At 36.1% G+C, this 68741-nt stretch overlaps 2 protein-coding genes across 2 annotated transcripts; one reads left to right on the plus strand and one right to left on the minus strand.

Annotated features, from left to right (window-relative positions):
* The first annotated feature begins 19846 nt into the window (after positions 1 to 19846).
* Positions 19847 to 20707, plus strand: LOC116115255 (ubiquitin domain-containing protein 7SL RNA1-like). The gene has a single exon (XM_031401411.1). The coding sequence runs from the start codon at positions 19847 to 19849 to the stop codon at positions 20705 to 20707; it is 861 nt and encodes a 286-aa protein (XP_031257271.1).
* Positions 20708 to 65122: 44415 nt separating this feature from the next.
* On the minus strand, positions 65123 to 66144 carry LOC116115291 (cysteine-rich PDZ-binding protein-like). The gene is made up of 4 exons (XM_031401448.1): positions 66120 to 66144; positions 65922 to 66039; positions 65327 to 65418; positions 65123 to 65222 (listed from the first exon to the last, which is right to left on the minus strand). Exons 1-4 carry the CDS (start codon positions 66133 to 66135, stop codon positions 65158 to 65160), a joined length of 291 nt encoding a protein of 96 aa, XP_031257308.1. The 5' UTR covers positions 66136 to 66144; the 3' UTR covers positions 65123 to 65157.
* Positions 66145 to 68741: the final 2597 nt, after the last annotated feature.

Raw genomic sequence — 68741 nt, forward strand, 5'->3', positions numbered from 1 at the left:
TCTTACGGGCCATACAAATTCTTCTTCTTCTTAGGCCACTCACTTAAGGCGGCGTGTATGTGGAAATTTCTTCTTCTGGTCATCCACGGGTTCCCCATCGCAACAACCTATTCTTTTCTCTTCTTTAGCACTTTTCCTTCTTTCATTTCCTTAGCGCTTTTCTTTCTTTCTCTTTATTCTTAAAATTCTTTATTCTTTCTTTAACGTCTTATACATATGCAAATATATGCATGTGGATGGCTCATACTTATAATTCTTTCTAAGTGCAAACATGTAATGCAAATATGTAATGTTGCACAAAGTAAGGTTTTCTCTACTCATACATGCATACCCAAATACTATCTTTGGTAAATTTCTACTCTTTCTTAAACTATCCATTCTTGGAGTAAAACTCCTCTATAACAAAGTTAAACCTGGCTAGGAAACACACTTCAAATATTATACTCAAATTCTTTCTGAATTCAACCAAACTACACTTGGTCACCATAATATCAACTCCACTTCTCATGGCTTAAATCTACTCATCAAAAACATCATTCTCAACAATTAATCTCAAAATTATAAGCATATACAAGCATATAAAATCTCTACACAAATTGATTACTTGAAGCTTAGCTTGGGTTGGATTTACTTACCTTGTGCTTGAGTAAGTCCAAAAGAATCTCTCTATCTTTGGTAGACTTGTTCTTTCTCTCAAACCTTAAGCATAAACTTTATAAGAATTCAACACTTACACAATTCAATCTCATCTTTATAACAAGAATCCTTACCTTTTGATGCTTAGGATCAAATCGCTATCAAAATCCAACAAAAGCCCTTAAATCTTCCTTCGGAATTTAATGAACAGATGAGAGAAATGGAGAGTGGAAGTGGTGTGTGGGGTGTAGAGAATGGGAGGGTTTGTAAAACTGAACCCTTAATATCTCATATAAATACACATTCTTTCCCATTTTGCCCTTACACTTTCTTAGAAATTTNACTTTATAAGAATTCAACACTTACACAAGTCAATCTCATCTTTATAACAAGAATCCTTACCTTTTAATGCTTAGGATCAAATCTCTATCAAAATCCAACCAAAAGTCCTTAAATCTTCCTTCGGAATTTAATGAAAAGATGAGAGAAATGGAGAGTGAAAGTGGTGTGTGGGGTGTAGAGAATGGGAGGGTTTGTAAAACTGAACCCTTAATATCTCATATAAATACACATTCTTTCCCATTTTGCCCTTACACTTTCTTAGAAATTCCTTCTTTGCCCTTTAATTCTTTACAAATACACCCTCATTTCCAATGCATTCTCAACAAAATTTTCTTACTTTTCACTCCCCGCTTTTCCTGCTAATTAAAAGTAGAATGGTCACTTTACCCCTATGGAAAAATCCTCTAGAAACTCCCCAAGAAATTCAGCCAGCTCTTCACCCCGGCGAAGAGTTTTCTTCACCTCGACGAAAAATTACAGAGCGTATGTTGCCGCGGCGAGACCTATTATTTGCGGCGAAGTCTTCACTTTGATAACTTCACAAATCCTTCACCAAATTCAGGGCAACCAAGCAATATTCATAGCATTCAAGCTTAACCAAGGACAAACAATCAACATTAAGGGCCAATAAACGTATATAAGTGACATACCTTAAAGTGGCCGTTACAGCGGGTTCGACCCTCATGGTTACAGTTAAGGAAATACTGCAAATCAGACTCTTCCTCACCCTAGTCGGATGCTTCGGCTAATCTCGGCACACGCTGGCTAGAGCCGTGTGACTGAATTGAGTTGTTCGAAGAATCTTTTTGACCTCTGCGATGGTACGAACCGACCTGCTAAAGATGGGAATCTCCTGCATGACGACGATCGAAGTCGTCCTTTTGGTGATATTGGGAATCTCCTTGCCTTGCACTTTTGTGGCAATGCCCGTGCGACGTGGCATGGAACTGCTCATGTTGCGACATATCGCCGAATCGTAATGGCACGGGTAATCTACTCGAGGCGCGATCGGTGTTCGCTAGTCCCTCGGAGCCTTTAGGTCCACTGTGCGCCACTGTCTTTCCCTTTCTCTGATGCACTGCAGTGCGCGCGACATAGGCTTTTCCGCTTTTTAGCGCTTACATGTGACCTGCAGGCATTTTTGGCGGTAGCACCGCCTCATTGGATTCGGGTGGCATGACCCGATCCAATCGGTCCAGCCTTTGGCTAACCGTTTGAAGAGTATTATTGAACCTCTCCAGGTAATTCATGACGGATGGGTCAGGCTGTGAGCTTGAAGGAATATCCCCTATGATATTCTGCTGGACTGGTGGCACTTCGGGAGAAATGTCCTATAGTTGGGGGATTGCTTCATTACCATGACTAGTTCGCTCATATTTGAAGCTGCAAGCCATTTGCTGTTATGGGACCCATTAGTCAGCGAATTCTCTGATGAAGAGTAGGTACTAAATCAGGCCCTCCTTCTAGCGCCAAACTATTGATACTTGATTTTGACACCAACTATTCATACGTGGGAAATGCTAAGCGGACTTAGAAGACACACGCAATATGAGAGTATTTAGTTAAATAGAGGGAGAAAAGCAATGTTTAAAGTGGTTCGGATGCTCGAAAGCGAATCTTACGTCCACTGGTATTGTATTAATGAGTAAGGTCAGATCGCATTAATCGAGCTGAGTTACAAATTAGAGAATACAAGAGAGAGAGAGAGAGAGAGAGAGAGAGAGAGAGAGAGAGAGTAAGCTATTCTAGAGTGAAATTAGCTAATCTCGCAAATGAGAGAGAAGGCCTCTATTTATAATAGGATAAACCAAGGTAATGATTACTAAATCTGCAAGTGGGTGGATACCATGCAAATCCTTCTCTGCGTCCCATTGCTCACCTGCCCGAGTGATTTCCTCGACTTATGCAGGGATTGGACACATGGACGATTTCTAACCATCTGCTAACCTAGCACTCACCCACTACACTGACAGAGGCATGTCACTTACGTCATTATGCGACGTGGCTGCATCTAAACGGTCGCAGAACTTTCCCAAGTTCTAACTATCCCATGCTGACAAGACTCCGCGTCAGCCCTACCTTTTCAAGCATAACAGATTTCAATGCGTCACGAGATCTGGAACGATCATGAGATTTCATCCCTTGCCTATGGTCCTCCTATTGCCCAAAATTAATTTTTACTCAAGTTGCCATTATTACGAATCATTGTTGTCCTTCCTTGAGATCTAATATGCGAATGACAACTCTAATACCAACTATCACAAACCTAGAAGAACCGTATGGCTAATTGAGGTTGGCACTAAGTAAGCCTAAAAATAATCTCACAAACAGAGAAAGAAAAAATAAGAACACAAATAGCTATTGATTTAGGGTCACTTATTATTATTATTTTTTTTAAAAACAAAAAGTAAAAAAAAAAAAAAATTAAGACTTTAATATTTTAAAATTTTGACTAGGTTTTAAGGATATTTCTAGAACTTTCATATTTTGACAAGTAGGGAAACGAGTTAACTATTAAATAATAAATATTTCATAACTCAATTAAAATATTACACTTTTTGAAATTTATTAGAAAAGGGGTGGGGGCTAGCCTACATAAGACTATCCTTCCATTTTTGGATAGATAAGATTTAACCATAAGTAGAACTACATGATCCTTATTTTATTTTTTTATTATTATTATTATTATTATTATTATTATTACTATTATTATTATTATTTATTTTTTGTCAGTGAATGCGTTGCGTTTGATAGATTTTGTAGCCAAAGAATATAGAAAATTAGCCTAGAATACTTTTTGTTCCTTAAATGTGTACATATAATGTCTATCGTGGTGAGCTGAAAATAATTTTATGGTGAAGAAACTATAGGTTGTTAAGAGGTTTCCCTTGAAATAACAATCTTCCTTTGGTTGAAAATGCATTCCAAATGTAATTAAGATAGAGGCCAACCACACTTTTGTTACTGTTCCTCTAAGCAATAATAGTAGGGAATCTAGGGATGATAGAACTTGAATATGTAACACTTTGTACCCAAAACAAATGCACTACGAAGTTGCAATATATCCCTTTCAATTGCTTATCAGTATCACTAGAGAATTCTTATCTTGTTGATCTCTCTCTTTTGTTTTTTCTTAGTATTTTCTATATCTTTTTAAAAATACTTTTGGGGTAAAATAGGAATATCATTTATTTAGGGTTATATTAGTCTTCATTTGTTTCCAACATAAAACTAAATTTTAGTAACAGTAGTAAATGCCCTTAAACTTAGTTTAACTTAAATCATTTAGGATGTTAAGTGACCCTTTTAAAACTTTTAGGGTGCGTTTGATTCAGGAAATGTTGGATTACTGGGAATATTAGATTACTGGAATTTTATATTACCTTGAAGATTACTGAGAATCTTTAGAAAAATGTGTTTGGTTAGTTGGTGGGTATGTTATTAATATGTTTGGTTAGGGGGAATAAATTGGTGGATATGTTATTTAAATTACTAAATTACCCTCTTTTTAAATATTAGTATAATATTATTTTTATTATTAATTTTTGAATAATTTCTTTTACCCCCAATATTTCAGATTTAGCTAAAACACCCCGCTTATATAAAACTCTAATTTATAACAAAATCACCCCCACCCCCTACCGCCACCGTAAACCACCGCCGAAAGTCACTAAAGGTCGCTATGAGTAGCTCACCGTGACTGCGAGGCTCTGATATGGCCGTTTCTAGCCACACTGATGGCCGAAAACGGCCATACAAGGCCAGATCGATGGATCTTACCGTTAACGACCAGATCTGGCCATTATAGCTGTTTTTGGCCATCAATATGGCTAGAAACAGCCATATCAAAGCCTCTTGGAGCCTCCCAACTACTCTCTATCATTTTTAGGGACTCCGGTGACTTTCTAGCGGCAGTCCATGGTGATTGGCCCATTGTCGGCGGTGGTGGTTGGGTGGCGGTGGTGGTTTGTAATTTGTTTTAAATATAAGGGCATTATTGTCTAAAAACTTAATTAAACAAAGGTAAAATTGAAATGATATATTAATGTAAATTGATTTTAAAACAAGGGCATTATTGTCCAAAATTTTTGTTACAATTTTATCCTTTATTAATAAAAATTGTAACAAAAATAAGATTATCTTTGAAATCTTACAATACCTAAGAAAATAAAGGTAATCAGATTACCTTCAATATTACCAACAGTAACAACTATTGGTAATGTAAGATTACCGAAATCTTATATTACTTGACAACCAAACATGGTAATCAAGTAATATAAGATGACATAACCCTAGTAATCTTAGATTACCTCCAACCAAACGCCCTTAGTATTTTTCACAAAAAATTCATTGTTATTAATGAAAAATGTCAAAGACAAAAATAACAGGAATACATTTTGCCTTTTAAATGTTAGACTACTTAGTTTAGTGTTATCTAACACAGTTTAGTATGCTTTAATAAGTTATTAATTCTAGATTACCTTGTTTAATATATCTAACATAGTTTAATGTTAGTTGCTTGTGAATAAATCCCTGAAAATGTTTTATTAAGGGCAGTAAAGTCAATTCAATTGGTTTTATAAGTATTTTTTCTTTTAATAAGAGTGTATCGGCCCCCACCTTTTCGCTCAAGACTAACCCATAATCAATGTAGTTAAGAGTAAAATTGTATTCTTAAATTTTATACTTAATAAAAAGAAAATAAATATATCCTTTCTAATATTTTTTGAAAAGGGGGAGGAATCCTAATTTGTGAACGCCATCAATTTATCACAAAACAATGGTGGTAAAATTTTTTTAAACAATTTATAAATAAAACAGGGTTGATTCTTAACAATCATCGTCCTATTGAATTTTTTTTTTTTAGCCATCATCAACAACGTTAAGTCAAGAAAAGAAAATTGTTATAAATTCTTAAAGTTTGAATTATATAGGAAGCCACAAAAAACCCTTTTAATCATATAAGAAGAACAATAAAATATTTGACGATTGCATGTTGGAAATGCAAAATTGAAATTAAACATCTTCAAGCAACATCAATGAGAAACTTAACTAATAAAAATTGTGAATTTTTTTGGGTAAATGGTAATATTATAAAAATAAAGAACATAACCACAAAAGAGAAACCCCTTTAAGCCTGCCCTTGGACATGCCGAGAACTACAGCAAGCAAAAGAAAACAAAACAACAAAGGATATACAATCCTTAACCATCAACCAGCACAACCTCAAGGAACCAAAAAGAAAGGTCCTTGGGATCAGCACAAGCAGACCCTATAAATAGTCATAGTCAGCAAAATCACCTTATTAACATCTGTATAGACCACTGCCCACAGAAGCTTAGAACAAAAAAAATAAAAAAAAACTTCCATCAATCACCATAAAAATAAGTCATTCTCTACCATCTACAAGCGCATATCAAAATCACAAGTGATTAAACTCATACATACACTTCTCTTGGACATTTCATCAAATATATTGCATGCACACTCAAGCTCTACTTTGGCTACACTTCTACTTCTTTCTCAAGCCACCAAGATTTGGAGTAAATCTCCCTTAAAACAATACTAAACCTGGCCAGGAAAATACACTCCATAAATTCTACTCAAACTCTTTCTAAATTCAACCAAACTTCCCAGAAAGAATGAGAAAAGGGCTGCTGCCGGGCTAGGACCGGCGCTTCGACTATCGAAACAATTGTAGCGGCCGCTAACGGGCTCAATTGCCTTCACTAAAGCAGCACTAAAACGAAGCACTATTGCCACCCCCGCGCTATATCATGCACTCAATTTCTCCTTTTACTAGTTAAAGCCATCAATCACCATACAACAAATTCCACTTCTCATGACTGAATTCTACTTATTAATAAACATCAATCTCATCAACAATTCTCAAATTCATAAGCACATACATACATGTAAAAATTCTCTACTCAATTGATTTTTTAAATCATAACTTGGGTTGGATTTACTTACCTTGAGAGTGAGCAACTCAGCACTCTAATCTTCCCTTGACACAACTTTCTTTCTCTTACACCCTTGAGGCTTGGATTGAAAATCTACCCAACTTAGACCAAAATCTATGAATTGCCTTTGAAAATTGATTGAAGGAACTTGAGAGAATTTGGGTAGAGAGTGGCATGAAAGGGAGAGAAGAATGACTAGGGTTTCATGCTTGAACCCTTAATATAACATATTAGTATTTATAGATTCCCATTCTACCCTTGCACTTTCTATGAAATTCCATCTATGTCCCTTAGTCAATTACCAAAATGTCCTCATTCCATTGCATTCTCCATGACATTCTATCTCTTTTCACTCCCCACACTTTCAATTAATTATGGGTGGAATGACCATTTTGCCATTGAGCAAGTTTTTCCCCAAATTCGCTAAAATTTCCAAGGAGTTCTTCGCCCCGGCGAAGATGCCTGTTTCTGCCACGAGTTTGGGCAGAATGTACAATGCCGCGGTGACAAACTTCGTTTTCCGCGGCGAAGCTGCAAAAATTTTCTCTTCTAATTTTCATGCATTCCTCTTAAAATAAAGGCATAAAGACTTTAAGACATGAATAAAATTTCATACCTCCATGTGGGTGTTACAGAAGAATTAAGTGGCCGTTGCTCTAGCTCGCCTAGCTTCAGTAATGAGTAAAGAAAAGACTAATTCGATACCTGTTAGATTTCTCCCAAGTCCCACCCAACATCCTCACTTCACAAGAATCAGTCTTAGTAACGAGACAGAGATACAGCTGGATGGATGCAATAATTGCTTATCTAAGAGATGGAACAGTGCCTGAAGGAAGAAGTGAAGCCAATATACTCTGAGCAAAGTTAGCTCGATACACGCTCAACAATGACAAACTGTATAAGCATGGATACAATTCGCTGCTCTTATGGTGTGTTGATCATGACAACGCGGATTATGTCTTGAGAGAAATCTCTGAATGCATCTACAGGAACCATGTAGGGGGCAGATCACTAGCATAAAAGGTACTTTGCCAGGGTTATTACTGGCCAACAGTTTTTGACGACTCAGTAGAATATGTGCACAAGTGTGACAAATGTTAGAGATTTGCAGATGTTTTGCAACCTCCACCTCAAGAGCTAACTACTCTAACAAGCCCTTGGCCATTTCTAATTTGGGGCATCGACCTGATAGGCCCTTTGCCTTAAGGAAAATGGGGTGTTAAGTTCGTAGTGGTTGCAATGAATTACTTCACCAAGTGGGTAAAAGCCGAACCTCTGGTTGCCATCATATTGAACAAGTTGAAGGATTTTGACTATAAAAACGTCATTTGTAGATTTAGAATTCCCTATACAATAATAATCGACAATGGGAAACAGTTCAATTGTGAGGACTTCAGATCTTTCTATGAAAGACTCAGTATCAAGAAGAGTTTTGTCTCTGTTTATTGGCCTCAAACTAATGGTTAAGTGGAGGCTGTGAACAAAGCGATCAAGCACACCATTAAGAAGAAGCTTCACACCCTAAAAGGAAGATGGGTTAAGGAATTGCCCAAGGCCTTAAGGTCTTATAGAACAACAGCCATAAGCTTGACAAGAGAAACTCCATTCTCTCTATCATATGGGTGTGAAACAATGGCCCTAGTTGAAGTTCTGGAGCAAAGTCTTTAATAAAGAAAGAAACGAAGATTTTCTCCTCCTGAGGCTAGACTTGATCGAAGAGCATCGAGCCAAGTCTCAGCTAAGGCTCGCCTCATACCAGCAGCAAGCAAAACAATACTTCAACTCCAAGGTCAAGAACAAGGACTTTGAAGTGGGGGATCTAGTCCTCAGAAAGGTTGTCCAAGGTACACAAAACCCAAATATGGGGGCACTCGGACCGAAATGGGAAGGTCCATTTAGGATCTCTAAAAAGCTCGTACAAAGAACTTTCCGCCTGGAACACCTTAATGGTGAAGCCGTACTACGAGCATGGAACGACAAGCATTTGCGAAGGTATTACCAATAGGTAGCTCGAGTTTCAATCATGTTTTGTTTTTCTCCCATGTTCATTGTAAGGTTGTTTAAGGCCAAAATTCTGTCAATAAAAAGAGGTGTTACTCATGAACTTTATTTTGCTCGTCACTTTTTGTTTATTGGTATCTTGTTCATAATTTATTATCCATGGTTTCAAAATAACAACCTACGCAATCACATCCAAAACTAAGAGTCAAGAGTTCAGAAAAGGCAGCATAACTCGATAAGCCTTACCAAAATTCAACTCATGAAGGGAGAAATTTCCCGAATCGATGAAGTTAAACTTGGAAAAACTTAAATAAAACACGTCAAAGGAAAATCAGTCATAAGCGAGCGACCAAAACTCAAGATGGACAATTAGTCTAAACTTAGAGTTGTTGCACAAGATTTTCTTACATATATTTGAAAAGTTTGTCAAGAAGCGAGCAACGCATAACTTGGAGTAAATTCAATTTTTTTGTGATAAGTCTGAGTAAGATGATCGAAACAACTCTATAGAAATAAAAATTGCTTGACAGAAATGTGGAAAACAAATTTTTCATTGATTATGTAAGTTTAGTTACAAACTAAACTAAAAACAAAAAAAGAGATAAAAAAAAATCTCTAAGTAGTTGGAAGGGCGGGGGCATCATCGCTAGCAGGACTAGAGAGTTTGTCACCAATCGGGGCAGAAGGATATCGATAGTAAGAGTCTTGGCAGTAGGAGCTGGGACGTTCTTCGGAGTCTCGACCAGAGGAAGGTTAGCAGCAATAGGCAAAAGTGTGGCTAGAGGAGCAAGATCCTTGACCTTCTCCTTGACACCAACATTTGACTTCCTTCTCACCTTCACCGTTGGGCTCAGAGTCATCCAAGTAAACATAAGCCATGCCTTGGGCCTCGATCTTCATCCGGTTGACCTCCTTCTGGTAAGCCCTCAGAAGGAAGGAAAAGTTGAAGGAAGGATGAGCTTCCTATAATTTTTGCACTAGAAAGACTGACGTTTCCCAAGCACGGCTCGTGATGACCGAGTTCAGCTCTTCGATGTCAAGCCTAAGCTGTTCAGTCTCAGCCTCAACCCTTTGGCAACGTTCCACCTCCTTGGTGAGATCAAGCGAGACTTTTTAAACTTAGCCTCCAAATCCGAGGTAGCTTTTTGAGCCAAGGTGAGCTCGAAGTTCAGTTTATTGTTGGCACCTCGCTGCTATGCCAAACTGTTCTAAGCCTCAATCGTCTTTGCTTTTCAACCTTTGCCCGAGCAGTCTCACTCGCCTTAATTTTGTCAACGAACTCCCTTTCCTTGACCCCAAAGGCCTCCATCTCTTCCTTAAGCCATTCAAGCTTGGCCTGCTTCGAGTCCTTCTCTTTTGCTACCATCTCGGCCCTAGCCAAGGCATCTACCTTGAGCGTCTCCGCTTCCTGCCACCCTTGATGAGTACCCATCAATGTGGGGTAACTCTCATCAAAGAGAAGCTTGGTCACCATGAGGGCTTTAAAAAAAATGAAAGTCAGCGAAGAAGAAAGAGAAACATATATATATATATAGATAAAAGAGGGGGGGGGGGGGGGGGGGGGGGGGATCGTGAACTACCAATACCTTTGTCATGTAGTTGCATGCCCAAGACAGCAATTGTGTTAGAGTAGGTGCTCTAGAGCCAATCAATTATTACAGAATTGACTCTCTGTAATAGTGTTTAATAATCAATAAAAGGCAATTTTCTTCAATATCATGTAAATCATAATTGTGTGTATTGATATATGTCCTTTGGATGGTAGAACCATGACGAGGGTATCAAATGTTTCAAATCTTGATAGTGAGAACCCTATGATAACATATGGTGGCCATTCTAGAAATGTCCGTAGCCTTAGTATTATTCTGACCAAGGACACAAATAATACGGTAAGGCTATCATAGCGTTAAACGACCCTGTCAAAAGATAGTGACTAAGTCAAGGTTGTTTTTCGACAACCTAGTACAACACATGACTGCTTGTTGTAGGCAAGTCCACTGGATAGACCCACTAGATAATTCCATATAGATGGTAACCCCAGTGTTTATGGAACAAATCCTCTAACGAATGGTAGTGCATGTGATCCTTAGACTTGAGATCACCAAAGCGCCTTGTGCACCGATTGGTGTAGTTCGACACTAGCCCAACATAGTTCTATTCAGAGCTATCAATACGATAGTGATTGTTGCATTGAGGAGTGTATTAAGACTATGGTGGATCGACAAAGGATTCATCACTCTCGGGTATGGTAAAAGTTATCTCATAGTGCAATTCAGTGAATGACAATGACATTGAAGCTATGGCCACATTGGGATTGAGTTGTTGCTCAATCCAATATATTATTCCAGTCATTGGTCTAGTAAATGAATACAAAGATATCGAGGATTACTGAGGTTGACACTATTTTTGTACCTCAGCCTCGATGAGGTAATAGATGATGAAAGAATTTGATTGCATAGTAACCATATTGTTGATAGGTAGCTATTTCGCTGAATCTGAATCTATCGGGTGGCCATGATGCCTTGCTAGGGGTCAATCTTGTTTTGTGAGTTGTGAGACGATTAATTGGTGTTAATTGCGATACTACTCACGGCTGATATGATAAGGAGCCTACGGGTCACACACTTAGAAGATAATTTAAGAATCATTTTGTTAAAGGGGTATTTTCGTCTTTTAGGACGAAAGGGAATTTTGGTACTCTCACTGTGCAATTAAATTTGCTGAGGTTGTTACCTGTATTTAATTTTAATTGTAAAATTAAAATTAGTGCGATTATATTCAAATACATGTGCACATAATTTAAATAGATTATTATTATTAATTAAATGTTAATATATTATTATATATATTAATTGATTTTAATTATAATAATAATTAATTAAAATGTTAGAGTAGGTGCCCTAGAGCCAATCAATTATTGTAGGATTGACTCTCTTAAATAATGTTTATTAATCAATAAAAGACAATTTCCTTCTATATCATGTAAATCATAATTTTGTGTATTGATATATTTCCTTAGGATTGTAAAACCGTGACGAGGGTATCAAGTGTTCAAATCTTGATAGTGAGAACCCTATGATCACATATGGTGACCATTCTAGAAATGTCTGCAACCCTAGTATTGTTCTGACCAAGGACACAAATAATACGGTAAGGCTATCATAGTGTTGAATGACCCTATCGAAAGACAGTGACTGATCTCACTTGTCAAGGTTGTTTGCCGACAACCTGGTGCGACACATGGGTGCTTGTTGTAGGCAAGTTCACTAGACAGACCTACCAGAGGATTCCATATGGATGGTAACCCTAGTGTCTATAGAATAAATTCTCTAACGAATGGTGGTGCATATGATCCTTAGACTTGAGATCACCAGAGCGCCTTGTGCACCGATTGGTGTAGTTTGACACTAGCCTAACGTAGTTCTATTCAAAGCTATCAATACGGTAATGATTGGTTGCATCAAGGAGTGTATCAAGACTATGGTGGATTGACAAAGGATTCATCACTCTCGATTATGGGAGAAGTTATCTCACGGCACAATTTAGTGAATGGCAATGACACTTAAGCTGTGGCCACAGTGGGATTGAGTTGTTGCTCGATCCAATTTATTATTCAAGTCATTGGTCCAGTAACTGAATACAAAGATATCGAAGACAACTAAGGTTGACACTATTTTTATACCTCAGCCTTGATGAGATAACAGAAGATGAAAGGATCAGATTGCACGATAACCATATCGTTGATAGGCAAGCTGTTTCGCTGAATCTGAATCTATCGGTTGGCCACGATGCCTTACTAGAAGCCAATCTTGGTCTATGTTTAGTGAGACGATTGATTGGTATCAATCACGAGACTACCCACTGTTGATAGGATGAGGAGCCTTTGGGTCACACACATAGAAGATAGATTGAGGATGAATTTGTGATGAAAGGGTATTTTCGTCATTTATGATGGAAATGATATTTTCGTCTTTTGAGATGAAAGGGCATTTTGGTAATCTCACGTTGCAATTAAATTTGCTGAGGTCGTTGCCTATATTTAATTTTGTATTGAAATTAAAATTAGTGAGATTATGTATTTAAATATATTCATATATTCAAATATTATATATATATTATTTAATATTAATATTTGATGATATTAATATTAGTGAAGATAATATATATATGAAATATGAAATTCATATTTCAATTTAAATATATATTCAATATTAATATTTGATGATATTAATAAAGATAATATATGAATATGGAAATCATATTTGAATTTGAATAAGATGCCATGTAGATTATTACCTTGTTTGGTAATGAGGATTTACTATTCTAGTCCGGGAATAAATTTATTCCTAACTAGATTAGGGTTTTAATTTTTGTTGCATATAAAAGGCAACTTCAAATAAAAATAAAAATGGGAGAACACATTAATTAAATCCAAGCCACTCACCTCACTCTCTCTCATGTTTTTCACTTGGTGGAGAAGGGAATTTTTCTTGAAGAAAAATTATGCATCCTTTTTGCTTGTGAGTCTTGCTAGCACTTGGGACCACAAGTCGATCGAATCCTGTCTTAATGTGGATACTGAGAGTTTACTTTTATCTTAGAGTGGAAGCGATTCGTATCGATTGAAGGAGCCTCCAAACGCTGGTATGAAATCTGGAATTTTTATATTCAGTATCATTTCATATGTAAATAATGTAAATTGGGTATAAGGTTCTAGGGTTCAATGTTGTTGTTGCGGATTTTATTTTTAATTTCCGCTGTGTAAACCCCATCAGCAACTAACATAGAATACCAATTAAAGGGTGTTTGGTTGTAAGGGTGAATTAGGGTTGGCGCCCATGGTTATTCCTTGTTAGAATAGGGTTTTAATTGTTGCACTATATAAGTGCAACTTAAATTAAAACAATATATGATTATTCAATAATTAAAACCCTAGCCACCCTTTTACTCTCTCTCTCACATCTCCACTCATTGATTGAAGAGAAATAATCTTTCTTGATTCATTGAAAAAACCTTTATTCTTGAAGCCTTTACTTGTTCTAGCAAAACACGTGTCGGTTCTCCAAATTATCTTCGCGTGGATCAACGTTCGTGCGGTTCTACTTTGAATTGAGAAGCAAAATAAAATCAGAGACGTTTGAAGGAGCATCCAAACGTGCGTAAGTATTATGAATCCTTTTATAGATTTGTTTTTGATTTTGTACAGATTTTTGTTTACACTGTTTTCGTTATAACATGTAAAGACGTTATAATCTTTGCCCGGAATTTGGGTTTGGAGTAATGACAGATTCGGTTTTAAAATTATGATTATTATTGTGTTTTTCTGCTGTGCGAATCTATTCATTGATTACAAGCTGGGGAGGAGACAAATCTTTGATGCCCATAAAAGTTCGCAGGGTGACAGTAGCTCTAACCGTCGAGGCCCCAATGCCAATGTGCTAAGGGAGCTCGTTGATTATTGCGCTGAGCTCAGCCCGAGCCGCCTCGTCCGCCTCGTCCGCCTTTTGGTCTCCCTATTAAGGTGAGCTTGATTTGCTTCCCACATGAATGATAGTTTTGCATGTGGGAGCAGACTTCTTCTTGGCCAAGTCCTTGGCCGCAAAGTTCTTAAGGCTACCAACTTGCCTTGCAGCCTCCTTGCATGAGCCACCTTGCATGAGCCACCTTGTTGCTCGATGACTTTCTGTTTTCCCGAGCCCCCTACGACTCGGTTGATTTCTTCTTACCGAAGTCCTCATGCTGCTCGGGCTCTTTCTATTTCTCCGAGCCTCTAGTTGGCTCAAAGGTTTTCTTCACTGAGCCCTTTTGGGGCTCGGGAGCACCCTTCTCCTTGATTGCCTTAGAGGCAGTCGTGAGCTTCTTGGCACTTGGGCCTTTCCCAAGCTCACCACCGCTACGCTTGAAGACTAGGCGTGAGGCACCCTGCCCAACTGTCCTAACAGCATCAATAGATTGCTTCTTCGTTGGAGCAACCAACGGTTTCTTGGCAACCCCAAGCATTGTTGTCTTCTTCTTCAGCCCTTTGGTTTCTCGGCCCACATATCTATGAAAGGAGAAGCAAACAATCAGTGACCTATAAAAAACGAGCAAGTAAGTACTTTACCTTTCTCAAGAATAGTGGTGAATGTGGCTTCGTTTACACAAAAGTCGTATGCCCTAAACCGAGAAAGCGAGAAAATCTCGTTAATGTTGCACTTTCTGTCAGAGAGATTGCTCAAGCATTGAAGCTGCTCTAAGCTCACTGCAGGAAGAAAGTTTTGCTCGATGTTTACTGCAAAGCAAAAAAATTTGGTTAGTCTAATAGTCGAGCTTGGAAACACTCTTTGCATACACAAGGATCAAAGTCTTTCTAACTTTCGAAGCAAAAACGTCGGTCTCCTCGGCCTCATAAAAGAAAAATTGAGAATCCCAATGCAAAACCTTTTTTGGGACGTCGACCAAACCGTTAAAATGTATTTTCCTTGCCTTTGAAAGATAGTACGTTTGGTCTTAACCCTTTTTTAACCTATACAAGTGGACAAGCTCCTCTACGGATGGCTCACCCAACTCAGCTATTTTGTGTGCTATGTACAAGCCTACAATGATGATATAGGAGTATGCCAACAACTAAAAAGTCTCAAAACACTATCGATGAAGTGATGAGGGGGAATGGACATCCCACACCTGAAAAGGGATTTAGAGATCGCCACACAACCGATGGGGGGATTTTTCTGGGAGAAGCCTCTTGGAACCCTCAAGGAAAGTTGAAGCGCATAAATTTCAGTTATATGCCTAAGGTCATCGGCCCCAATCGAGGAATGTCATTCCTTCCATGGCCTATGGACTAGATATCTCATCGGCTAAACAATCTCTACAAAAGCGTGGTCCGAAGAGCCTGCCACATCGGGGTCTGAACTTCAGACAATGACATCCTCGGAAGCCTCAAGGACTACACTGCCAAGAATTGTCGAGCCCACTGGGGAATCGAACATGTGATCAATGCTAAACCCTAAACCCCTGCTTGACGAAGACATGATGACAGCTCACCTTTGGGTACCTAAAACAGAAGCGAACATGTGTCAAAGATAAAAAATTTGGTGACCTATCCATACTTTGCTTTCAGTTCTGGCACCTAGGTAGCTCTCATCGAACAACAAACACAAGCAACCTACTAGGAATCTTGTAGCCACCACCATAAACCCTCCTTAAACCCAGAACCGCTGGAAATACACTCAATAAACCCTAGCAAAGCCCTAAAAAACTCAATGTGGCCAAGATAATGGCCACCCTTAACCGCAAAAAGGCATAAAATTAAGCAAATAAGGGGAAAGAAACCTTACCGAAGTGAAAAGATGGAAGAAACTCGCCGGGAAAGCAAAGGAGCAACAACAGAATAAGCAAGAAAATCTAAAAACTTTTGCAAAGTGTGTAGATGTTCTGAAGAGATCGCTCGCTTTTATAGTGGTTTGCATGGGAAACGAAAGGGCAGGATTCGATAGTAGCCATCGATCTATGGTGACTTTCGGCCCTCCATTCATCGAGCAATCCTAGCCCTTGGACATGGCCACATGTCAATCATCCGTGAGGGGCGGTCAACCGTTAGGCTGCCACAATCATAACTGTCACTGCACGTCGCTTTGATTGTACGCGTGGACAACTGTAGTCGCCCACGTGCGACGAAAAGTAACTGCCGAAGGCTGTTGTATTAAATGCGACATGACGACGTGGAAGTTACACATATACCCTTCACTTCAAATTCCGAGTTTGTCAAGAATATCATAGCAGAGGAAAAGCTAAGTGTTGAGTACGTCAACCAGAGATGAGTCTGACTCATGAAGCTCGACCGAATCTACATTTAGTGCGCAACCGATGAAGTCCAAGCTTGATATCAAATTGAATAATAGTTTTCGAAGCTCGAAACGAGCACCAAATACTAGGGGGCAGATGTTGTGTGTGATTTTTTCATCAAGCTCGGAGAATTGCGAGATTATAGCTCAATCCAAAATCAATTTGACTTAATCGATTGTCCAACCTAGTATAAGCTCGTTGAGATGTAGCTCGACCTTGCACATGTTAGAGTAGATGCCTTAGAGCCAATCAATTATTGTAGAATTGTCTCTTTGTAATAATGTTCATTAATTAATAAAAAGGCATTTTATACTATATCGCGTAAATCATTATTATTGCAATATGTATTGATATATGTCCTTAGAATGGTAGAACCGTGACGAGGGTATCACGTGTTTTAAATCTTGATAGTGAGAACCCTATGAGCACATATGGTGACCATTCTAGAAACGTCTGTAGCCCCAGTATTATTCTGAAGTAGGGGCACAGATAATACGGTAAGGCTATCATAGTGTTGAACGATCCTATCAAAAGGCAGTGACGGATCTCACTTGTCAAGGTTGTTTGGTAACAAGCTGGTGCAACACATGGGTGTTTGATGTAGGCGATTATACCGCAGCAAGTTCACTGGATTAACCCACCAGAGGATTCCATATGGATGGTAACCCCAGTGTCTATGGAACAAATCCTTTAACGAATTGTGGTGCATGTGATCCTTAGACTTGAGATCACCAGAGCGCCTTGTACACCGATTGGTGCAGTTTGACACTAGCCTAACGCAGTTCTTTTCAGAGCTGTCAATACTGTGGTGATTGGCTGCATCGAGGAGTATATCAAGACTACAGTGGATTGACAAAGGATTCATCACTCCCGGGTACGGGAGAAGTTATCTCACGGCGCAATTCAGTATATGGCGATGACACTAAAACTATGGCCACAGTGGGATTGAGTTGTTGCTCTATCCGGCTTATGATACAGGTCATTGGTCCAGAAACTGAATACATAATATCGAGATTAACCGAAGGTTGACACTATTTATATGTCTTCGTCTCGTCGAGATAACATATGATGAAAGGATCATATTGTACGGTAACCATATCGTTGACAGGCAGCTACTTTGCTGAATCCAAATCTATCGGGTGGCCATGATGCCTTGCTAGGGGCCAATCTTGGTCTGTGTATTAGTGAGACGATTAATTGGTGTTAATCGCGATACTATACACTACCGGTATGATGAGGAGCCTATGGGTCACACACATAGAAGATAATTTAAGACTTAGGAAGAAAGAAGGGCGTTTTCATCTTTTTGGGTGAAAGGGTATTTTGGTAATTTCACAGTGCAATTAAATTTGCTGAGGTCGTAGCCTTTATTTAATTTGTTAGAAAAAATTAAATAAGTGAAATTCCGTTTAAATATATGTTCGCATATATTTAAATAAATTATCATTATTGTTAAATGTTAATATATATATTAAATATATATTAATTGATTTTAATTGAAATAATGATGAATTAAATTAAAATATCTAAATAGGAGTGTTTGGCAAATTTGGGGGTGTTTGGGTTGGAGCCCAAGCCCATTCCATATGAGAATAGGGCAACTAAAATAAGACTATAAAAGAAAAAGGGTTTTAGTTTAAAGAAACAAGTGTGTGTTATTTTATTATTTCATTCTTCAATTGAAAAAGGAAAAACCCTCAAGCCCCAAATACTCTCCCATGCCACTTTACTGTTTGATTGAAAATCAAACACTTTCTTTTGTTTTCTTCTTGATTTCTTAAGGCCAAGGAGAATCTGCAAATCCCTCCTTGGTTCTTATTGATTGTCTTCGTGTGGACCTCTACGGTTCAATCCTACGCTTGGATCGGTAGCAAACACGTTTAGAGACAATATTGGTGGAGCCTCCAAATGTGGGTATGTTTTCTTGAACCTTGAACTGATTTTTGCAGATTTGATTATTTTAATGTAAACTATGATTTTTGTACCCGGATCTTGGTTCTAAGGAACGATCCATAGAGTTTATGTTTTTGTTTTCCGCTGCGTAACTGGGTCGTTTACTGACAGCACAAGCTAGTCGCGACCAATCCCTGCAGTTGTTCAACTAGCTCACAGATAATTTCTGATCCCAGATATCTCAGAAGGGGTCAGATCGACAACAATCTTGGCGCAATCTCAACATTCAATCGCAAGAATATCAGAGTTGCATTTTAATCTTAATTGTAATCCATTTATTTTCGCTCCTTCCATTATACAAAACTTGTATATAAAACCCCTCCAACGTTCTAGAATTATCATTGTAAGCTCTCATAGCAAATATAAAAACAGTGGACATAGACTCAAGAGTATATCTCTCTGAACCACTTTAAAAACTCATTGTGTCAATTTCTTTATTGCTTTTAACTCATTACATTGCTAGTTACATGTAATCGCGCCCACATCCGTTTCGATTCCGTCAAGGTTAATCAGATCTCTCGGGTTGGTGCGAATTTTCGTATCAACAATTAGTGAAATGGTTATCAATGGAAATAACCCGTTATTAACTTATAGTGTAAATATTAGAATGGATGATATAATTAAATCATCATTAGATAATAATAGAACTAAAATTATATATGTGCCAATCAATTTATTCCAAATTATTGAAATATCAAATTCAATTAGATCAATTTCATTTAAGGTAGTTTTAATTAGTTAGTGATCTCTTAGATCGTTTATCATTACGATATTGTTATCCGTTTCTATTCAAATTAGTTCGAAATAATAATAATATAATCCTGTGTAATTCGAGAATTGTTTTTCCAAATAACTCTTTTTTCTCCTTAATTATAATATTGGTTAAATGAGAGAAACGTTATCAAAATGGATTAAATTTTAAGGAAACATTTATTAGTTTTCCAAAAATTAAAGCAATTAAATGAGAGAGTATGAGTATCACCAAGAATCTGGGTAAACGGTTAGGCAAAATCGGGTACTGTTACAACTACGCGACATGATAAACATCTGTTGATTAAAAGCTTTTGTATCTGAAAAGGATGAGAGAGTCACTCTTCTTTGAAATTCTTTCGCCATAATGTTCAATGGATGTCATCTTTGAGCCCCAAAGAGGCAGGCCATTCTCTATTGAAGTTGGTTTCTTTGACACAGTCTTAGAAATCAAAGAAAAAATACACAAATACCAAGGCATACCTGTGCAAAGACAAACCCTAGTCTTCAATGGCCATGTTCTTCAAGACGACCGTGATGTTGAGTACTGTGAAATCCTCCAAAACTCTCACATTCAACTCTTCGTTGCTCCCGATCAATCTGATAAACCCCAACCACAGCCTCATTCTCAGCCTCAGCCTCAGCCACCACAGTCACTGCCTCAACCTCAACTAGTCAAGAATGAACAAGCCTCACCCTCCAAAAAGATTCATCTCAGAATTAACATTCCATCCTCCAAAACGCTTGTGCATCTCCCTCTTGACATGGATATCAATGATACAATTCTACATTTAAAGGAAAAGATACATGATGTGGAGCCCATTCCGGTCAACAGGTTAGTAGTTCAATCAAGTGGTGCAGAATTGCAGGATCATCGATCGTTATGTGATTGTGAATTGATGGATAATTCGGAGGTAGATGTAAATGTAAGGCCATCGCCTACAGCTTCAGGAGGGACAGGAACAACCGGGTCTAAGAAGTTGAAGTTAATGGTTTTACCTAAATGCGGGACTAAAAAGATTCCAGTGGAAGTGAATGCAACTGATAATGTTGGAGAGCTGAGAAAAGAGCTGCAAAAATTACATCAAAGATTTCATTTTCATCTTCCACAAGATGGGTATTTCTTTATTTACAAACAGAACGTGATGGACGATGATAGGTCATTTCGGTGGCACCATGTTGGCCAAGGTGATACTATTGAGATTTTTAATGGAAGTGTTACTGGGGGATCGTAATGGGTATTATTATTATTTTTTTTTTTTTTTTTTTTTTTAAAGTAGTAGAATTGTAGCTACTAGTTAGCGCAGACTGAAGAAATACTGCATTATGTAGCTTTCATGCAACCATTGCCTATGGCTAGATAATTGAACATTTTTTCTTTGTGAAATTTTATGGTTATAACATAACACAGGTTACATGCCTTAATTTTGGTTAAAGTACACTTTTTATTAGAAATGCCTTGACAAAATGTAGGAGAGATTTACGATGATTTAATTTTGGGAGAAGCGTCTGCGTTGAGGTAAATTAAGAAATATATGATAGAGTAATTGTTCTTATCAATTTCGAGTTCTATGTTTGAATTGTTTTCAGGTTTAATATAGAAAACAACTATCGATTTTGAAATCAGAATAAAATTAAAAAGTATATAGAGAACAAAGTCAAATCTTTGTAACAAGGGTGGGTTGTGATGGGGATGCAATGGCGCTAGAGGTGAGATGGAAGTGGACCAAATGACTAATGGCTAGAAAGTGTAAGGAAAACAGGGACGAACAGCGGAGAAAAAGTGTGGCCGCCGAAACTTTTCATTCAATAATCAAATATATATACAAGATTATAATACAAGGTTCAACGTAGGAACCAACTTTTCGAAACTAACTGCTACAAAAACTAACACAGTTGAAAAAACTAAAATACAAATTTAAACTTGATACAAGTCAAATAAATTCAAAATAAAGATGACAGATAACACAATCAAGGGGAGAGAGGTTGTTGACGACTTCTCTATATGCCCTCTCAAGATAGAACTCTGTTGAAAAGGCTAATCTTGGTTCTGAGAGAAAGAAACTGAGATCTGGGGAATGGTTTGGTAAGTGCATCTACAAGTTGGTCTTCACTAGAAACATTAGCAACATGTAGAGAGCCGTTTTGAACTTGATCACAAATAAAATGGAAATCAATAGCAACATGTTTCATTCATGAACAAAAAATTGGATTCGAGCATAGGTGAGTGGCCCCAAGATAAACAACATAAGCACTAGAAAAAGAAAAATCATCCTTGTTGCCAGCCCAATTAGCAGTGGAAAAGGCATGTAATGATAATAGAGAATCATGATAAAACTAAATGTCATCATTAGACGAACCACAAAGATAATGCAAGAGGTGTTTTACAAGAACCCAATGGTTGGTAGTTGGCCGATGCATGAACTGACAAAGCTTGTTGACTACAAAAGCTATATTTGGCCATGTGATTAGTAGATACTACAAGCTCCCAACAATATATCTATACTTTGTAGGATCCAACAGAGTGTTACTCAACTGTAGTGTAATAGGAATTGTAGGTAGGGAAGTGAGAACCGATTTAGCATTCATTAGGTGTGTTCGAGCAAGAAGATCCATAATATAATATCTTTGAGATAGCAAGATACCACGGGCATTTTGAATAACCTCCTCACTAAGAAAATAAGATAATTGTCCAAGATCCTTAATAGAAAATTGAGAAAGTAAGTGCACAAACTGAAGAACCAAATCATTATCATCACTGGTAACAATAATCTCGTCAATGTAAACAAGAAGATAAGAATATGACCTCCAGTTTTGAGAACAAAAAAAGAGGTGTCAACATAAGAGTTTTGAAATCTCGAAGCAATAAGAAATTTGCAAAGCTTATAGTACTATGCTTATGGGGCTTACTTAAGTCCATAAATTGTTTTTTAAAGCTTGCAAACATAATTTGGATAGTCAAGATCAACAAAACCTAAAGGTTGGGACATATATACATCCTCAGAGAGATGGCCTTGCAAAAACGCATTGTTTACATCAAGTTGTCATAAAGACCACCCACGACAAACAGTAAGGCTAAGAATAAGATGAATCATAGTAGGCTTGACCACAGAGCTACATGTGTCATGATAGTCAACTCATGAACAATGATGAAAGCCTTTTGCAACTAAGCTTGCTTTGTGTCTATCAATAGAACCATCAAAAGTGCATTTAGTGCAAAAAATCCACTTACAACCAACTAGATTGTGACTAGAAATAGACGGCACAAGCTCCCATATCCCATTTCAAACAAGAGCATCATATTCTTTAGACATGGCCCAACACCATTTTGGATCTTTGATTGCTTTAGTCACAGTGATTGGTTCTACATCACACGCTTGGGAGAGTTGAGTGGAAAGGTTAAGTTTTTGGAGTGGTTTTTGGATATTGTTTTTGGCCTTAGTGTCATAGTGTTATGGGAATTGGTGTAAGGAAGTGGTATGGGCAGTGTGTATGAGGTTTGGTTACAGTTCGGTTGAAGGCTTAGAAGTGGTTGGTTAAGGGTGAGATTCTTGCGACAATTGTGGTGATGTGGGAAGGGTCAGTGTGGTGGTGGTAAGGGGAAGGGATCATCACAAAGTGGTTGCCCTTGAGGTTGAACTTCAGATGGTATGGACAATGGCATTGAAGAAGCAAAACCTATCATAACTATTATTATAGAAGAAATCCAAGTGAAGATAGTGTAAAGTTGTCGACAAAGAGATTGAGTGGAAAAAATTAGAAAAGGTAAGACCAATTCAACAAATTTGACATGACGAGAGACAAAAATTCTTAACATAGAAGGATGAGAGAATAAATAGGCACTTTGAGTGAGAGAGTACCTAAGAAAGATACATGGTTTTGATCAAGAGTCAAGTTTGTGAGCAGACTAGGAATGGAGCCAAGGGTAGCACAAACAACCAAAAATTCTTTGAGTAGTTTGGGGCAAAAATAAAAATTGTTTCGTAGGGAGATGAAAGGTTAAGTGTAGGAGTGGGCATACAAAAAGGGGTAAGAATTCCACAAATATTATTTGATATGCAAAATTGTGAAATCGATATGAGGTTCTTTTTCATGCTAGGTACACAAAGGACATTATCTAATTGAAATATAGTGTTAGAGGTAGTAAGAAGAGAACCAGTATGGGTTATACGAAGACCTGAGCCATCGCCAATCATAATGTCGTCAGAACCGATGTATGGTGCATGAAGAGATAAATTGCTTAGGTTGGCTATGACATGATGAGAAACACCACTATCAAGTAGCCATTGTAGAGTGTGGGATGCGGTGTTCGCAGCGAAGTCAACCTATGGCTGCCATGGTGTTGGTTGGTCATTGGTGTACTTGGATTTGTGGAGGACTGAGTTGGTGTTAAGCCCTTATTTGTTTTGATGTACCAAAACTGATAAAAAAATTGATTGTTATGAAACAAACTTGCAAAGGTATGACAAGAGTCATAACCAAAACAAAAATATAGTTTTCCCAGTTGGTATGATCGTGCAAGATGAAGGAATGGTCATTCCTAGTTTCATAGAGCTGCCCAGATAAACATTCCACACAACATGACCTCGTTCCAGATGATCATGCACTCTTCTACCAAGTTTGTTGTTTCAAGTCGCCTACAATGGCATGACCAAGCTACATTACTATTCCAGTCAAGTTAAGAGTCAAGACATTTCAAATTCAAATGTTTTCGCGCCTTTGACAAGTCTTGAAAACCAAGCTTTGAAGATCAAGTTGAAGAACAAAAGTTTCAAGTGGAATGATCATGTCGTATGATCGTTCCCACTCAAAGATCCTTCTTGGGAGAATGACATCATTCTAGAAAGTTGTTCACGACTTTGAAATTTTTATGGATTTTAAGGAGCCAATGGACCAGCCGTTCCATGTGGTGGAATGACTGTTCACGATGGTGGAATGCCCACTCGCGATGATGGAATGATCATTCCATAAACCCTAAAGCTAAGCAAAAGTATTTGTTATGTTGAGAATGACCATTTGCGACGATGGAACACCTGTTCCTCTAGGTACTAAAGCTTTTCAGAGTTGCATTAAATGCAGCAATGACTCTTTACTTCAAAGGGGAGAGACAAGCAATAAATAGAATGTTTTATTGCAACGAAAGATAGAGAGAGAATATCAGAGAAACAAAAGTCTTATAACATTCTCACATAATCCATTTAGATAAAAATCCAAATCATTATCACTCTCTTGTACTCATATTGAAAACCTTTGAAAGTATTATTCTTACTGTGTGTTTAAGCCTAGTTTAAGAGGCAATCAGTCACAGACTTTAATTCAAACATCTTGTAGGCAAAATCTTGTAAATTTAGAGGCAAAATCCTGTCAAACTAGTGTAAGAGGTGCAATTCGATTCTAGTAAAACTTCAAGGAGGTTGCCTTGAGGAAGTGGATGTAGGAGGCTTGTTGATATAGCTTCGAACCACTATAAATCTTTGAGCATTTTTTCTCTCTCAACTCATTTATTATTCCTTGCATATTTATTACTTAAACATCATTATCATTTGTTCTTATTCATTGCTCATATTTATATTCCTCTCTCATTCATTGCTCAGCATTAAAGGTGGAACAAATGGGCCGGGTTAGGCGGGTCAACCCTAACCCGGCCCGCATTAGAGAGGGTTCAACCCGCATGTAAACCCCAGGCAAGTCGGGTTGCTATATGGCAACCCGCCAACCTGGCGGGTTGCTATTCTGTTTGCAACAGCCAACCTGCCGGGTTGGCTGAAAAAAATTAAGAAAAAAATAAAAAATTAATTATTTTTTTCAAATTTTGCAGGGAACATTGGCCACAGCAACAACCTTTTGTTTAGTTTCAAGGGCAATTGCAAAGAGAGATCCAAATTGACACATTGTTAATTTGTTATTATTATTTTTAATGGTACGTGAAATATTAGAAAATTAAATACTAAAGTCTTATTCTCAAATTTCCATGTCTTGTATAAAATATAATTCATTCTTCTGCTAAAGTTTCATCAATGAAACCGTATACAAATAATAATAAATTGTGATACCATCACATTTTACAATTAAACTATATAAATTTAAAAAAAATAAAAAAGATAATCCAAAATATTATTTATTATTTATAATAAATTTTTAAATACTTTAGCACTAAAATATATTTAATTAAAAAATCAAACATTTTTTAAGACTAAGTCCTAATACGACCCATTATAAAACGACTTATTGACAAATTGACCATTGATGACCCAAACCGATAAGAGTAATGCTACAAATACAACATTCTCATACAATATTTCTCATATAGCATTAGGTGGCAAAAGATGATTAAGTGAAAGTTTAATTTAAATTTAAAATCATTCAATCTTATTTTGTAATATAATATTGTATAAAAATATTGTATGTGTAAATCACCCCCAAATTAGTTGTTTTGTAAATTATAACTTGTAAATTAATTGTCAATTATTGCACTCTTTTTTCTTTACCAAGTGATGGGAATGCAAAATGCCATATTTAACCCCCTTAATGTTTAGTCTTTTATACGTATTTGTTTCCTAATTGTACTCATTATTACTTTATTTTGGTTTAGGAAGCAAATGGAGGTGTTAATTGAAAAACGGAATTAATTAGGGGAATTCGGACAGTTTCACCACTGCTTCGTAATCTGGGCATAATTCTCTCATCCGAGCTCCGATTGAGATGATTCAAAATGCTGTGGAACGCTAAGAACGCGATCTACAACTTTCATGTTTTGAGTTTTGAGAGATACTGGTTGAATAAAGTTTGTAGTCGAGCTTGAATTTGACGCACCTGCATTGCCGACGTCCTGGAGCGTTCTGACTTGTCATGCAAGTCAGTCTATTATTGCATGTTTTGAAGACATACTTGCTGCACGAAAATTACAGCTGGAAACACCACTTTCCTATTTTATTAGGACTCTATTTTATTATATTTCCAATTAATCAGATTAGGATAAAGGTTATTTTAGGATAGGAGAATATTTCTTTTAGGAGATTGAGTGGGATTCGAATTCTAAAAAAACTGGATTTTTGCAAAGGGATCAGATTAAGGGTTTTTGAGGGGGACCACGTCTCTCTCTTCTCTTCTCTGGAATTTTTTCTTTCTGTTGAGTCTGGATTATGGCCATGAGTGGCTAAAGCTTTTGTAACTTGGTCGTCGGAAACAGAGACCTCGGAATCAACCAACTGTGAGATCTAATCTATTTTATTTTAATGTTCAATTTTTGTGTTTGAGTATTGAATGTTATTCTGTGCATATCTTCATGATTGATGCAATTAATTACTAGGAGGCCTACTATTGTATTATTTGTTGCAATCTACTGCTGAGTTTGATATCAAATCCGTAATTGTTTGATCCCTCTAACTTGTGAAGCAATTAGGGTTAATAATTTCCTGCGTCAGGAATTAATAATCTTAAGAAGAACATTCAACTAAATTAAATACAACCGCTTGTGTTTGTGTTGTTTAGCTTCATCGATTTCTCTAATTCTTAAGGCTGCCATTAGATTAAATCTTGAGCGCTTGTCTAGGGTTGTTTAGTGGTAAGATTGATTAAGATCGCTTGTTTCCTAATTAATTACGATTACGGAGAGACAGGAAAATAGTTCCAACGGTGAATATTCAAAGTAAGAATTGGTTTACTTTTGCATCAATGATCAGTTGTAAGATTCCAATGGTGGATGTTGACGGAGACCAAGTTTCGTTATTTTGATTGATTTTCGATTTAAATTGCTTTTGTTTTCCTGAGATTGTTTTCTGTTTTTACTCAAAACCCCCCAGCTTTGTTCACATCATTGAAAATTCAGCTAGACACTCTTCGTGGGATCGACCCTTGCTTACCCTGTTTACAGTTCAGTAGTTAGGTTAGGAAGGTTTTTAATCTTGGTTGCCTATGATAGCACACCAGGTTTTGTCCCATTGGGTTTTTCTTGGTAAGGTTTTTAACGAGGCAATAATTGTTGTAATTTCTTATTTTATTTTTTGATAAATGAATAAATCTAATTTTTCTTATATTACAATTTTATTGTATTAAAATTGAATTAATATTTGAAATGTTAACAAAAAAAAAAAAAATTAATTTAATTGAATTATTGATATTTGAAAAGTTAACTAAAAAAAATTACATTTATTCATTTATAAATTGTTAATTATTCATTTGAAAAGTTAACTAAACAAAACAAAATAAAATCAAAAATCAAAAAAGGGGGCTAACCCGGCCCGGCCCACAGCCTAACCCGACGGGTTAGGGTTGGCAGGCCGGGCTAGACCAGCCAATCCCCAAAAAATGGCGGGCCTAACCCGGCCTGCCTTTGTTGGTGGGCGAATTAGGACCGGCCCACCAAAATCAGTAACCCGCCGCGGGTCGGGTCGCGTCGGGCCGAGCGGGTTACTTTTCCAACTTTACTCACCATTGTTTATCTATATTGATCATTAACATTATATTTTATTGCTTATCATTGTTGTTGATTTAAGTTCGTAACTTGTGTGGTTGGTAAAAGTTTTTATTCCGCAATTATTTTCATTAATTCCTATTCACCACCCTCAAGGAATATTTGCCATACTTGGGTTTCATAGTTGGTATAATGTGAAAGGAGGGACATCTCTTAGCAGTATGTCCCTATATTCTACAAATTTGGTAGTATCCAAGATAATGGTGTGGAGGAGGTCAATTGCTTCACAAAAAGTTTAGCCCAATATTTGGAGACGCGAGGGAGCAGTTGTTGGTGTTAGGCAACAAGTGCTAGCTTGTACTATTGTTTCCTTGGTTTTGTGATGGACGCCAAATGAAGTTATTATTGTCTGAGTTGGATGAAGGACGGTAACTCACGTTGTTGCGACTTTTAGGATTTGCTGAGTATTGTGTTTGTTTAGCAAGTGCACTAATCACATAAAGTAATAAAATGAGTAGAGTATCGTTCCCATAAGAAAAGAGTTACTAATTACTTAATTCTCTAGTTTAAAATAATAATTGAAGAATCAACAAATGGAATAATGGAATATTAACAACCTAATTAAAAATTCACAATTAATGAAAAATGAAATTAAAACAAAACCACAATCTCAATGAATCAAATAATAAGCAAAATGCTAGGGTAATTGATTTCAACTAGTTATGCTAATCCAATTTAACAATTCTATTACCGAAGCTCTAATATCTTGATTGAAAATTGAATTTCCTAAGTTGTTTGATACTCCTTCTCAGGTTATATCACCCTACCCATTCTGACATATGAACCTTCCAAAACAAAAATTGAAGTCTAATAGTTTCGGGTATGGGTGAAATCGAGTCGAGTTGCTCGCGAGCTACTCGAACTCGACTCGAAATTAGTCGAGTCGAGTTCGAGTTCGAGTAGTTAATAGAGTCGATTTCGATCACAGTAGAACTCGACTCGATATGTTCATGAGTATTTCCAAGCTCGATGGTTAAGTTGATAGTTTTTAAAATAATAAGCGTCATATGTAATTTAAAAGTTATAAAATTTGCAAATCAACCCCTATTAGATGAGCTCGAAATTGAGTTCGAACTCGAACTCGATTAAAACTCGACTAAAACTTGAAAAAAAACTTGATTATACGAACTCGAATTCGAACTCGATTTCTAATTTCAAGTACCGAGTTCGAGTTCGAACTTGATTTCTTAGGCTCCATCAAGCTCAAACTCGGTACTATAGTGATTGAGTTGAGTTCGACTTACCAGATACTCGACTCGATTACACCTCTAGTTCCGGGTCTCTTAAGTTTTATTGGATTCTACCAAGATTTCATAGACTGTGTTTATTTGTCTCTAGTTTTCGCTCTATCTATGGTGTTTATCTCAAGAGGCCCATTTCACAAATGACTTCTCAGCTCATCATGAACAACACATCATTTGAATGGTGATCAAACAACCAAAAGCATTAAGTATAGAAATAAACACTCAATCAGAAAATTAGAATTAAAGGCAACTCAAATCATATAAATTGAATCATTGTAACAATGATTAAATGAAAACCCTAGCTAAACAAATTAGTTGATGTTGGAAAATAAAACAAAACAATAAGAATATAAGTTCATCATTGAAAACAAGCACAAGTTTGGAGAATCTTCTCTATTTTTGCCAAAATATTCCCCTCTCTTACTCTCCCAAGAGGTAGCCTCCAAATGAACGAACCAGACTCCCCTTCTCTTCATTATTGCCTCAATTTATACTTTTCCCACTTAAGGACGAAACCCTAGCAAGCAAAAATGTGTTGTTTTATTTTTTTCCCATTTGACCATTCTTCGCCACGGCAAGGATAAATATTTGTCGTGGTGAGATCCAATGACCCAAAAATTCCAGAATAATATTTGCCATAGTGAAAAAAGTCCTTGCTATGGTGAAGTTGAACTTGTCTTGATTTTCTCATTTTTCTAATCATCTTGAACTTCTTATTGATTTTCCATTGTCTCCTCGACAGAATTTGACCAAGTGTTTATCTTGAAAGTTGTAAATAAGCTTCAAATCTTTTCGTATCTTCTAAATTTAAGTTGTTACGAGTTGACAAGCTCAAAATCATCATTTACGCCCTGAATTATCGTTTAGGCCTACAAAGCAAAATTATTAGAATTAAGTAGAAATCATGACCCAAAATGAATGAGAAGTATCCTAAATCCTATTGAAATCCAATGCAAAATCAATTTCAAAAATAGGATTATCACTGAGGATGGGAAGTGTAATTGTTCTGACTTCGTTCCTTGGAGAGACACTTCAAAATTCAAGAGTTTTTCATGTACTTCATCGAAGGCGATTGAGTTGTCTTGACCTTGAACAACATGCATAAGTTCACTATAATGATCACCAAGGCCATGTAGAATTTTTTCTGTGAGATTATCCTCATCAATTGGTGCTCCAAGAATGGCAAACTCATCAACATGTGATTTCACAATTTGGAGAAAGTTTGTAATACTTTGAGAACTTTTAGAGAGATTCTTAAGATGACTCTTTCCCTGCTCGATGCATCCTCGCGATGGCTTTGCATAGGTGTTAGCTATGATTTTCCAGGCTTCTTTTAAGGTTTTAGCTCTAGCAATAAATGGGATAATGGTGGTAAAACGAGATCTGACAAGAGCATTGAGAATTAATTGGTATATCAAATCCATATTGTATGAGCTGAGTTTGGCATAGTGTTGTCGTTTGTAGTGATAGTAGGGGTTAGACCGTCCATATAACCAAGGAGATCATATCCAATGAAAAAGGTGTGAACTGAAGTTTCCATGAAATATAGTTACTGGTGTTGAGTTTCAATAGGGCTTAGTAATAAATCTTGATGGTGATTAAGATGTTGTTCGGTTCATTGGTGTTTTGAATCATAGGATTGAAGGTTGTAGAGTTTATGGTCATTTTGGTGGCGGCTAGAGGAGACGATGACAACAATTAAAATTGCTTTGATACTGTTGATCTATGTTGAATCTAGACACAAGGAAGGTGGGTTCCCAGAGGTATTGTCTTGAAAAGGCACCTCTGGGTGGTAAAGGTGTCCTTGTGCTATATAAGCGACCAAGGCATTCAAATTCTAATTGATATGAGACTTTGGCACCAACACAACCCCTTATGGAAGAAAGGAGCGAAGGGCGAGGGAGTGGCTTAGGCCCTACTTCTATCAATAAATATTGATATATGCTGGATCTAGACACATGGTAGGTGGGTTCCTAGAGGTATTATCCAATTTCAACCCTGGGACCTACAAAGTTTTGTCTTGAAAATGCGCCTTTGGTCTTGAGAGTGTCCTTGTGCTATATAAGCGACCAAGGCCCTTGTCTCTAAACCGATGTGGGACTTTGTGTTGGTGCCAAATCATGTTATGTGGAGGGTTCTATCAACAACTAGGTTGTAGATTCCGGAGCCACTATTCATGTTTGCTTCAACTTCAAAGGAAGCTAAGTAAGGGTGAGTTATCAATGAGGCTTGGGAATGGGGATTTTGTATCGGCTACTACAGTTGGCAAACTACATTTGTACTTTGATGATTGTAAATATATTGTTTTTGGTGACTATGATTTTGTACAGAATTTCATTTCATAAGATATCTAATTTTTGTTAGTTGCTTGATTAATTCAGGCTGTTTTGTTTCTTTTGATAAGTCTATTATCATTAGAAGAGGTCTTTCAAGGCAAAGGGACATCGGGCCACAGAATGTCTTGAGCTCGTTCACACAGATGTATGTGGACCAATTGGTGTTAGAGCGAGAGGTGGATATGAGTATTTCATCACCTTCACTAATGATTACTCTAGATACGGTTATGTTTACCTGATGCACCATAAATCTAAGACTTTTTGAAAAGTTCAAGGAATATAAAATTGAGGTTAAAAAGCAGTTAGGTAAAAGTATTAGGTCACTACAATCAAATGGTGGTAGTGAGTACCTCTCTAAGGAGTTTGATGGCTACCTCAAGGACAATGGGATACTGTCCCAACTCACTGCACCGGGAACACCACAGGAGAATGGTTTTGCAAAAAGAAGGAATAGGACTTTTTTGGACATGGTTAGATCCATGTTGAGTTATTCCGAGCTACCTAATCGTTTTTGAGGTTATGCTCTATAGATAGCGGGATACCTATTGAACTTGGACCCTTCTAAGTTTGTCCCTATGACACTCGCCAACGAGCTATAGACAAGTCGTAAAGTTAGTTTACACCATATCCATATTTTGGGGTTTCTAGCATATGTCTTGAAGCACAGTAAGACTAAGCTGGATGCAAGGTTAGAAGTATGTTTGTTCATGGAGTACCTAAAAGGTACCAAAGGGTACTATTTTTATAGTCAATTTGAACAAAAAGTGATTATTAGTACGACTGCCTAGTAGTAAGGTTATTTTGGAAGAGATGAGTGAAGACTTTACTCATAGTGTAAATGTTAATGCGAGCTCGCGAGCTTCGACCACTCAACCAAAAGATGGCGATCCAGTAGTTCCACCACCTGGTACCTCGTTGTGGAGAGAGGAAAATTATACAACTTGATTGATACCTTGGTGTATTGCAAGATAATATGTAGAGGAATCAGATCCTGCTTTTTTTGTAAAAGCGATGGATGATGTCGAGGCAAAACATTGGCAAACTGCTATGAAATCGAAAATAGAATCTATGTATTCTAATTTCATGTGGGTTCTTGTGGATGCCCTAGAAAGCATAAAACCCATGGGATGTTAATAGGTGTTGTGCGAGAAATCCAGAGAGGATAATTCCCCATTAGGAGAGAAGATGTCTAGATTGGCTCAATTTGGAAGGAAGATATTCAGATTGACTTAGATTCCAACTAAGGTAGCCGAAGATCATGCAACTTCGTAATCCTACATGTTTGAATCTTACCTTAACTCTATCATGTAAATGTGGGTGCTATATAAACCCATCATAACTTGTTTTGTGGGGATTGGGCAATTATTCTAGAGAGACAGAGAGAACTTACTATTGTATTTCTTTTGCAATAATAAGATAACAGTGGACGTAGGCTCAAGATCAAACTTGCCGAACCACTTTAAAAATTGTTTTGTGTTCTTATTTTATTACTCTTTAATTATTCCTTTCTTGATTTTTGTTAACTATGCACACATCCATTCCTATTCCATCATGGTCAATCGGATCTCTCTCGTTGGTGCGATTTTTCATAATTTGGTGCTAGAAGGAGGGGCTTGAACACTCCGAGCTCTCTCTATTTTCCAACAGTTTCTTTTCTATCTTCCAGCCATAAAAAACTAGTCAAGGCAACAACCCATGTCACCAAATCCAACTCTAAAATCAAAGCCGCTGTGAGACGAGGAGTATTTATTATGATAAAGTATGATTCTAGCAAAGTGGTAAACATAAGATTGTAGATCTTTGAGTAAGCTTTCCCGCAGTTTGAGAATTGCCCAAATCTGAGGTCTACAGCTCAAGTTATTGTCAAATTACTTAAGCATGTTCCAAACTCGCCATAACTCATTAATGAGAGTGCGAACTTGCCATAACTCATTAATGAGAGCGCGAACTTGCCATAACTCGTTAATGAGAGGGCAAACTCAGCATAACTCATTAATGGCAGTGCGAACTTGCTAATGAGAGCGCGAACTCATCATAACTCATTAAGGAGAGAGTGAACTTGACATAACTTGTTAATGAGAGCGCGAACTCGAGCATGATACAGTATGAATATGGCAAAGTATTAAACATAAGAGTTGTAGCCCTTCAAGTAAACTTTCCAATGGTCCAAGAATCATCCAACTCTGAGGTCTAAAGCTCAATTTATCATAAAAATACTGAGGTATGTTCCAAACTCGATAACGAAGTGCAAAGCTCATCGTTTCAGAGCTCGTCATTTTAGAGCTCGTTTTGAGATCTCGCCATTGTAGAGCTCATTATTTTAGAGCTCATCGTTTTAGAGCTCGTTATTTTTTAACTTGCTTTTATTGCTCTATATTTTAGAGCTCGCTGTTTTAGAGCTCGTCATTTTAGAGCTTGTTTTACGAGCTTGTCATTTTAGAGATCATTTTGAGAGCTCGTCATTTTACAGCTCATTTTCAAAGATCAACATTTTCAAGCTTGTCATTTTAGAACTCGTTTTGAGAGCTCATCATTTAGAGCTCGTTGTTCTTGAGCCCAACGTTTTCGAAGCTCATGGTTTTTGAAGTCCAAACTTGCACTCCAAAAACTGGGGGGCTACTGTTGTGCGAGAAATCTGGAGAGGATAATTCCATATTAGGAGAGAAGATATTTAGGTTGGCTCAATTTGGAAGGAAAATATTCAGATTGACTTAGATTCCAACTAAGGTAGCTGAAGATCTGGAACTTCCTAATCCTATGTATTTGAATCTTACCTCTACTTTATCACGTAAATGGGTGCTATATAAACCCATCATAACTTGTTTTCTAGGGGTTGGGCAATTATTCAAGTGAGAAAGAGAGAACTTACTATTGTATTTCTTTTGTAATAATAAGATAACAATGGACGTAGGCTCAAGATCAACTTGCCAAACCACTTTAAAAATTGTTTTGTGTTCTTATTTTATTGCTCTTTTTTTATTCCTTTGCTAATTTTTGTTAATCACGCACACATCCGTTCCGATTTCATCATGGTCAATCAAATCTCTCTCGTTGGTGCGATTTTTCGTAACAACAATAGGTATATAAGATAAGGATAGGAATTGATGGGAAGGTAGAGACCTTCAAAGCTAGGCTAGTCACAAAGGGATACACCCAAATGGAGGGGGTGGACTATGAAGACACTTTATCACTAGTGGCCACGCTTAAGTCAATTCGCATTCTCTTATGATTATGAAATTTGGAAAATGGACATCAACACTGCATTTTTGAATGAGAGTCTAGACGAAACCATTTACATAAAGCAATCCAAAGGTTTCATAAAGATGAACCAAGAGGAAAAGGTTTGCAAGCTATTGAAATTCATTTATAGACTTATATAGGCATCGAGGTCTTGGAACAAAAAGTTTGATCCAACGATCCAATTTTTTTGTTTTCATCATGTTGACCTCTCATGTGTTTTGATGTACCAAAACAACCCAAAAATTTGATTGACCACTAACCATAACATGCTAAGGTATGACATAAGTCATAACCAAAATAAAACAGGTTTATCATGTGGTATTACCATGCATAAGTAAATTTTTGCTTAGGTAGGACCGTGTGTAAGCAAGGCATGACCATGCCTTAAGAGAAAGTTGCCATGCAATGTCATACAACACCGTTCCTCTTGGTTGTTAATCTTTCTACCAAGTTGAGTGGCATTTGCATGACCAAACTAAACTTGTATGACCAACCTGCACGAACGTGCACTCAAGTTTAAAAGTCGAGATATTTCAAATTCAGATCGCTTCGTGCTCTTGACTTCAAAGGTCAAAGTCAAAAATCTAAGTTCAAAATTCGAATGACCGTTCCTTGTGGTAGAATGATTGTTCCTTGTGGTGGAATGACTGTTCGTATCTGAAGAATTGTGCACATCATTCCAAGAGGTCAATCACTCCTCTGGAAATTTAAGAAGATTTGGAAAAGCATCTAGATGTGTTCGTTCTGCGTGGTGGAAGAACCATGCAGTGTCCTTGCATGATCATACGACATGGTGGAATGACCATTCCAGTTAACCTAGATCTGAGGAAAATGATTATTGTGTCAAGAACGACTGTTCCTCTAGGCTTTACAGACTTTATCATAATTGCATTAAATGCTGCAACGGCTAATCTTTTTAGGTGTATAAAAGCTTGAAGTTTTTAGGGAAAAAGAGAGAGAAGAGTCATACTAAATCAGAATACATTCTCATATAATCCCTAAAGCTTAAGATCCAAATCAAATACTCTCACTCGTACTCATTTTGTAAACCTTTAAGAGTTCACTTGTTCTTATTGTGTGTATAAGCCTACTTTTAAGAGACAATCATTCACAAACAACTTTGATTCATTCCTTAGTGGTGAAATCCTGTAAAACTAGGTGCAATCCTATAAATCTAAGTGTGTGAGGTGAAAATCCTTGTGAAAACTATTGTAGTGGCACAACCAGATTCTAGTGGAACTTCAAGGAGGTTGCCTTGAAGAAGTGGAGGTAGGAGGCTTGTGGATATAGCTCTGAACCACTATAAATCCTTGAGCGTTTCTCTCTCTCTCAACTCTTTATCATTCATTGCATAGTTGTTGGTTGAACATCATTTATTTCGCTTGTTCATGCATTCATTGTTCATATTTATTTTCTACAAGTTGATTTCATTTATTGTTCTTTTTTGAGTTCATTTATTGCTCATTTGCATTATTATTAACTCTCTCATACTTTGGCTGTTGAGTTTAGTCATTGAACAGTTTTTTGATAAACTCACCATTTGCTTTAACTTTTATTGATAAGTTTTACTCCACGGATATTTTTATTGATTCCTATCACCCCCCCCCCCCCCCTTTCTCTAGGAACATTAGCCATATTTAGGATCTAACAATTTGTATCAGAGCTTGGGCTCTTGTGTTGAAGACATAAAAATTTCAAGAGTCAATCGATCTACATGGTTAGTTCATCTACACAATTGTTTGGTGAGGGTCATTGCACTATTAGACCCCCATGGTTTTGTCGTACAAACTACACACAATGGAGAGCTAGAATGAGACTCCACATTAGATCTATAGACTATAACTTATGGAAAATAGTTGAGCAAGGGAACTTCGTTCCCATGAATAATAAAACAGGTCTTCCCAAAGAGGAAGAACATTATACAGCTGAAGATGAAAAGAAATTGAACTTAAATGACAAAGCACTCAACATTTTGTTTTGCTCTCTTTATTCTATAGAGTTTGGAAAAGTTTCGGCATGTGAAACGGCTAAAAATCCTTGGGAAATTCTTCAAACCACTCATGAAGGAACAAGTCAAGTGAAGGAATCAATGATTGAAATACTATTCTGTGACTATGAGTTGTTTGAGATGAAAATCAAAGAAAGCATCACTGACATGTACAAGAGATTCTCCAACTTGATAAATGATCTCAAAGGTCTTGGAAAGAGTTTTGCGACTCTTGAGCTTGTAAAGAAGATCTTTCCTCCATTGCTAAAAAGTTGGATAATGAAGGTGACCGCGATTGAAGAATCAAAAGATCTCACCAAAATGAAAAATGGATGAGCTCATTGGTTCCTTATTGACATTTGAGATGAAGAGAAAGCCAAGAGACAAATAGAGTAAACCAAAGAGGGAGATTGCCCTCATGACCATGGATGAAGAATAAGAAGGTGACGATTCTTCTATGGAAGAAGATGAAATCAACTTCTTATCAAAGAGGTTCACAAAGTTTCTTGGAAGGAACAAAAGGTTCAAAGGGAAGAATTCCCAAGATTCAAACCAAGAAATGAAGATGATGAAGGCAAATCAGAGATAATTTGCCATGGATGTAAAAAGCCCGATCATATTCATCAAGATCGTCCTCCAGCCAAATGGAAGAAGAAGGACAAATTCTACAAGAAAAAGGTTCTTGCCACCACATGGAGTGAAAGTGATGACTCAAGCAATGAAGATGAGTCAAATGAAGAGCAAGCCAACCTTTGTTTCATGCCAAAGAAGATGATGTAGAAGGAGACTCAGAATCAGAGGAAAAAGACTCTCAACACTATTCTTTTGATGAATTGCAAAGTGCATTTGAGTCATTAATGGAAGAATTTGAAAATTTGTCTTTAAAAAATAGAAAGCTGAAAAATCAAGCATGCATAATGAATGTTGAGTATGAGCAACTTTTGAGTAATGTTGAAGGGCTTAAAAATGAAATTGATTGTGTGTCATGTGATAAATCGTTTTGCAAAGAGAATTTGATGATTATAGAATTGTGTGTGATGCTTTGCAAAAAGAAAACATTGACTTGAGAAGTGAACTTGACAACACAAAAGAGATTTTAAGCCAGATCACTTTGGATAGTAAAAGACTTGATGAAATGCTTGCTTCATAAAGATGTGCTTCCAACAAAGAAGGTTTAGGCTATAACATGTTTTCAAATGAGAAACCTTTTAACAAAACGCATGAACCATGTATTAGTGTGGTTTTTTGCAAGTATGTTGGTCATAGCACACACAAATGTCCCATTAGGAAAGGCAAGCCTTTTGTGGTAAAAGGGATTTGGATTCCTAAAGGAATGGTCGAAACTCCCATGGACCCAAGACCATTTGGGTACCAAAAAGTACATGAACATTTTGTTAGGAAACGATCATACATGGCAGCGGAAAACAAAAATTATTTACAACATGGATCGTTCCTTAGAACCAAGATCAGGGCACAAATTTACAGTTTATACATTATATTAGAATCTGCAGAAAATTCAGTCTAGAGTTAAGAAATCATACACACGTTTGGAGGCTCCTCCAACTTATCTCTAAACGGGTTTCTCTACCGACCTAAGAGTATAATCGAACCAATGTAGTCCACACGAAGATAAACCTAAGAAACTAAAGAGGGATTTGCTAGATCCTCTTTAGCCTTAAGAACCAAGAAGGTATCAAATAATATTTGATTCAATCAACAAGGCAAACTGGCGTGGGAAGAGAGAAAAGGGGGTTGGAATTTTAGTCTAAATGATTGAATGAATTAAATTATTTAATTCACAAAGTGTTGAACTTATATAGTTCACACTTTGCCCTATTCCATCATGGAATAGACTTGGGCACCAACCCAAACACCTCTTGTATCCAAACAGTCCCATTTAGATATTTTAATTTTAATTATCATTATCTCAATTAAATTAAATTAATATATAATATATTAACATTTAACAATAATGATAATTTATTTAAATATATGCGAACATATATCTAAACGTGATCTCACTTATTTAATTTTAATATTAAATTAAATAAAGGCTACGACCTCAACAAATTTAATTACACTGTAAGATTACCAAAATACCCTTTTGCCTAAAGAGACGAAAACGTCATTCTTATAAACTGACTCTTAAATTATCTTCTATATGTGTGACCCGTAGGCTCTTTATCATACCGATAATGTGTAGTATCGCGATTAACACCAATTAATCATCTCACTACACACAGACCAAGATTGGCCCCCAGCAAGGCATCATGGCCACCCGATAGATTCAGATTCAGTGAAGCAGCTACCTGTCAACGATATGGTTACTGTACAATCCAATCATTTCATCATCCGTTATCTCAATGAGACCGAGGCATAGAAATGATTTCAACCTCAGTTACTCTTGATATGTATGTATTCAGTTACTAGACCAATGACCTGTATTATAAACTGGATAGAGCAACAACTCAATCCCACTGTGGCCACAGTTTTAGTGTCATTGCCATTTATTGAATTACTCTGTGAGATAACTTCCCCCCGTACCTGGGAGTGATGAATCCTCTGTCGATCCACCATAGTCTTGATACACTCCTTAATGCAGCCAATCACTACCGTATTAACAACTCTTAATAGAACTACGTTAGGCTAGTGTCAAACTGCACCAATCGGTGCACAAGGCGCTCCAGTGATCTCAAGTCTAAGGATCACATGCACCACCATTCGTTAGAGGATTTGTTCCATAGACAACGGGGTTACCATCCATATGGAATCCTCTGGTGGGTCAGTTTAGTGAACTTGCCTACAGCAAGCACCCATGTGTTACACTAGCTTGTCACCAAACAACCTTGACTAGTGAGATCAGTCACTGCCTTTTGACAGGGTCGTTTAACACTATGAAAGCCTTACCGTATTATCTGTGCCCTTACTTCAGAATAATACTAGGGCTACGAACGTTTCTAGAATGGCCACCATATGTGCTCATAGGGTTCTCACTATCAAGATTTGAAACACTTGATATCCTCATTACGATTCTACCATTCTAAGGACATACATCAATACATACAATGATGATTTATACAATATAGAATAAAATGTCTTTTATTGATCAATGAACATTATTACAAAGAGTCAATCCTACAATAATTGATTGGCTCTAAGGCACCTACTCTAACAATCTCCTACTTGCACTATAGCCAATAATTCATGTATTTAACACCAAATGATCTCAAGTGCCTTTCATGCTTCTGCTGCGACAAAGGCTTTGTCAGTGGATCTGCGAGATTGTCGTCAGTATGCACTTTACTAATCTGCACGTCTTTCCTCTCAACTATCTCTCTGATGAGATGGAATCGTCTGAGTATATGTCTAGACTTCTAATGAGACTGTGGCTCCCTGGCTTGAGCGATTGCTCTATTATTGTCACAATAGATGTCTATTGGATCAACAATCGTGGAAACCACACCAAGTTCAGTAACGAACTTCTTAATCCAAACTGCCTCTTTGGCCGCATCTGATAATGCAATATACTCAGCCTCCATTGTGGAGTCCGCTACTGCTTGGAGCTCTTCCAGCTTACCGCACCCCCGTTGAGACAAAATACAAACCCTGATTGCGATCGATAATCATTTTTGTCCGTTTGGAAACTAGCATCACTGTATCCTCTTACAGTGAGCTCATCTTCCCCTCCGAAAACCAAGAACATATCCTTAGTCCTCTTCAGGTACTTAAGAATGTTCTTGACAGCCATCCAGTGATGCTCACCTAGATCTGATTGATATCTACTACAAGTGCTCAAAGCACATGAGACATCAATCCAAGTACATAGCATGATATACATGATGGATCCAATTGCTAATGCATACGGGATCCTTTTCATCCTATCTCTATCATCTTGTGTTCTAGGAAACATTTCCTTAGAGAGATAAACACCATGTGACATCGGAAGAAATTCCTTCTTGGATTCTTCCATACTGAATCTTTTCAGTACTTTGTCAATATATGCACTCTGACTTAGGCCAAGCAACCTACGCGATCTATCATGATAGATCTTTATTCCAAGGATGTAGGCTGCTTCCCCTAAGTCCTTCATAGAGAAACACTTGGATAACCAAGTCTTTATCGACTGCAAGTTCGGTGTATCATTCCCGATCAGAAGTATGTCATTGACATACAACACTACGAATGCCACTGCACTCCCACTCACTTTCTTGTAAACACATGGCTCATCTTCATTCTTGATAAAACCGAATTCTGTTACGACTTCATCAAAACAAATGTTCCAGCTCCTAGAAGCTTGCTTGAGTCCATACATGGATCTCTGTAGCTTGCAAACCCTATCAGCTTGCCCATTAAGAACGAAACCATCAGGTTGTGTCATATACATATCCTCTTCAAGGTTTCCGTTCAGGAAAGCTATTTTGACATCCATTTGTTAAATCTCACAGTCATGATATGTGGCAATCACAAGCATAATCTGGATGGATTTAATCATGGCAACCGGCGAAAAAGTTTCTTCATAGTCAATACCATGAATTTTTTTGAAACCTTTGGCGACCAGTCATGCCTTATAAGTATGCACCTTGCCATCCATGTCAGTCTTCTTCTTGAAGACTCATTTACACCCTATGGGTTTTACCCTTTCAGGTGGTTCCACCAGAGACCATATTTAGTTCTAGTACATGGAGTCCATCTCAGATTTCATGGCTTCAAGCCATTTAACAGAATCTAGATCTGATATAGCGTCTTTGTAGGTTCTAGGTTCGTCGTCTTGGTAGACTAGTACATCACCATGTTGAGTCACAAGATAATCGTATCTCACGGGCTCATGGGGTACTCTCCCAGATCTATGTAGCTCCTGTGCTACTTAAGGTGGTTCACTTTGATCCACAAGTTATGAAATAACCTCCTCATAATGTTCAACCACCTTCTGTGGCACATCATCCCATCCTTCGTCTAATATATTTTTGTGGTTCTAGAACTTTATCGAGTTCTACTTTTCTCCCACCAGTACTTCTTAGAAAAAAAATCCTTTTCTAGGAAAATACTTGAACGAGCAACAAAAATTTTGCGCTCTTCTGGGTGGTAGAAATGGTATCCTTTGGTCTCCTTTGGATACCCCACAAATATACATTTACAGGATTTTGGGCCTAGCTTGTTCGAAGTCAATTTTTTAACATAAGCTTCGCAACCCCAAATCCTTAGATAAGACAAGTTAGGCTTTCGCCCACTCCATAGTTCATATGGAGTCTTATCTACAAACTTTGACGGCACACGGTTCAAAACGTGAGTCGTAGTTTTTAGGGCATAACCCCAGAATGATGAAGGTAGATCACTAAAACTCATCATAGACCTAACCATGTCAAGTAAGGTCATATTCCTCCTTTCAGACACTCCATTATGTTTGGGTGTATACGGAGGGGTGAGTTGTGATACTATCCCAAATTCCTTCAGGAATTCAGAAAACCTTGAGCTTAAGTATTCACCTCCTCGATCCGACCGAAGAGCTTTAATACTTTTGCCCAACGTATTCTATACTTCATTCCTGAATTCTTTGAACTTATCAAAGGCTTTAGATTTATGTCTCATAAGGTAGACATAACCATATCTACTAAAATCATCAGTAAATGTGATGAAGTATGAATATCCACCTCTGGCTTCAACTGTTAGTAGACCACATACATCACTATGGATGATGCTTAATAGTTCAGTAGCCATTTCACCTTGTCCTGTAAAAGGAGACTTGGTCATCTTGCCTAACAAGCATAACTCGCATACCTCAAATGACTGAAAGTCAAAAGGGTCCAAAGCTCCATCCCTTTGAATTTTTGCAATGCGGGTTTTATTAACATGACCCAATCTACAGTGCGAGAGATATGTTTGATTCTGATCGCTATGTTTAGCTTTCTTGGTTTCAACATTGAGAATACCTTTAATGTTTAAATCAAGAACATATAACCTGTTATATAACCTTGCAATTCCAAATAGAATACCATTCAAACTAAAGGACAATAATCCATTAGATATCTGAAAATGATACCTTATATTATCCAAAGTGGATACAGAAATAATATTTCTAAAAATAGAAGGTACGTAATAACAGTTATGTAGTTCCAACAACAAGCCCATAGGCAAAGATAAATAGTAAGTCCCTACAGCCATTTTCAACTTGTAGGTCCACCTCTCCCTTGGCGAGTACTCTACTCTACCTTAGTCCCTGCACATCAGTACAAATATAAGTATCATATCCTGTGTCAATGACCCAAGATGTTATGGGAGAGAAGTTAATCTCAATCATAAATATACCTGAAGTCGTGGCATCTGACTTCTTCTTGCTTGCGAGGAAAGTCTTGCAGTGTTTCCTCCAGTGGCAAGGTTGCCATAATAAAAGCAGACTACTTTGCCCTTCCCTATGCCACTCTCAGGCCCAAGAGCACCATGTCCTTTGGGCTTGGGCTTGGGTTTGGCCTTGGCCTTACCCTTGCCATTACCCTTTCCTTTACTGGTAGCAACCAATAAAACAGGCTTGGACTTTTTCAAGTCCTGCTCTGCAGTCCTCAGCATGTTCAAAAGCTCCGACAGGGTTTTCACCATCATGTTCATATTGAAGTTCATTATGAATAGTGCATAAGAGTCAGGCAAGGATTGCAAAATCAAATCCATTTGTAATTCTGCATCCAACTCAAATCCCAAAGTCTTAAGCCTTTCTATGTGCTCGATCATCTTGAGCACATTAGGACCAACTTGGGCTCCGTCAGTCAGATGACTTCCAAACAGTGCTTTGACACCTTGTGCCTCTCATGTCGAGCATTCCCTTAGAAAAGCTCCTTGAGGTGTAGAATAATAGCAGTAGCATCCATATTCTCATGCTGTTTTTGCAGCACTGGCGTGATCGATGCTAACATCAAGCATTGAACGCCATCAGCATCATCAAGGAACCTTTGATCCTAGTTAGTTAAAACGCGTTTTATACGCGAATTGTACGAACAGCCGTATAATTCGCGTATAAAACGCCCGTATACGCATTTTACAAAATTTGTCGAATTATACGCGTATTTTAAGCCCTCCCGAATTATTCGCGAATAATTCGAGAATTATTCGCATTTAGTCGCAAGAATTGAAAAAAAAAAAAAAAAAAAAAGGTCACCCCCAAACGACGCGCGTTTTGTGGGTTTTTTACTAAAAATTAAAGCAGATCAGATCTTGGTCTTCAGTTCTTCACTTCTTCTTCGTTTCCTTGCTTCAGCTCTCTTCCTCCAATCTTCACGTTTCAGTTTCTTCATCTCTTGTTCTCTTTCCAGCTTCAACTTCAAGTTCGGGACTTCAAGGTACACACTAACACTTGTTCCCTTCCTTGGTGATTGATGGATTTGTTATGGTAATGGATTGCTGGATTTGTTTGAAACATGGTTCTTCGTTGAGGAGTATTGGTGTTTGATATTCTGTTATTTCTAACTGAACTTTTTCTATTTGGATTGTTTCCTTTACTGGGTAGTTAACCTTTTTTTGGGTATTGTATTTCTGGTATTCTGGTATGGTATGATATGTTTTGCCGTTTGAGGATTAATGGTGGTGGAGATGGGATACAGATGTAAGAGCCAGGCTCATCTGCCGCCACTCACAATACACAGTCTGCTGCCGTTTGTGATTTGCTTATAAAAAGAAGTGACTGATAATATGCTATATCGGAAATTGTATCCCATCAGAAAAATTAGTCCCACAGTTCATTTGATTTTGGCTGTATAAAGAAAGAGTTCTGAAAGATTTTCTAGACATATATATCTAACCTGATCCTTAAAATGCTTTAGTTCTTGAGAAAAAGATTATTAGATTGAGAAAAGTTGTGTTGAGTAATGCTGTTGCAGACCATATGGAAATGAGATCTTAAACGCGTGCATTTGATCTAATGTTGTAGCAAAAAATAGATAAGTGCATCTGTATACAAGACTGTAACTCTTCTGATTCATCTTCACTTGCTGTTTCTGATTAAGCATAGAATGGATTATTTCTCAAGAAAATCTTGATAGCCAACTATTCATGTTTGCATTTTCGCAGCCCTGTTTTGAGAGAATAGAAGAATCAAAATTTAGTTTTTATTTTTTAGTAATAATAATATATAGGAATATTGAAGTGTGTTGGGTTTCAAACTTTCATGTAGTGCATAACTGGAGATTGACTGAAAAACATCAAGTGGGGTCTGCCTCATAATTATTCAAGTAGAGAAATTAAGATGATAGATGGAAAAGCAAGAATATCACTATTATGATGAATGATTGGTTTAACGTATCCATGTAAATATGGCATGTGATTTTTCATTTTTGACGAGGAGATTCTCTATAGATTTTACTGTTCCTCTAAATTTAGATTTTCTAAATCATAACATTCAGAGTATGTTCTTATTACAACTGACACTGGAGTTATGGTGAATGAATGGAAATGAGGTTTTAAGAGACAGTCTGAACCTGCCATCACATTCTGGGATTCTCATTCTTTTCTATAAAAAAATATTAATCTGACATATTTACCAGTAAGAGATAATGATTTGTACTGTTTGATAAACAAAATACGTGTTTACTTGTTTTAGGCATTCCTATAATGCTTTCCCTATCTCAAATATTTTTCGCATTTTAGGGAACCACAAATCAAAGGTTCAGCTCTGCTAACCGGAAGTGCAAAAGGCAGCTCCACCTATTGAAGTGCCAGCATTGTCTTTGGATGAGCTGAAAGAAACAACTGACAATTTTGGATCAAAGGCATTGATTTGTGAAGGATCATATGGAAGAGTGTATTATGCAAACTTGGGATCAAAGGCATTGATGGTGAAGGATCAAAGGCATGTTTGGAGCTCTTATGCGACTTTGAATTTTGATTGTTATGACTTATGGTGTAATTTGATACTATAGTTAAATCTTGGCTAAATATTGGTTTGTCTGGAGACTATAATTTGAATATCAGTTATGTATGTATTTGGTTATTGGTTAATTGAATACTTTGCATTTGAAATGTTATGTTGATTTTAACCAGGTAGTCATAAAAATGTTAAACTAAGATTGATATTGCGTATTTTAAAACGATATATGACAATGCACCGTATTAAACCCGTATATACCCTACCGTATTTTCCCGTATCGAATTTTATGGCCGAATTTTATAAACGTATTTTCATCGTTTGCCGTATTATACCCGTAAAATTCCCGTACCGTTTTTTTGCCGTACCGTATTTACTAACTAGGCCTTTGATAAATGTCCTTTACTTCCTGAGTGGCATCAGGATCAAGCTCAGCCATGTATGGCTTTCAAGGATATACAATTCTTTTCCAACTTGAGTATAATCCAAAGATTACGATACTAGTCTGAGAAATTGGATCCACCAACCTGTTTTCTTTCTCAATTATCGGTCACAATTCATAATGCTCATTGTGTGAATCTACAATGTAGAAAAGATAAAGTCATTATAAAGTTCATTATATTTAATATGGTATTTTATTAAATGATGCTCCCAACTATTCCTCAAGGCAATAGCCCTCACTATTAACTTAGGAAAGCCCGTTGGCTTTCTAAGTGGACTGAGTCCCATCCGGCTTTTTCAAACCTTCGCTTTGGCGAACAAGCCAAAATGGGTGATTAGGTAGGCCAACAAACCTAATCCACACCAGTTGATAGCTTCTACTATCAACCTCAAATATGAAGAAACTAACAAGCCAATCACACAATTCAATGGCCCCAACCATCGTCCTCAAGTGTGACTTAGTATCAATATAGTGGACACTACATGCCACCGTAACACACAATATATGTACTTCTCTACTATGCCTATGACAAAATTATCAGCCTACTTGGCGAACAAGCAAAACCGTCATCTTAAATCGACCCATCACCATAAGAAAACTCAATGAATTTTAACCTCCCATGGTAGAAGTGTACCCTTCGCTTTGGCGAACAGGTTCTGACGAACAATGGTTTGATTAAAACCATGGTGATGGAGGCATACGTGACTTAATATACTTTAATAAAGGGTTTATTATTTAATGTCTCAACGATTATTATCTTTGTTAGAATGACATGTGTGGCATGTTATTGAACATTCAACCTTAGCATGCTTCTAAACAAAATATAAAACATGTCAGTACATAGCCCAACTAAACCGATTTCCTCAAGCCTAGAGGAATCGGTAGGTCACCTAGGGGTCCTGTAATAAAATCTTGAGTCTTCAAGTTGATTGTCTCTTCTTGATCCGTCTTCAAGTACATTACAAAAACATCATTCTAAATTACAATGAGAATAATATACAAATTCTTTACATCAACAAATTTAGAAACCTCAATTAACATTCGAGGGGAATGAGATGAGAAAGAATGGTACTAGAAAGGGAGAAAGGCGGACCCACATGCCCTATAATAAATACAACCATACATACCCAAAAATTTTAAAACATTACCCATAGGTCTAAGGCATGTTATCGAGCACCATGCAATAAACAAACAAGTACATGGCATACATTTCAAAAACAATAATTTTGATATGGGTGGAGAATTACTAATTACCCCCTGACAATCTGCAGATCTATATTTGGTCCAAAAGTTTTGAAACTTTTTACTTTGACCCATGCGCACTCGAAAGTGCGCTCATGCGGCGATGGATTAGATACGCAGCATGGCTGATTTGCATCGCGTACATGCACCACGTGCGATCGTCGCGACAATGGATTATATCGCCACGACAAGCACTGATTTGTCAGCGCGTGTGCACCTTAGAAGCGATTGTGGCGCAATGAGTTATATCACTGCGGTGAGCGCTAATATTCAATTAGCGATCATGCTAAGGTGATCTCCGCGACGAGCGCTGATTTTGCAATCAGCGAGTACACCAAACAACGCACGTCGTAGCGATGGGTTATATCGCGTGGCAAGCGTACATTGATCTATAGCATAGATCAGTTCAACCAGCCGCCAAAAATACACCAACGGATTTTGCAATCAAACTTAGCTACTGATTTCAACAAAATCCATGACCTAATTATTCCAAATTGCAGACATCAACAAATTAAATAATCAATTAATTGATTTCTTAAAACATGCTTTCATGGCAGATTTTGTGCAGATTCATCAAGGCAACATGTTATCAATCAAATACATGTAATCAACCATTCACGAAAACCGTAAAATTGGTACACTAGGCTCTGATACCATTATTAGGAAACGATCATACATGGCAGTGGAAAAAAAAAATTATTTACAACTGGATCGTCCTTAGAACCAAGACAGGGCACAAATTACAGTTTATACATTATATTAGATCTGCAGAAAATTCAGTCTAGAGTTAAGAAATATACGCACGTTTGGAGACTCGTCCAACTTGTCTTCAACGGGTTCTCTACCGACCCAGAGTATAATCGAACCAATGTAGTCCACACGAAGAAACCTAAGAAACTAAAGAGGGATTTGCTAGTTCCTTTAGCCTTAAGCCAAGAAGGTATCAAATATATTTGATTCAACCAACAAGGCAAATGGCTTGGGAAGAGAGAGAAAAGGGGGTTGGAATTTTAGTCTAATTGATTGAATGAATTAAATATTTAATTCACAAAGTGTTGCATATTATAGCTCACACTTTGCCCTATTCCATCATGGAATAGACTTGGGCACCAACCTAAACACCCCTTGTATCCAAACAGTCCCATTTAGATATTTTAATTTTAATTATCTTATCCTCAATTTAATTAATTAAATATATATAGATATATTTTTGTGAAAAAAAAAGATATAGAAATTTAACAATAATGATAATTTATTTAAATATATGCGAACATATATCTAAACGTAATCTCACTTATTTAATTTTAATATTAAATTAAATAAAGGTTACGACCTCAGCAAATTTAATTGCACTATGAGATTACCAAAATACCATTTTGCCTAAAAAGATGAAAACGCCCTTCTTATAAACTAGCTCTTAAATTATCTTCCATGTGTGTGACCCGTAAGATCCTTATCATACCAATAGTGTGTAGTATCACGATTAACACCAATTAATCATCTCACTACACACAGACCAAGATTGGCCCCTAGCAAGGCATCATGGCCACCCGATAGATTTGGATTCAGCGAAGCAGCTACCTGTCAACGATATGGTTACCGTACAATCCAATCCTTTCATCATCCGTTATCTCAACGAGACCGAGGCATAGAAATGATGTCAACCTCAATTACTCTCGATATGTATGTATTCAATTACTGGACCAATGACCTAAGTAATGATCTGGATAGAGCAACAACTCAATCCCACTGTGGCCACAGTTTTAGTGTCATTGCCATTTACTAAATTACATCTTGAGATAACTTCCCCCCATACCCAGGAGTGATGAATCATCTGTTGATCCACCATAGTCTTGATACACTCCTTGATGCAGCCAATCACTACCATATTGATAGCTCTGAATAAAACTACGTTGGGCTAGTGTCAAATTGCACCAATCGATGCACAAGACGCTTCAGTGATCTCAAGTCTAAGGATCACATGCACCACCATTCATTAGAGGATTTGTTCCATAGACATTGGGGTTACCATCCATATGGAATCCTCTGATGGGCCAGTCTAGTGAACTTGCCTACAGCAAGCACTCATGTGTTGCACCAGGTTGTTACCAAACAACCTTGACAAGTGAGATCAGTCACTGCCTTTCGACAGGGTCTTTCACACTATGATAGCCTTATCGTATTATTTATGTCCTTACTTCAGAATAATACTAGGGCTACAGACATTTCTAGAATTGTCACCATATGTGCTCATAGGGTTCTCACTGTCAAGATTTGAAATACTTGATACCCTCGTCACGATTCTACCATTCTAAGGACATATATCAATACATACAATGATGATTTACGCATTATAGAATAAAATGTCTTTTATTGATCAATGAATATTATTACAAAGATTCAATCCTACAATAATCTATTGGCTCTAGGGCACCTACTCTAACACATTTTTGTTGTGTAGGTATGTCTTAAAGCAATGAAATTTAGAGCAAAAAAATGGTTCCTCGATAGCATATGCTCAAGACATGTGACCGGAGGCATGAGCTTGTTCACTTTATTAAAGCCAAATAGTGGAGGAAATGTCACTTTCGGTGACAACTCAAAAGGAAGGATCATTGGCATTGGTTCTATCAGTACCAAGTCTCTAAGTATTCATGATGTGTTGCTTGTTGATAGATTGAAGCATAACTTGTTGAGCATTATTCAACTGAGTGACAAAGGCTTTAAAATTGTTTTTTAATCTATGTGTTGTGAAGTTGTTGATTCCTTAACAAATAGAATTGCATTCATAGGATATAAATGATCAAATGTTTACATTTTTTATTTGTGTGATATTGCATCCAAAGATCTTTGTCTTTTGTCTACAAAAGATGAAGATAGTTGGCTTGGCATAGAAGACTAGGTCATGCAAGCATGGATGTCATTGCAAAGCTTTCTAAAAAAGATGTAGTGCATGGTTTGCCTAAGCTTGTTTTTCAAAAGAGATCTATTTGTGGTGCATGTGCTAAAGGCAAACAAATAAGAGTTTGTTTTAAATCCAAAAATGTTGTTTCAACCTCTAGACCCTTACAATTATTGCATATGGATTTGTGTGGTCCCACAAGGACAACTAGTCTAGAAGATAAGCATTATTGTTTTGTGATTGTTGATAATTACTCTTGTTTGACATGGGTATTTTTTCTTGCACACAAACATGATACATACAAATCATTCTTGCCATTGATTAGGAAATTGCAAAACCAATTAGGCTATGCAATTACATGCATTAGAAGTGATCATGGAAAAGAATTTGAAAACACATTGTTTGAATCATATTGCAATGAGCATGGCATTGAGCATATTTTGTCAGCACCTAGGACTCCTTAGCAAAATGGAGTTATTGAGAGGAGAAATAGAGTTTTGGTAGAAATAGCTAGGACCATGTTGTGTGAGCATGACATACCTAGATACTTTTGGGCCGAATCAGTTAATACTTCTTGTTATATCATTAATAGAGCTATGATTCGGCCAATCCTCAAGAAAACTCCCTATGAGTTATTCAAAGTGAAAAAGCCAAATTTTGCATACTTTCATCTCTTTGGTTATAAATGCTTTGTGTTTAATAATGCTAAGGACAACCTTGGAAAATTCAATGCCAAATCAGATGAAGCGACTTTCCTTGGTTAACCTTCACATTCAAAAACGTATAGAGTCTTCAACAAAAGAACTCTCTTAGCTGAAGAATCTATACATGTGTTATTTGATTAATCTTTCTTCTAAGAATGCAGGAAATAATAATGAAGAGGAGATTAGTGAGATGATGCAAAAACTAGAGATCAATGATGAAGCATCACCATCAAATCCAAACAAAGAAGAAGAATATCAAGAGGTTGAAAATAAAGATAACTCCTTCATGGAACCTCAAAGAACAACAAGGGAGATTTCTTTTCCAAGAGTGAGAGATAAAGTGGAAGATGCACAAATAATTGGAGATCCTACTCAAGGAGTAAAAACAAGGGCATCAACAAGAAATACATGCCAATTCATAGCATTCTTGTCTCAAGTTGAACCTAAGAAAGTGGATGAAGCACTTAGTGATGAAAATTGGGTTCAAGCAATGCAAGAAGGGTTAAATCAATTTGAGAGAAGCAATGTATGTGAGCTTGTACCAAGGCCTAAAAATCATCCAACCATTGGCACCAAATGGGTATTTTGGAACAAGATGGATGAGCAAGGTAAAGCTGAAAACTCCAGAGATGAGGCTTCTTCACACAATCTCTTACTCCTTTAATGTAAGGAAAAGGTCAAATGGTCAAGTTACGACCAAAGATTTATTGCTAATGGAAGCAGCAGTGAATAGAACAAAAGTAAATTTTGCCATTCTTTTGATAAGAAAGCTTGAAGAAATTCAAAAGGAATCTAGAGAAATTCCTTTGGGTATGATTGTTACTTTATTCTATAACTGTCTAAATCTTCCAATCATGGAAGTGGATTCTGAATAGAAGATTTCCTTTAACAAATCCAGCTTACTCTCTAACAATTCACTTCAAAGGATGGGTTTGATAAGAGTAAGAGTTGATGGATCATGGGCTTTAATCCCTCTTGAATGAGAGGAAAGAGCTAATGGATCATGGGTTTTAATTCCTCTTGAATGAGAGGAAAGAAATGAAGATGCCACCGAATCATCTAGTGGAGATGAAGCAACAAATCGAAAAAGGGCAAGAGTTCAAATTGGATCAAGTTCCATGCCTCCCAGTTTAGTTGATGAAGTATTTGACAAAGTTTCATCACATTTCGATTAAAAAATCGACAAGCTGAGCAGTATTGTTTCGGATCACTTTCTTCTCTTGAACAATCAAATTTTTGAAGTTTCAAACAATCTCCAAAGCCTGCAAGCCCATTTATCACCTGTTACTGAACCTCCTCCACTATCTCCACCTCATGACCTTTAGCCTCACTTCCTGTTTTTGTTACATTCTTTTTTAAACTCTTTCAGTTTGAGTCTTTATTTACTTTTTACTTTACTTTGCACATTGGGAAACATAGGTGTCCTTTGAACACTTATCTTTATCTTTTGCACTTCATAGTTATATATCAATGCAAATGAATATTTATTAACTTGTTTCTTTTTATTCATGTTATAATGCTTTATCTTTTTAATTGATGACAAAAAAGGGGAGAGAAAAAGATGAAATTCAGTTGAGTTGTGTTGTGTTGATATGGAAGTGTTGTTGTGTTGAGTTGATATGGAAGTGTTGTTGTGTTGTGTTGTGTTAATATTGAAGTGTTGTTGATTGTTGATATTGAAGTTGTTTTGTGTTTGTGATTGTTGTGAAATGTATGTATATATTGTGAAGTGTTTGTTGAGAATATGCTTGGTGAAAGGGGGAGCGTTTCTGCTCAAAATTCAAGTTTTAAATATGCATATTTGAAGAAAGTTCACAATTTAAGGGGAAGCTCTTCTCAAGTTTTGGTTTATGAAAAATGCATATTGAATATATGTTATTATGATTATTTGAAATTCATTTTTTGTTTAGTTTTGTCATCAATCAAAAAGAGGGACATTGTTGACCTCTCATGTGTTTTGATGTGCCAAAACTATTCAAAAAGTTGATTGAACACTAACCATAACATGCAAAGGCATAACATAAGTCATAACCAAACCAAACAGGTTTATCAGGTGGTATGACCGTGCATAAGCAAATTTCTACTTAGGTACGACCGTGCGCAAGCAAGGCACAACCGTGCCATAAGAGAAAGTTTCCATGCAATGTCGCACAACATCGTTCCTTTTGGTCGTTAGTCTCTCTACCAATTTGAGTGGCACTCGCACGAACATATTACACTTGCACGACAAACATGCACGACTGCGCACTCAAGTTTAAAAGTTAAGATATTTCAAATTCAAATTGCTTCATGCTCTTGACTTCATCTCAAAGGTCAAAGTCAAAACTCAAAGTTCAAAATTGGAACGACCGTTCCTTGTTATGGAATGATCGTTCATATCTGATGAGTTTTGCACAACATCATTCCAAGAGGTCATTTACTACTCTAAAAAATTATGCAGATTTGGAAGAGCATCCGGATGTGTTCGTTCCGTGTGGTGGAATGACCGTGCAGTGTCCTTGCGCAATCATACGGCAAGGTGGAATGACTGTTCCAATTAACCTAGATATGAGAAAAATGATTGTTGTGTTAGGAACGACCGTATGTGATTATGGAACGACCTTTCCTCTAGGTTCTACAGAGTTTATCAGAATTGCATTAAATGCTACAACGGCTAATCTTTTTAGGGTTATAAAAGCTTGACATTTTTAGGGAAAAAAAGAGAGAAAAGTCATACTAAATCAGAATACATTCTCATATAAGCTCAAGATCCAAATCAAATACTCCCAGTCGTACTCATTTTGTAAACCTTTGAGAGTTCACTTGTTCTTATTGTGTGTATAAGCCTACTTTTAAGAGGCAATCATTCACAAACAACTTTGATTCATTCCTTAGTGGCAAAATCCTATAAAACTATGTGTAATCTTGTAAATCTAAGTGTGTGAGGCGAAAATCCTTGTGAAAACTATTGTAGTGGCACAACCCGATTCTAGTGAAACTTAAAGGAGATTGCCTTGAAGAAGTGGATGTAGGAGGCTTGTGGATATAGCTCTGAACCACTATAAATCCTTGAGCATTTCTCTCTCTCTCAACTCTTTATCATTCATTGCATAGTTGTTGGTTGAACATCATTTATTTCACTTGTTCTTGCATTCATTGTTCATATTTATTGCCTATAAGTTGATTGCATTTATTGTTTTCTTTTGAGTTCATATATTGCTCATTTGCATTATCATTAACTCTATCATACTTTGGGTGTTGAGTTTAGTCATTGAAATTGTTTTGATGAACTTATCATTTGCTTTAACTTTTATTGATAAGTTTTACTTCGCAAATATTTTTATTGATTCCTATTCACCCCCTTCTAGGAATATTAGCCATATTTAGGGTTTAACACATTAGTTGGATGAAGAACCTTGTGTTTCCAAGAGGATCCAAGAAGGAAATGTTGTTTTTCTGGTTTTATATGTGGATGACATTCTACTCATTGGGAATGGTATAGGAATGTTGTCAACCATAAAAGTTTAGCTAACAAACCACTTCCAAATGAAAGATTTGGGAGAGGCTAGTCGTATTCTAGAGATCCAATTATACAGGGATCAAAGTAATATGAGACTAGCATTATCTTTGGCTTCTTACATACTATAGATTCTAGTGAGATTTGATGTGTAGAATTCCAAGAAAAGGTCTTTACCTTTTCGGCATGGAATTAAACTTTCTCATGAATAGTCTCTCAAGACTCCTCAAGAGGAACTAGTGATGAGATGGATCCCATATGAATCCGTAGTTGGGAGTCTCATGTATACTAGGCTATGCACTAGACCTGACATTTGCTATGCAGTAGGAGTTGTTAGTAGATACCAGTCGAATCCTGGCATAGAAGATTGGGTGGCAGTGAAGCATATTCTTAAATATCTTCATAGGACGAAAGATTATATGCTTGTTTATTCTGGAGGTGATCTTATGCCGATAAGATACACCGACTCAGATTTTCAATCAAACCCTGATTTTAGAAGGTCCACCTCAGGTTCAATATTCACATTAGATGAAAGTGTTTTTTTTTTTTTGTCGAAGGAGTGTGAAGCAATCCTGTATTGTGGATTCCACCATGGAAGTAGAGTACGTTGCAGCGTGTGAAGCGACAAAGGAAGTGATGTGGCTTCATAACTTTCTTTGGGAATTAGAAGTGGTTCTATGAGTTGATAGGCTAATTACTCTTTGTTGTGATAATAATGGAGTTGTTGCTAATTCAAAGGAACCTAAAAGTCACAAAACAGGAAAGCATATTGAGAGGAAGTATTACCTCATTCAAGAGATCGTGTAATGAGGTGATGTATCAGTATGCATGATACCTGCTAAGAGCAATTTGGCTGATCTGTTCACCAAAGGTCTTTCGACTAAGGTTTCTGAGGGTCATTTGGATGGTATAGGTATTAGAAGACATGTACTTTGAGTTCAAGTGGGAAATTATTGGGATTATGCCCTAAGAGTACAGTGTTTTTCTAGGAGATTGTAAAGAATTTTTAAATAAATAAAAATGTTTCATTTACCATCTTATATCTCCTCTAATTATACATGTGAATGTGTATATTAATCAGTGGCCAAAGGATCCAAAGCTACTGAATAAGATAAAATCCTCATTTATATGAAGTAGTCATATGTCGGAGATACGAGATTTCATCGTAGCTCGAAATTATATTCATAACCAAGAAACATGAGTCAGGCACTCTGTTTCCATAAGGTTATTGTGTTGTTTGTCTCCATGGGGGGCGATGAATCTCAAATCATTAAAAAATGGATTTTAGGGTAGAAACACGTGTACATTAAAGATGCATTGAATTGGTCCAAGTGAAGTTTATAATTTCCGTATAATTGTCGTGACAAAAAATATAAACCTTAGCACTTAGGCATATGTACCTCAATCCTGAGGAGGTAGTGTACCTTTGATTTATAGACTGCAGTCTTTAGTTAGAATAAAAGGTGAGACTTTGTTGTTTAACAAGTCAATACCTTGGCTGATAGAGATTGTAATTCTATGCATCCAAGAAAAATATACCATAGATATGGAATTCATAACTCTGAAAGATTTAGGGGATACTGTCTTGTGGGTTTTACTAGGTCATGAATGATGAGACTTGGCCAAACGTTTAATAAACTGTCATTAAATGTTTATCATTCAGTAGGAGTAAAATTGGTCGCAAGGATGAAATGTAACGGGAAAGGTATAGCGACATAGTTTCAACTATCAGTGTCTTATGAGGGTATATATGTAGTTGTTGCTTAATGGAAAAGCTTTAAGGAAATAATTTAATCAAATTAAATTATTAAAGTTTCTGATAAACAAAGTGTTTGATTCAGGAGTGCAGTGTTGTCCTTTTTATGGAGTCTATGAAATCCTTAATATGGCTAATATTCCTAAAGGGGGGTAAATAGGAATTTATAAAAATTATCACAGAATAAAAACGATCACTACAAGCAATGAATTTAACAAAACAATGTTAAATAGTTAAACTTAACAACCAAAGAGTGACAATGATAATGATAATATTAATGAGCAATAAAGATACCAAATAGAGTACAATAAATGAAGTCAAGTTATAAAGATGAACAAGTAATAAATGTGAGCAATGAATGAATGTGCAAGAGTTATAAATAAGTTGAGAGAGAGAGAAAGAGAAATTCTCAATGATTTATATTGGTTCGAAGTGATATCCATAAGCCTCCTACATCCATTTCTTTAAGGCAACCTCCTTGAAGTTCCACTAGAATCGGATTGCGCCAATACAATAGTTTTACAAGATTTTGCCAACACACACTAGATATACAAAATTGCATCTAGTTTTACAGGATTTCGCCAACAAGGTTTAAATCAAAGTGTTTTGCGAATGATTGCCTCTTCTCTTTAGGCTTATACACATAATAGGAACAAAGACACTCTCAAAGGTTTACAATATGAGTGCAAGTGAGAGTATTTGACTTGGATTTTGAGCTCTAGGGATTATATGAGAATGTTCTCTGATTTTTTATATGACTCTTCTCTACCTTTTGCATAAAAAAGTTGAGTTTTTATATCCCTTCAAATTTGAGCCATTGCTTCATTTAATGCAACTCTAAAAAGTCTATAGAACTTAGAGGAACAGTCGCTCCATAATCGCGAACAGTCGTCCCTGACACAATGAATACTTTTTCTCAGATCTAAGGTTCCTAGAATGATCGTTCCACTACGTCGTATGATCGTGCAAAGACATTGCACGGTCATTCCACCACATGAAACAGTCTGACCAAAGGCTTTTCCAAATCCATTAAATTTCTCGAGGCACGCATGGCTTCTTGGAACATTGTCGTGGGATTTAGACAAAACTCTACAAATAGGAATGGTCGTTCCACCTCGAAGAACATTCGTGCTACTTTTGATACTTGAGTTTTGCAAGATTGACTTTTGAAGAATAGTCAGAGTGCGAAATATTCTGAATTTGAAATGTCTTGAGAGGAATGGTCATGTAGGATGGTCGTGCTTGAGTGAACGATGTCACACATTTTGGCAGAACATTGCATGACCACATGGAACGATTCATATGAGATGGTACGTTCATCTGAGATGGTACGTTCATCTAGGTAGTTTTTATGATACTTAACGGCTTCGCCTTGATCGCGCATGGTCATACTACTTGAAAAATTTGCTCACACACGGTCATTCCACCTGACAAATTTGTTTTGGATTGGTTAGGACTTGTGTTACCTTAGTATGTTTTGGTTAGTGATCAATCAACTTCTTAGTTAGTTTTGGCACATCAAAACACATGAGAGGCCAACAAAGTCGAGCAACGTTAACGCATTCGGTACCTTGCATTTATGAGATAAAGGGTAAAGAACTGAATACATTGAAGCCTGTTATTAAACATTTTCATATGGGTCCCGTAGGTAGCCGACAAAAGTTATCCTAGACGATATTATTAGAGTAGATGCCCTAGAGCTAATCAATTATTGAAGAATTGACTTTTTGTAATAATGTTTACTGATCAATAAAAGGCGTTTTATACTATATCGCGTAAATCATCATTATATGTATTGATATATGTCCTTAGAATGGTAGAACCATGATGAGGGTATCAAGTGTTTCAAATCTTGATAGTGAGAACCCTATGAGCACATATGGTGGCCATTCTAGAAATGTCCGTAGCCCTAGTATTATTCTGAAATGAGGGCATAGATAATACGGTAAGGCTATCATAGTGTTGAACGACCATGTCAAAAGCCAGTGACTAATCTCACTTGTCAAGGTTGTTTGGTGACAACCTAGTACAACACATGGGTGCTTACTGTAGGCAAGTTCACTGGACTGACCCACTAGAGGATTCCATATAGATGGTAACCTTAGTGTCTATGGAACAAATCCTCTAACGAATGGTGGTGCATGTGATCCTTAGACTTGAGAGCACCGGAGCGCTTTGTGCACCGATTGGTGTAGTTTGACACTAGCCTAACGCAGTTCTATTTAGAGCTGTCGATACAATGGTGATTGGCTGCAGCAAGGAGTGTTTCAAGGATATGGTGGATAAATAGAGGATTCATCACTCCTGGGTTTGGGAGAAGTTATCTCACGGTGCAATTCAGTAAATGGCAATGACACTAAAATTGTGGCCATAGTGGGATTGAGTTGTTACTCTATCCAATTTATAATACAGGTCATTGGTCTAGTAACTGAATACACAATATCGAGAGTAACTGAAGGTTGACACTATTTCTATGTCTCGGTCTCGTCGAGATAACGGATGATGAAAGGATTGAATTGTACGATAACCATATCGTTGACAGGTAGCTACTTCGCTGAATCCGAATCTATCAGGTGGTCATGATGCCTTGCTAGGGGTCAATCTTGGTCTGTGTGTAGTGAGACAATTAATTGGTGTTAATCGCGATACTACACACTACCGGTATGATGAGGAGCCTACTGGTCACACACATAGAAGATAATTTAAGAACCAGTTAAGAAGAAGGGCGTTTTTGTCTTTTTAGGTGAAAGGGTATTTTGGTAATTTCACAGTGTAATTAAATTTGCTGAGGTCGTAGCCTTTATTTAATTTGATATTAAAATTAAAAAAGTGAGATTACGTTTAAATATGTGTTCGCATTTATTTAAATAAATTATCATTATTGTTAATTGTATATGTATATATATATATATGTATATATGTATATATTGTAAATATAGATTAATTGAATTTAATTGAGATAATGATAAATTAAAATTAAACATATCTTAAAGGGGGTGTTTGGAAACAAGGGGTGTTTGGATTGGAGCCCAAGCCCATTCCTTGATGGAATAGGGTATAGTGTGCACTATATAAGTGCACATTTTGTGAAAATTTATGAACACTCATTCATTTCATTCATTGAAAAGAAAGAAAACACTCCAGCCTCNAATTGTTAATATATATTGTAAATATATATTAATTGAATTTAATTGAGATAATAATAAATTAATATTAAAGTATCTTAAAAGGGGTGTTTGGAAACAAGGGGTGTTTGGGTTGGAACCCAAGCCCATTCCATGATGGAATAGGGTATAGTGTGCACTATATAAGTGCACACTTTGTGAAAAATTTTAACACACTCATTCATTTCATTGAACGAAAAGAAAGAAAACACTCCAGCCCCTAAAACACTCTCCACGCCAGATTGCTTTTTGCTTGGAATCAAAGATACTTGATTTTTCTTCTTGGTTCTTAAAGGCTAAAGAGGATTTAGCAAATCCCTCTTTAGTTCCTTGAGGTTATTTTCGTGTGGACTACACCGGTTCGATCCTATACTTGGGTCGATAGCGAAATACGCTCAGAGACAAGTTGGAGGAGCCTCCAAACATGCGTATGATTTCTTAAACTCTAAACTAAAATCTGCAGATTCTTATTTAATATATATAAACTGTAATTTTGTACCTAGATCTTGATGCAAATTCTTATTTAATATATATAAACTATAATTTTGTACCTAGATCTTGATTCTAAGTAACGATCCATGTCGTAAATGTTTTTGTTTTTCCGTTGCGTTACTGGTTCGTTTACTAACAGATATGTGTGTAATATTATTCTGATTTAATTTGATCTATTTAGAATAATTTGGATAATTAAATCAGACAAGTTATAAAAGGCGTTCGGAGACCTGCATCAAATGTATTAAATGATTTAATACATTTGTAGAAGAAAGACTTAAATGTTGTCATATAAAGTCTGAGGTAATGTGAAATTTTGGCGAGAGCGATCTCGACCTCAAGATCGCTTGTCGTGAGCTCGGATCGCAAGCTGGTGTAATTAGTGGAGAAGTACTGGTATAAATGTCATGTAAAGTTATGGACATAAATGTTATGGTCCACTAGTGGAATTGGGCAAAAACGATCTCGACCTTGAGTTCTCTTATAGTAAGCTTGAACTCAAGCGCGACCTACCTTGTGTTTCAATATAGAACACAAGTAGTAAGAGACTAAAGTGTGGTTCTATAGTAGCCAAGCCAAGCTTAAGTAAGTAGTTACTTGGTTTGGCTCAACATATTTCCCCACGAAATTCCATTAATTACATAAAGAGGCCAAAGTCACTATTACATGCAGGACATTGAATTGAATTTTAAAGATCAAGTTGTTGATCCCGAAAATTCTCTCAAGCACAGTCAAATCTGTTTCTTCTTAGATTGAGTGTTTAGAAAGTTGTTTCAAACACAAATCAAAGAAGGAATCACATATGCAAGCTTTGGAAGGAGTTTCATAAGTTTTTCCGCACCCACTCGTTACGTCCAAATGCTTCAGTCATACCTTGGGAAGGTCCATTGGAGCCAAAACTTCACCAGGAAGGTAACGATCATTTTCAAAACTCGTTTTAGTAAATCCTGGGGTTTAGATCTGAGTTTGCCGGAGTTTGCATTTTGGATGTTTTTCCGGCGACTCCTTGTTTTGGATCTCAAACCCTTGCACCCATGATATGTACTGAAAAGTAGAATCCCAATGGAGTTGGTAACAATAGTATATTCTTTATCTGTTTAACCATATACTTAGTAAACTAAGCTTAAAAATTAATTTTTCAGAATAAACGAGATAGGTAATAAAAAAAAAAAAAAATTTAATTATTTGCAACAAATTAAATATTAATAAAAAAAAATAGACTTAGTCATTTGTAATAAATATAATTGTAACTATATATAAAACTAAATATTATCAAATAAATTTGATAAAAATAAAATAAAAAATTAATTATTTTGTAATAAATTAAATTATCTAATTATACCTAAAAATAATTATTTTAAAATCTAATTCGAGAACAAATCTTAAAATCCATTATCATAATTAATAAGTAGAAATATAAAACTTTTAATCAGCGAGTAATATCTAGCCCCACATCTAATTTATCAGTATTCCCCACTTTAAAATTTCGTTTTTTTTTTTTTTTTTTTTAACAAATGTAGCCTTGAATGAATATTACTCTATTTTATATGCTTGTTTTAATGTTTACCTTTTAATTCTTACTTAAACCCTAACTGTAAATTTTCATTATCATTGAAACTTTTTTTTTTTTAATTTCATATATTTGTTTCTTTGATGAAAAAATATTACGAAAAACTTTGGAGAAAGTAATCACACAACACATGATGAATATGAAGAAGAAAAAGTAAAGACATGTTTCTTTTCACCTCTGGAGACTTAAAAAAGTCAATCTTTTATATTCAAATATTTATTTCACCATTTAAAACTAAGAATCAATCATATTCCTTTTAATGGAAAACACCAAAAATTTTGACTTCTAACTTCATACGATAGACTTATTTGTTTGCCTTAAATTGCTTCTCCAAAAATAAACCCTACTCTAAATTTTAAATTCCAATCATACCCCTTAAAACCTTAATCTCTATTAACTTATTTAATTCGTGTTCTTATTTTACTTTCATTGTAACAAACATAAAGTATACACAATGAATTATTTGCAAAATTAAAATATTTTCAAATTCATGATTTGTAATACAAACTATAAAAATATATGATACTCAACATTTATAAGGATATTTATGTAAAAATACTAATTTTAAGATATTTAAAATTTGTAAAAACGAACACTTAATTCTTAAAATCAATTGTTTAAAAATTAAAAACGACCATATCATAATATTTTATTCAATCTTATCCATTTAGAGTTTTCAGTAATTGACACTATAATGTTATCAACAAGTTAGCAAATGCCTCTTAAGTTTCAAATTTGATTGAGGAAAAGGGTACAACGAAAAACTAATTAAAATTAAAGGCCCACTTTTGGTATTGGATTAAGTTTAAAGATTTTTTTTTTTTTTAAAAAAAAATATAAAGGAGATGTATTGTATTAACAATAGAATACTAATAATTAGATAGGAGCTAAAAATCAGTTTCCTTTTAATTTAATGTTCATCTTTAATATTTGAAATCCTTTATACTTGATCCAAACTTAGCAAACCCAAACTATCATATCCAATTCCCATCATTGTCACCTAGAAACTAAATGAACCAAAATTAAAAAAACTACCTAAAAATACAAAAAGATAAAATCAAATTCTTGACCTATCAACATCACATGTGACCGAAACAGGCCACCATGAGCAGCATGTGGTCAAGCCAGCAACCCATGGTATCATGTGTGGCCAAGCAAGCAAGGCCACCATGACGTCGATGTCACATGTGGCCCCAAACAGGCCACCAAGACTATGTGGCACAATTGCATCAGGGTAGATTCAGCCCCTTTGAGACTGGGCCTACCTCATATTTGAAAAAAAAAATTATATAATATAGGCTATAAAATGTTAATTAACACATATATTCAGACGCACCTTAAATTTTTAAAAAATAAATTATTATACATTCTGTATACTAGGTCTACAAAAACTTTTATAATAATATATATATATATAATTCCAAACCCACATCATATTAAAAATTTAAAACTCTCTCCAGTATTTTTTACACAGCTTTACATTTTTTTATGATTTTATCCGCAAATTCGTTACTCTCTCTTTCTCTTTCTCATGTTATTCTCTCTTAAAAATTTGAACACTGAATTGTTAAATTTTCACTACTCAAGGTGTCATAATTAGCTCCGTTTTCTGTTTTATAGATTTTAGGTATGTGTAGTTCATTTCAATTAATTTATTGGATTATCATTTTTTTTCTTTTTAGGTTTTTTATTCTAATTTGAGAGAAAAAGATATTAATCTTGTGAGTTTATTTTGTATTTTCTGTCTAAGAATGAATCTGCTTTCAAATTAAAACCTTAACTATATTTTAAAGGACGTTATTCTTCATCCTTCACCTACCACTTTTCTATATTTTAAACGTCACCGTTCAGTTGTTCAAAATTATTAAAGAATTTTATTTATCTATATTTATACTAAAAAATTTCCCATCTTTTATTAATTAATATTAAAAGTCAACGTAACGTTACTTGATTTAACTTTTGGTTGACTTTAGCTTAATTATTAGGTTTGTTAACACTAATAAAATTCATATTATTATATTTGAAAGCCAAAAATAAAATATTAAAGAAGGTTTACTCACACTTTTACTCAAAATTTTGCTTCTTATGATTTATTCAAGAAAATATTATGTTAATGTATATTCTTTTTTCTCAGTTTCTAATATTGTATTATTTTTTTTTTTATTAAGATTTGGTAATTTTTTAAAGTTTTCACTAATATTTGACAATATGGCCGAGCCGCGGAGCCTCCCTCAACAAAAATCTTGGATCCACCACTTAATGGCATCATGTTGGCTAAGCAGCAACGCCACCATACGTCCCATTGGGTCAAGGAAGTAACTCCACCCTAACTCGTGTTGTGGACCAACAGCGAGCTCTCACTTGTTGAGTTCGTCGACATGCGGTAATAACTAACTAGTAGGGCTTAGATCTATGTTGAGTGGTGTCATTTCAATAACGCTCCATCAAATATTTTTTAACTGTTTTTTTATAATGTATTGTCAAACTAATTTTTAAATGTATATTCTACACAAACAAAGATGAGAATTTGTGTATGACCAAAAAAAAAGAAAAAAATTGACACTTGTACTCAAACATGAAAAACAACTTAATGGTCTATGTGCTCTCTTTTCTTCATGGGAAACTCTTACAACATTTATCATTTGTCTTCACCCATATACTGTTATTCTATCGTTATAGCATGTTATACTGTTATCTAAAATCAATCCACTAAATGAAATATTACTTTTTATTAGAATATAATCTGATAGACACATTTGAGGCCAAGTCAAAAATTTTATATATAAATTGAAAATAATTTCATGAATGAAGCTAAAATTCACGAAGAATGAGAGTAAACCCAAAGTCTAACATAGTTTAAAGTTATTTATTAAAAATATATCATTTGAGGTTTCATTAAAGGTATAGTTAGTATTCATTAGATTTTACAACTAGATTTATCTTTTAAATAAAACTTGTATATTTCATTATTTTGGGAAAATGTGATTATTGAATTGATATGGACAAAGAACTCTCAAAACATATGATCATTTTATTTTCAATACGATGTTCTTTCAAAGAAAATTTAGGCAAGCATTTTGTTTTTTATTGTTAAATTGCCTTCAGAGTTATTTTTTAACAACAATCATTTGTTTACGAGCCTAACTAATTATAGCCTTATACTCTAATGCAAATCCATTACCGAAACTGGACCTAAAAAATATGATTTTCTAAAATATAAGAACTCTAAGTAACGCAATCTTGCGCGGAAAAACCAGTAAATGAATTCGTGAAAATAATCCTAATATTGTTGTAGGGTTCAATGAGTTTTCACTTTGAGATTTCCGTTAGATTATAGGTATGGTCCGGCATCTTTACCATGGCAATCCAGAAGCAAGTCCTGCTTGAAGGTTGCCAAACTTTAGCATTAGAGAATAAAGGTTGGAAAAATAAAACAACCCTCTTGTCAATACACAAACTGTCAACTTCTCAGACACTTCAACAATTCAAAAATAGATGGCTTAACTTTGCAAATTTGACAAAAGAAACCATATCTGAAAATGATAACCAATTCAAGCAACAATTAATACAGAATTTAGAATTGGAAAGTCCAATTCGCAAAGACTAACTGATAAAACAGAATATTTCAAGTCCAATTTACAATACATTGGATTGAAGAAGAAACCCATCAACTATATTACATCAGTTGTAGATGATTCTTTAACATCATATATAGCCCCAGCAACAATTCCATGAGTTCTTAATAGCAGAATCAAATCTAGCAGTTAGCACGAGCAAAGCATCGGTTATATGCTATACATTGCTTTGTTTGTAAAACTTGGTGTCAAGAACTTGTTTACCGCACATGGCACATACTCCTGCACAACCCAAGCAATAACACTCTGAAATTAGATACCTCAAACAAATAAAAAAAATAAAACCTAAAAACAAAAAGATGAAAAGCAGCAGAACAAAAAAGCACCTTTGCTGTAAGCACATGTATGACAGTACTTGGCATCCTGGTGCACTTGCTGCTTGCAAATGATGCACTTGGTATTTCCATAAGGTGTCCATCTACAAACAACAAAAAGATTGTAAGTACTAGCTAATGTTGCAGGTAAAATCTATTATAATGCCACAGGCGATTTTGGGATCAAATCTCGCTCATACCAGGGTTCAGGACTTCATGCTAAAAAGTAAACTAAGTCAATCACCAAAATAGTCAAACTTTAACATGTAGCACACAAGAACAACACCCATACTGCAATTTCATTCAAATATGCAAGGCACATAATAGTAAGGTTCAATGTTTTATGAACCTGCGACAAGCTTTGTTCACTATACTAGAACTGGAAGCTCCAGTAAAAATCCAGCATGAATGAATCCTTCGAGTGCTATTAATTTTTTCCATAATCATATTATTGGATTAAGTTGTTAAACTTGATGGAATTCCTGATCACACCGACACTACTGCTATTACATTATCTAAAATTTACAAAATCAAGAATCACATCCTAGATCAAATTGGGAATTTATGGAATCATGTAAACAATAAAGGGCAAGAAAAAGAGGAGAACCGTTTTTTCTTAGAGAGGAGTTTGTTCTCGTTGATTTTACGTCCACCGGCTTCGTTGGTGTTGCTGGCTCCTTCCTTCCACTTATCTGGAACTATTACTTTCGCTAGCTTCCTTTCACCTGTAAAATTAAATAATTAACCGATCAATACCTAATTATTAACAATTATTTTGAAGAAGAAGAAGATGAAGATAATTTACACTTTTCGCACACCATCGCTGCTTTTCTCCTGCGCAAACTTCAAGCCCTAATCTCCCTTTGACAAATCCAACCAGCGCTTTTTCTGATTTTTAACGATTTGGTAACTTCTGAATTTACTTAACTGCCCTCCTTTTCCTAATCTGCCGTAAACGAATCCAACTACCACGTTTTCTGATTTTTAACGTTTGGGTCATTTGAATTTACTTAGCTGCCCTCCTTTTTCTAATCTCCCTTACAAATACTCAAAGAAATTAACGAAAATGAAGATGTATGATATTTTTTTTATCAATAATTTACTTTGAATATTTGAAAATGAAAATGAAAGTTGAGATAGTTGTATTATATTTGTATACTTGTATATATTTCTAATGGGAATGTAATTGTTAATGTTAATTCTTATTCCTAATTTTTATGTTTGTATTTGTAATTTATAATTATAAGTAATAAAAAATGTTGAAATTCAATTAATATTTCAATGTCTCATTATTTTATTATATTTCATAGTGATTATATATTTTTTTAATTAATACAAATAAAAAATGTCACTAAATATAACATATAATAATATTTTATAATAATTATTAATAATAAATCAAAATAACCATAATTTATAAATATTAATTATTAATTATTAAAAAAATTGTAGGTCGGCCCACGTGCTAGGCCTACAGCACGCTATATAGCGAGTTGTGTCGTGGGCCTTCAGATTTGGTAGGCCAGCACGGCACAGTACAACAAGGCACGAATTTCTATCGGCCTTAGCACGGCACAACCCACGGCACAACAGGCCTTTGAATTTTTAAGCACGACACGGCATGGCACAACCCACCGCCAGCTCTACCCCTAAGAGATCAATTAGTTTTATTCACACCCACGGTTTTGGGAAAGTGATAATCCTAGGATTATATTATTTTCTTTATGCTTTTTGTAGGATTTCAGATACTTCTTATTAAGTTTTATGCCTGAATTACTACATAAATTTGTATATTTTACGTTTCAAGCCAAAACATGTAGTTGGAGCAAAATCGAGCAAAAATGAGTTTCTAGACCCAGAATCAAGTGAAATTCAAGGATCGGGGGAATTCTGGTGCTGATTGGAAGCACTGTGAAGTTTGTTCCTATTAGGGATCACGAAGATCGAAGACTAAAACGAAGAAGCAAGCGGAGAGCAGTTCCATAATTTCAACAAAGATCAAAAAGAGTTTGTCGCGGCAAGGTTCTCTCTTCGCCACGGCAAGCTAGCCTCTGGGCGGATGGTTTAGCAAAATTCAAATCAACGCCGCGGTGAGAATCTTCTTCGCCACGGCGAAAACTACAAAAATCTATTTTTTTAAAACGTTGTGTTTTACTTGTATTGTATTAGTTTCTAGGGTTTTGGCCGACTATTTAAGAGAGACTTAGTTCATTTTTGAAGGAGGGGTCGACATTTTTAGATAAGGGGAAGAGGAGAAGGAGATTTGAAGAATTTGGGTCTCTAAATTAGGGAAGAATTCATTCCTCTTTCAATTTCTAATATGTTGACCTCCACATTTACAGTTTATGTGATGTTTCTCTTTATTTTGAGCATGACCTAACTCATTTTTGGGTTAGGCTTTTGATGTAACTTGGATTACAATGGTTTAGTCTATAAATTTGTGTTGTTTTTTAGTTCTATTGCTTGGATTATGTGTTTATTCTTGTACTTAATGCAATTGGATGTTGGTTTTTTTTTTTTATTATTATTATTCAATTGAATGTTGAGCATGATGAGACTGAGAAGTGATTCATGTGTTAGCTTCTTAGAGTAAACACAGTAGATTAAGAAAACGCTAGAGATGGGTTTAGCGATCTATGAAATCTTTAAGGATTCCATTTAGCTTTATAGTCTTTGAACTATTAATCTTCATTTTGTTGGGTGCAGAGGCTTAATAAGGATAGGTAGAAGAATATAGCCTGAGAAGGTATATTCTACAACTTAAGGAATTCGATTTATAATCTTTGCATGTGAATTTGGAAGCAATAGAAATTGTAGGTTAAACTTGAGTATCCTAGTGAAGTCGAACCCTAACCTCTTTTGCCCTAATTTTAATTTGTGTTGATTAGTTTAGTTTTAATCTTAGTTGTTTGATTTTGTGCTTTAATTCTAGCTTTACTTTCCCCCACAATTTCAACATTTTTGTATTCTTCAATTAGTAATAGAATTAGGAAACTCGATAATTAGCACGTAATCCTCGTGAGAACGATTCTCTACTTCATCACTGTATTACTTTTTGCGATTAGTGCACTTGCTACATATGCATGTTTGTTGAATCACGCATCAAGTTTTTGGCGCCGTTGTCGGGGATTGATTTTGTGCTGATATTGAATTCTTCTAATTTTCGCTAAGTTAAAGTTTTAAATTTCAGTTTTACCTTTAGTTTTACTTTCATTCTATTTAGTTTGTGTAATCTCCAATCTTCTTTTTTCTTCCTTTTATAGTTTATGTGAAGAGTAAGAAGTCTTCCTAGTTCCCATTGATCTAGAGATCGAGAGAACAGCTAGAAGACTTATTAGGGAACGAAGGGAGAGAGAAGAGACACTATGCACAGAAATGGCGAACGATAGAACTTTGAGGGAATTCTCAGTGCCCACAATTGATGGTA

The sequence above is a fragment of the Pistacia vera genome, unplaced genomic scaffold, assembly GCF_008641045.1.
Source record: "Pistacia vera cultivar Batoury unplaced genomic scaffold, PisVer_v2 Contig735, whole genome shotgun sequence".
Lineage (NCBI taxonomy): Eukaryota > Viridiplantae > Streptophyta > Magnoliopsida > Sapindales > Anacardiaceae > Pistacia > Pistacia vera.

Coding starts and splice junctions, on each gene's coding strand:
- LOC116115255 (XM_031401411.1), top strand. CDS start 19,847: ATGGATGTCATCTTTGAGCCCCAAAGAGGCAGGCCATTCTCTATTGAA.
- LOC116115291 (XM_031401448.1), bottom strand. Junction 65,419..65,921: donor CTCCTCTCTAAGAAAAAACG/GTTCTCCTCTTT, acceptor TGTTGTTTGTAG/ATGGACACCTTATGGAAATA. Junction 65,223..65,326: donor TACATGTGCTTACAGCAAAG/GTGCTTTTTTGT, acceptor TGGGTTGTGCAG/GAGTATGTGCCATGTGCGGT.